The 72089-nt window shown below is 46.4% G+C and overlaps 2 protein-coding genes across 2 annotated transcripts; both read left to right on the forward strand.

Moving 5' to 3' along the window:
* The first annotated feature begins 15282 nt into the window (after positions 1–15282).
* On the forward strand, positions 15283–24158 carry LOC144150112 (sulfotransferase ssu-1-like). The gene is made up of 3 exons (XM_077681931.1): positions 15283–15573; positions 17868–18342; positions 23575–24158. The coding sequence occupies exons 2-3, from the start codon at positions 17887–17889 to the stop codon at positions 24061–24063; spliced, it is 945 nt and encodes a 314-aa protein (XP_077538057.1). The 5' UTR covers positions 15283–15573; positions 17868–17886; the 3' UTR covers positions 24064–24158.
* Positions 24159–30083: 5925 nt separating this feature from the next.
* LOC144150113 (sulfotransferase ssu-1-like) lies at positions 30084–56801 on the forward strand. The gene is made up of 3 exons (XM_077681932.1): positions 30084–30250; positions 51283–51757; positions 56165–56801. Exons 2-3 carry the CDS (start codon positions 51302–51304, stop codon positions 56651–56653), a joined length of 945 nt encoding a protein of 314 aa, XP_077538058.1. The 5' UTR covers positions 30084–30250; positions 51283–51301; the 3' UTR covers positions 56654–56801.
* The last annotated feature ends 15288 nt before the right edge of the window (positions 56802–72089 follow it).

A 72089-nucleotide genomic window follows, 5' to 3' on the forward strand; every position in this document is an offset into this window, starting at 1 on the left:
TTGGCTAACAGTTTTTCACGGCCCAGTACGCCCCCAACGGCCCGCTATGCACAACCGGAGTGTCTGCAGCAGAAAGGCTGTTAGCTAAGTGACAACCATGCCTCCCTCAACGAAGAATCATTCGCGTCAGGGTTCGCGTCCTGTACCGGGGTTAACCACGAAGCAAGAACAAGTGAGGAGGAGAAATCAGGCTTCCTAGGAAGCGTGATAATATTACAAGCACTCGTCATTGGTTATGGCAGCGGCATCTACCAAGGGTGACAAAACTGCGTGGCCGGCGCGATCGGTGTTTGACCGTACTGCCACTGATTAAATTGCAGCTCTGTCATTTCGTCCTTAAGGTGCCTCTACCCGCTCAGCCGTCGCACTCCGCACCTTTTCAGTTAGGGCGGATTTTTATTGTGACGTTAGATAGGTTTGGCTCTCTAAGCTACGCTATTCAACTTACGAATAGCCAAGACAAGGCAGGCTGTCCTTCTCTCGCATTGGTCAAAATTTGTCGCCTCCCTTCTAAACGCATTCAGGTGGGTGATCGTTTTCTGTTGGGAAGCCCTTCCGCAGTTTCATCGCTCTCGTTAACAGGAAGAGATGGAGTTGGCAGTGGCGAGCTTGCCTCACTAGGTGTAGCCATTTTGCAATCCAGCATGGCCGCATTCGTTGCCGGGACAGTACCGGGACAATCACCTCGGCGACCCCGACGAGTGTACCAGGGCCCTGCTCCGGTAACAGCGCTTGCGCCGGAGCGCGCCACTCGCATGCGCAACGGTGATCGCGCTCGGTGTTGGTAGAGTGTAGCATCAGTGCGGAACGGACCGCGTAAACAGGGTGGGTGTAGATCTTTACCATGACAGTGCCCAGCCAGGATACGTGGTTCCCGTTCCTTTGTGGTCGTCTGAGGTGGAAGAACATGTCGTTACGCGGCATTTGGTATAGTCTCTTGCTTCTGTTAACAATAAGTTCCGGGAAGCTGGTATAACGATTTTATCTTTAACGGCCATGGTAAGTTTATTTTAGTTTCGGAGCACCTCAGGACCGCACAATGTCCGTCCACGTCCGTGCGCATAGCATTTTCAGTCGCAAAAAATCGCACAGACACCGACAGGATTAGAGCCTGCGTCTGGTAGACTAGACAGGGTTAGTGTCAGTAGTCTTACCCATTGGGCTGCGACCGTGCGTTAGTGCCCGAGAGCCAAACGGCTTCTTCCGTCGCCAGTAACGCTGTGGAGTACCTTAGGACCTCCAAATGTCCGTCCGCGTTCATCCGTGCGCACACCACCATCAAGCGAAAATCAAGCGAAATTCGCTTTGAGCGGTGAGTTGCAGTTTTATTTAGGGGATAATCAAGGTGCAACTCATGGCTCAAATCGAATGACGGTCTCGGGGGGCAAATCGGGTGTCACTCGGGGCGCAACTTGAATGTCATTTCGAGTACACGTACTCCGCACCCTCGCCATCTTCCAGGGAGTGGAGATGCTGCCATTTGTTTTGTTAAAGTAGCGCCCTATGAGCACCTATTGTTATACAGTGGCACGACAGCCAAGATTGCCCCAGGGGGGGGGAGGAGGGGAGCGGAGGATTGGGGTTGCAAGAAAAAATAGGACGCTACATAAACTTTTGCCCCGGGCGTTCAGCAATCACAGATGCCACTTAGCTGAAGCATTGATGATTACAGTCCTACAAACAACTTATCTCCACAGAGCAATTGTTATCGCACGTACGCTCTTATCTCCTTCTTAGAAGCTCTGGCGCGCGGACCCATCATGTGTCGACTCGGAGTTCGTCCTCTGCGACATCCCACTTGAAGAGCTGATAGTCGATGTTTGTGTCCTGTCCCTGTAGCTTCGGTGCATTTGTCCTCAACTTATGTCGTGTGCAAGGGAATACAACTCCAAATATTCTAAGGAATGCTAGACATTCCTGGGAGCACTCAGGCGACCTGGGTTCTGTTTTAGGTTTGGAGAGGGGGCTTTCAGCCACTTCTCAATGTGAGTGCACGCAATTCCTCATTTGTTTGCATGTTAACACATGGAATGATAGCGACCTTTCACCGCAGCGACCTTCCTTTAGCGCCTAGCTAACATCAGTCGACGGGGGTCGCATCCGAGGAGAGAATGCGCTAAATACAAGCCTGAACACAAGGTAGGAAGGCTCAATGCGGTTCGGTAAGACTTGTTCTACCTAAAAAATTTGTTCTCGCTTTGACAGTACATTGCCGCAGGAATCGAATGTTTCGGACTGACAGTCATTATTCTGACACATGTTGGTATAGAAGCTTCACAATTGTGCTTGAAACTGCACTCTTGTATTAATTCCCGACCCCGTGTTTGTGCTCGCCACCTGGCGGCCGTCGGGAAAATCACGCTACACAGGTCCGTTTGTGTATTTTTCCGTTGCTCAGCACACTTGCTCGCCGGTGTAACTGCGTAATTGTCGGGATGCTGCAGAAACAAGACCCAAAGACTCAAAGTCGTAGGTGTAAGAAGTTTTGTTGCGTCCCCTTCTGTGTTTCGGCGCGATTAAAGGACAGCAGTCAACCTTTCTTACCGCTTCCTGCAAGAAGCAGACGTCGCGCCTCGCAAGGCGTTGTGAACACGGAACCGACGGATTCGAACAAAAAAAAGTGAAGCTCACAATGCAAGTTTGTCCAAAGCGCTTCTCTCAATTCAACTACTGCCGCCCAGGCCAGTGGCCGCGTGCTTTTTTTTTCAGTTCAGTTCAGTTCAGTTTATTGTTTCAGTAGAAATGGTACAGTGCATAACTCCAGGAGGTCCCATAGTCATAGACTAGGGAGGGACCTCACCAGTCTATAGTAACTTATACTATAGTAAACTATACTATAGTACAGTGTATAGTAAACGTTACTATAGTAAAGTCGCCTTGCGTGCGCGTGGGGTATTTTCTGTCGGCGCGCTTCCCCCCTGCGCTCTGCTTGAGCATGTACCTGCCCTTTCCGGGTATCTGGTAGGTTCTGAAGATATCTGCTAGGTGCAAATACATCTGTTAGTGGCTAATTATGTCAAAATACATGTTTGAAATGATGGTTTGATTTGAAATGTTTTGTAGCATAGCTAGTTACTCCGTGCCTGAAGCGAACGTCAGATCCGCATCTGCGCGGTCACACCACGCGCAGCTCGACAGACTTGACGCTCAAGTCGCTGAATGGTGAACTCCCGCAGCTTGGAATGCTCTAAGGAGCGAGCGGACGACGTTATCTTATCGGAGCCCGTTGGGCTGCCTTTCTGCTGACTGTTCTCGCACGTGCGCGCCTTTTCCAGAAGTAGGTTGTGGATGATGCAAACGCCCGCCGTTATCGCAAGCTGTTTAACCCATTAGTACAATGTTGTACTTATTATTCAATCGGTTTATTTCCCAGAAATACATCTGGAGAGGTCCATGGGCTAAAAGCAGACTTAACCGCTTGACTGGGCCCATGAACCCTTACACAAGTGTCAGTATAATGCAGGGAGCTTTTATACAAACTGTAACAAAATGAAACATATGGATACACACATATGGATATGGATATGGATTTAATACATGATTGATTGTAGGTTTTAACGCGCCGACGCATCGCAGGCGATGAGGCACGCCGTTGTGGAGGGCTCCGGGTTAAATTTGACCGCCTGGGGATCTTCAACGTGCGCCGAAATCTCATAGAGACTGGCGTTTTTGCTTTTCGCCTCCACCAGAAAAGCTGCCGCCACGGCCGTGTCTCGAACCCACGACCTCGTGGTCTGCAGCGCAACACCTTGGCCACCGAGCAACCGCGGCGGGTACTTATTATTCATTAGCAAACGTCGCGGGCACCTGTATATCCAAATATTTAAACTTGGCTGTCAAAGCTGAGAATTACCAATTTCCGAGAAAAAAAAAACATGTACAGGAAATGTAACATGCCCCGCGAATGTTGAGCCATTTAAAAAACGGCGCGTTTGAACAGAACCTGGCTTCGCCCGCAGCAGCCAAACGCCCTAGGCATATTCATTCATAACTTATGCAGCCAAATTCACAACTTATGCAGTTCGACAGCACCCAATATGAGGCTCCCAATCTAAAAATGTGCCGAGGTTGAAGAAAACGGGACCCGAGCATTCAGCCAGCTGCAGGTGATCCGCTTCTACGCGCCGAGCGCCTTGAATATGAGCGTAAAAGCAACAAACAGTAAACTGAAAGGATTCGTATTGCCCTGTTCCCTCCTATTTAATTTTTTTTTCTGCAGTTAGCGCAGTTCCCAGATAATTATTCATACGGCTACATTGAAGTCTATCACATCCCCAACAGCGGTAGTTTAAACTGTTCGATTTACCTGTATCAGTGGATGAGAGCCGCAGCAAGAATCTTGAACTTCTTTGACAGCATTGGCGTGCACGAGCACTGCTCTTCCACACTTTCTGGCTCACCAGAGAGGCAGCCCATCTTGAGCGAAGTGCGATGTGGCTCCTTGGTCACCCCCGACGTTTACCCGCACGTAGCGACGATCTCCGCATTTTCATCTGTCCGATTTTTGACTCCGCTCAAGGTAAGGTTCTCGGCTGAAATAATGCGCTCTTCCTCGCCAAGCAACGCGAATCAACACTGCTCTCTAAGAACCTTAGTACGTCATTCATGCGTAACTCAACGGTGGACCTGTTTTGCGACGCCCATTTAATTGTTTTGACTTGAATTGGCAGATTGCGTCGCGGAATTTGTAGCTGCGAATAAACCAATACTACTGCCTCTATAGATACAGTTTGCTGCCGATAGGAAACGACCCGATGGGAACCTTTCCGTGCGCTCTTGCGGCAAACTAAAATTAGGGCACCATTTCTGCGTTCGATTTATTTAATTGTTCCTACATCTATATGCCGCGCCTTCTAGGAGCACTGTTGGGGGGGGTTTACTGATTGATTCAATGATTGATTGTAGGGTTTAACGCGCCGACGCAGCGCACGCGATGTGGCGCGCCGCAGTGGAGGGCTCCGGATTAAGTTCGACCACCTGGAGATCTTTAACGGGCGCCAAAATCTCGTAGAGACGGGGTTTTTTTTTTACTTTCACCTCCATCAGAAAAGCGGCCGCCGTGGCGGGGAATCGAGCCCACGACCTCGTGCTCAGTAGCGAAACGCCTTGGCCACTGAGCCACCGCGAAGCGCTGTTGGGGGTTTACTATACAGGAATACAAAGAGTTCATCATGTAGTACATTACGCACTATAAATGAACATTTCGACAAAACAAGGCCAATGAAATAATATACATATTCAAGACAATTGTTCTCAACCCCGAGAGCACCAAAAACTTTGAACGCATAAAATAATACCTAGGTCAAGACATGGTTTCGGTTTGCGAAATCTTGGAGGAAAACAAAAGCGCTCAAAAAACAAGGACGAAGGAAGACGTAGACAGCACGGCGCTTACTCGTAACTACTCGTTTATTGAAAAACATACAAATATATACCATCCAGAGTACATGTGATCGGATTCCCTCCCCCATTATACACACTATTACAAGACTTAACAGCGGTCGAGGCACATGCGGCAGAAAAAGACAGATACAACGCACGCCAAACTTGTAGTACGCAAAAACCTGAAACAACGTCACAACCTTAGATAGACGAAAGCATTAGTTCCGCAACGTGTGACACAGATAGGAGTATTCCTTGTCGGTTTGTTCTTCACAAAGATGAAGACATACCAACTATCGGTTTGCGAAAACCATGTTTTGCATTTGGTCTTGAATCTAGAAAATATAAATTTTGTTGGACGCCAAGGGCATCACTATTATAAACACTACAAACCTCAACTGATCAATCGTAGAATTGTGATTTTTTTAAATATTACCACCATCTTTCCAATTAGCCTTTCCAACAAATAGGGAAGAACAGTATCTGCAGAAATTCAAAGAACTAAACAATGCGTCCAAATCTCATTCTGCTTTTCCTGATTTTGAGTTCGTTGGAGCAAAATTATTTGGTTTTCTAAATACTGTCGGACCGATTACCTGCAATTACTTCATTATAAGGATCACAGGAGGGACTTCAGCGAAATCTGCATTGTTGTGCATATGCAGGGGGTTACAGGGTTCACCATTTATTTTTATTTTTATTTTTGTTTCTTTAAATTTTCGAATTTCGGTTCGACCAATTATCTCCATTTCCCCAATTAAACCGATTACCGGTAGAACTTGGGCCATATCCGTGTTTATGTGTAAATGCGGTGTGTTTGTTACCCCAGTCGCCATTTTGCGTTTTTTTAACGGTTTTCGTATTTTGAGTTTTTCAAAAGTTCGTTCAGCCAATCATCTTAACTACGCTCTTGTAACCATTACACGTGGATCTTCCGCAAAATATGCATTATTGTAGAAACGCTGTGCGTTACACTTCACCATTTCCTGTAATGTTTTTAATTTTAATTTTAATTTAAGTGTGGGTCAAAGCCACTGATTGTCACGCATGCGGGACAAGCTGAAAATTTCAGGCTGAATTTATCCCTCCTTCGATCTCAATTACACAACATTTCGGCCAATCCGTAGGCGCCTAATTATTTTTACGCCCGGAAACACGCCTTCAAAGGCATCTAGTAGTATTTCCAAATTTCTCTTTTGGCTGATTCATACATCTGCGCTCGTAGGGCATATTTTCTAGGTGCCTTTGTGGCGAGTTTACATACGCTTGCACCGAACTTCACACATAACAATAAAAAGCCTGGCCCCTCGTGTGGACACAAAAACGAATACCCGCACAATGCCCTTCAAGAGCAGACAGCTTGTCTGGGCGTCTTTCTTCAGAGAGGGGAAAGAGCGGTGAAGTTTTTGCCTTCAGACTAACAACCTATTTCCACGAGTTTTTAAATCTTAGTACCTACAGCAGTTATATTACGCGCACTAAACAAACTTGGTCACAAATGGCACTCGTCTAATAACGAAGCCATGAAGTTCCGATATCTGTAACACGTGAACTGTTTTCTTGAAGATTTCGATCTAGAACGATCTGAAGGGAATGAGATAGTCTGCACACATGCTGACACTGCTCTCCGCGGTGAAGTTGTTGCATGAGGTGTAAACAGCCGAGCGCCACCGGAGTGTAGCGGATGCTAAAGGCGGCAATTCCCTTAACTTCCTACGAGGAGGTGACCCAATACAGGAAAGACTTGGCAGCAGTTGCATGGCGCCACAGTGATTAAGATGATGATGCTTAGCGGCTTACCCCTTGCAACAAAGGGGCGTAGCACAGCCACCTTGTTTTTATTCCCAGTGCACAATTCCCTAACCAAAAAAAAAATCCTTTATGGATTTTTTGTGCTATTCTAATTTCTAGGTTTGCTTGTCTTCCCAAGTTGTTCTCTGCTCTTTTCCCACCAACACTTCAACCTTCTTTTCAAAACCTCTACTGCTGTCTAATTCCCTTTTCCGTTAATCCTAAAGCGAAGTGCTGCTGGAAGCTGGATGTCTTTCTCAATGAGGACCGGACGGATACCTTTACACTCCCTCACAAAATTTCTCATGCTTTCTGCCTCACTGCGGCAACCTGCGCAAAGTTCTTGCTGTGCCGGCTCGCGGATTAGTGTTTTCGTCCGCAAGTAACACGCCCAGGCTTCAAATAGATATGCACTCCCTTTGATGTTATCAAACAACTTTTAGCTCGTCATCTCCCGCTTTCAGATTGCCTATATATCTATGCACTTCTTTGCGTTCATCCTCTTTTTCCAGGTCGTTGTCTCTGATTATTTCACTTCATTTTTTAAAGACGATAGTCTTCCTTGGGCTACTTAAACGCAGAAATTCTGGTCTGTCTGTCTGTCTGTCTGTCTGTCTGTCTGTCTGTCTGTCTGTCTGTCTGTCTGGTACCCAATGCAGCCATTTAGCCAAACGTATGCAGAAGCTATGCAATAGTCTTATTATATTGTTTTACCCACTTACCCAGTTATCTACTATCTTGTCCAATTGTCTTACCCACAGCCGAATCTAAACGTCTAAGTCCGGTGTCTATGTTCATCCTTAACACTGTTGAACAAGAACAGAACATTACACAAATATAAGGCAGCAAATTGACACATAAGTGATATCTGCAGTGTTTCTTTAATAAAAATATTATGTATTCTTGGTTTTTGCGATAGCAAAAGAAAAACTACATCAACTGCAGAAAACGGCCGCCTGCTGTTGCCCGCGCTACTATATCTCGTGACGGTATTTTGAAAATCAAACAGTAACAGCAACGAAGGGTTCTACTAGATACGTTTCACGTTCCCCTTATAATGCTCGCGGAGTAGTACTACGTGCTTCTATAAACGCTGTAGTAGGGTGTCTCGTTTAACATCCGTCTCCGCCATACGGAAGCGCTGACATCGAGGCTTCCGACTTGTAGCAGTAAAAGGCGGTAGAAAAAAATTTACTTTAGGAAAGCTCTAGCGTGTTATCTTGGCAGGAGCGAGACGGGAGAGGAACAGCATGAGAGGTGAGCAGAAAGAGAAGAGATGCATTTACATGTAGCGGGTGCCAGTCAACTATCGTCATTAGTCGACATTTGCAGCAAAAGTAGCAAATACGCGGCCATTTTTGCTGCCTTTGTCGTTTACCCTGCGCTTCCAGATTTAATATACTTTGTCCTGAGCCTTCTGGTTTTTTTCCTCCACTGTTTTTACAAGCTTTTCATGTAAAAATACCTTAACACTCTGGCCGCCCATCTCTGGTCATCAATATATCTTTGATAAAAACATAATTCGCTCAGTGCTTCCCTCACTTCAAACGACGCCCATCCCATGTCTCCCTGCTTGCACCACTTGTTGTAATGCTTGGGATTGGGCGAGTTGGTTCATGATCGCTGGAAAACCTTTAGCTGGAACGTATGGAAGCAAAGGACGGTCGAGAGAAACACGGACAAAAGTTGTTGTCTTTCTGTGTGCTCCTAATGCAATCGACCTACCGCCATTTGATTAACTTGTAGTCCTGACTGAATCTCAAATGTGATACCCACTAGTGGGCTTGAAAAGTTGAGTGCCGGTACCATTACACCCTTCCAGATTCCTCAGCTACTCTGTATTTGTTATATACCCATATTGCTCTGTGCTTCATGATAGAGGCATTTCTTTAGCCTTTCATTCTTAAATGCTCCTCGTGAGATTTTCGATACGCCTGACCTTCGTTTATCCGTTGCTTCACCGTACCGTCGGTTCAGCGGACAGTGCCGCCTGTGGCGAAACGCTCGCCAGTGGAATGCCGGTCGCCGTCTTGGCTGCGTGCTCGCGCAGGGCTCTACACGTTGTTCTGCGGTTCGGCTTGCCAACCGCAAACAACCGAGAGGGCTTTTTCAGATTAGAGGGCTCTGAGAGTGCAAGCAACCCTTACAAGGCACGCCTCGTGTACGATTTGCGCGCGTATTCATCACATCCAATTAAAGAAGACTCTGAAGGCCCCTAACTGCACCATAAAAGTGGAACTACATGTTTATTCCTTCGTGTAGTCGTTTTAATATACAAAGCAAACTTTTTATGCCATATTGTTACATGTGTGCACTATGGCGCACACAAGAACATTTTGTATTAAAAAGTCTAGCAAAGCCGGCGTGTAACGCCTACTCGAGCATGGTAGGGCCGGGGCATTCGTTGACAATGAACGAACAGCGTCTTGCACGAGCAAAAATCAAATTTTTGGGCGCCTTCTAAAGTACCCCCAAGGAAAAGTGCCCAAAGAGCGATGGTACGTAGCTTAAATACTTCGGTACGAAGTGATTTATTTCAGGGCCATAGGTTTAAAACAATTACCGAGATGCGCTTCCGAAAGTAATGCCGCATGACAAAAGTGAATTGTTGCTACACGTGCAAAACCAATGCTTCATGCCAGCAATAAGATTTGGTGGCCGGCTTGTTTGTTAATGGTCTCCAAAAGGAATTACTTTGTGGATAAAGGGGGACAGAGACAGGAAAGTGCAAAAGAGCTGTCAACTGAAGGCTGTGACTACATTTTGTCGCATCCATATACTCTGTACGGTTGTATAAACAAAAACTGCGTCGCCTGCGCTGCGGTGAAACCATTGTTACAAGTTGTGGACTGAAGCGAAGCGCTCGGCACAAAAAAAGCTGTACAAACTTTTAGAATTGTCTGTTAATGCGTAAAAAGTCTTACGATGCTTCCCTAACTCCCACGCCTTGCGTTTTCTTGGTTGCAGTCATCGCTTCAACAGAAAAAGCGGTTTTTATTTCTTTCTTGAGTTAATCCAGTGAGGCCACGGGATTGAAATACATTTTTGATGTTTTGTGAGTTCATTTGAATTTGCTTTTGTGTTTTGTTTGTTTCTAGGCAAACGCCGGAAAAGTCACAATTAAGTAGAACTTGACAATTTTTTTTTCATTTGGATTTGTTTATCGAGGTTCATGACACTGACTGAGATGTCTTTACGAGGCGTTACACAGTTCCCGATCAAGTGCTCTGAAAAAAAATTATTATGGCATAAAAACCCAAGTTGACGTTAATTAAAGCACCCTGTCACACTTTTAAACGTGTTTACAGCCTATCGGTGCCGCGTTTTCTATTTCACACAGGTGTGAAGATGTGGGGATATAGCTCGGGATGTTGATTGAATTACTGCGATTCTGAAGAAAATCAATACTACAAACGCGAACGTGCGGTCTAAGCTCACAGGCTCCTGGCCTTCATTTCTAATTAAGAAACAGAAACGCACAAAACTTATGGTCGTGGAAAAAACTTGCCTTAAATTTCCATCGTTCCATGGCCACGGAGTCGCCTAACTCCTACGTAACTGCCTCTTGACACCAAAGTTAGCCCAGCTATCCCACCCTTAAGACTGGTGCGGCACCATTGATTGAAGCGGTAGACCGGTAAGGTAGTCAGGGCGTGTAGAGCCAGTCGTACGGCACCGAAAAACGTAGTACTATCCATCCAACGACGCCTATGCGCCCACCATTACAAGGGTTCGTTGAGTTTCATTCGCTGTTCGTGCAGCCAACAACACATGTCTTGAACCACGTTTCAGCGGCCATATCCACTCATGACAACAGCTCAACACAAAGAGAACACTGCAGCAAACTCGACCAAAGCAACAGAAAGCTGCGTTCTCCAATGGGCTGTCACTTTCCAGTAACGTAGGAAGCGCCGCGGGATGGCGGCACCCATTTAGCTGCCTGGTCACTATAGGGTATTCCGGTTTACGTCTCATCTAGCCCAACCTTTTCTCCGCAACAACGAGTGGTGCTAGCGTCTTCTCCAAACGAGCACGCTTTAGCATGCTACCAGACTTCGTTAACTTGGACGTAAATTGGACGTTAAATTGGACGTAAATTGAATGGCGTACGACTAGCAGTGAACATTCGTAAATGCATCCTGAACTCGTTATCTGGTGGTGTGCGAGTGCCAGCTAAGCCCCACACTTGCTCCGATTTCAGTGCCCCCGATAGAGCAGTGGAAGGGAGAACTGGCAGCTCTAGCGTCTAAAATCCACTTCTGCTCGTAGACAGGGATTAGACGGCTGAATGCTGCAACAGGGATCTGAACAGAGGAGACTGACAACATCACTCTCTCTCTCTCTCATAGGCTCCGATATATTGGGTGATGTGTATAAGTGTGGTCGGTTCGTTGTCTTTCCAAAATTCACTTGCTGCTGCGGCCGTTTATTTTCAGGGAAGCATAACAACGCCATGGACAACGAATCCTACCAAGACTTCGATGTCCTATGGATGCGCAAATTGTTCAGCGACGAAAATATACGTTCAGAAAATAATTACAAGCCGCGAAATGAAGATACCATCATTGTTACGTGTCCGAAGATTGGCATGACCTGCACAATATACATCGCTTACAACATCATTAATTCTGGTAACAAGCCTGTAGATTTCAACGAATTCCGTCGCATATCACCATTCATACTTTACTTGCGCTGAAACAGCCGAGCATTTGTCGAGATTCAGCCCCGTGATGACCGATCTTCCGTTGGACGTTTTCCAAAGAGGATACGAGCCTCATCATGGGCCTCGAGGCAAGGAAGGCGAAGAAAAAGAGCAGCTAGGCACGCAAATGTTCGAGAAAGATCGAAGACAGATCGAAGCCTCTGGGAAGAACGTCTAGAGCACGGTAACCTGGAGGAGCAGCGCAGTCGATCGGATTGCGGGAGCGCTTCCACCAGCAATTCTCGGGCTTCAAGCCTGACCATCTTTTTCAGACGAACCGAAGGTAGTGTCATTATGGCGCCGCGACCTTTCTCTGTTGCCTCGCCAGCGCTACGTTAATGGTACCAAACACCAACGGTAGCCCCATCGACAGGAACGTCTAGTCGTCACCACCTTTGTCGACGCGAAAACTGTGAGGCGTTACTTTTGCGCATTGCCCGCGGACTCAGCCTCTAGGATTTTGAGGTATTAGATGATAGTGTGTTGGCGATTTAAACCAGACTTTCCAACTGCTTTATCTGTTTTTATTTTCAGGTGTTCCCGTTTCCCGTCCTGCACAATGACTACAGTTTCCATGATATGGTCACCCGCATACTTCACTTGAGCAGCTTTAACTCTGACCCTGAACCTGCCACACCATCAAAACATTCCACCTTCGCTAAAATCATATATATATATATATATATATATATATATATATATATATATATATATATATATATATAAATATATATATATATATATATATATATATATATATATATATATATATATATATATATATATATATATATATATATATAGAAATTAGTGTTTGCAGTCAAGAAAACCTTCGAAAAGCAAAGGGGAGGATGTGGTAGGTGATGGGAAGAGATAAAGAATTTTGAAAGAAAGAAGGAAAGTGGAGAAAAAATTCCCGCTAAGTGGGATCCCAACCCACGACATTCTGGGTTGGGATCCCACCTAGCGGGCATTTTTTCTTCCCTTTCTTTCTTTCCAAATTTTTTATCTCTTTCTGTCACCTACCACATCCTCCCCTTTGCTTTCCGAAGGTTTTCTTGACTGCCAACTCTAATTTCTGTCGTATTTCAACGAGCCCCCAATTCCTATTCCGATTCGCTATATATATATATATATATATACGATAGAGAAGTCAAACTGAAAAACATAACAGCAGTTATTCTAACGGTTCGACCGGGGGCCGGTCTTTTATTCTTATATATATATATATATATATATATATATATATATATATATATATATATATATATATATATAAGACAGAAATAACAGTTGGCAGTCAAGAAATCCTTGGAAAGCAAAGGGGAGTATGGGGTCGGTCATTGAAACATATAAAGAGTTTGAAAAGAAAGAAAGAAAGTGGAGAAAAAATGCCCGCCAGGTGGGATCTGGCCAGCATTTTTTCTCCACTTTCTTTCTTTTTTTCTACATTCTTTATCTGTTGCAATGACCTACTACATTCTCCACTTTGCTTTCAGAGGTTTCCTTGACTGCCAACTCTTTATTTCTGTCTTATTTTCAACCCCTCATTTCCTATATATATATATATTGAGATGATCAAACATTTTTGTCGTCGTTATATCTTACTCAAAGCGGTTTGGGTTATGTAATGGCCGAATAACTAGGGTGACGAGTGGGGACTAACCATCTCTTTATCCCTCAATCAGACCCTCACGGTGTGATACCTCAACAATTTCACCAGGACCTCGAAAATCCAAACGTATTTTAAAGCTAAATTAATGTAACAAGAGCTTGTGCAAGAACCTTCGTTTTTAAACGTGCAAATAGGGAGCCTTCGATATGAAATCGTGTCTTTCCATAGCGAATAAATGCTCATCAAAGCAAAGCGTGAAATAAAGGTAGTTTTGGCGCACACAAAGGACGCTATACCAGGCAAGGGCAGTGACGTGTGATTTAAGCAGACCGATATAGATTACTTTGGCTTTCGTCCTTTGATGTAATTTAACACATTTCATTTTTTTTTCAAGCGCCGTAGGGATACGTCCTTAACTTCATTAAGAGGTTAAATCAAATCAAAGCAATTTCTACCTGTAGATACATGGAGATATTTTCTCCCCTTATATTTTCTGCTCCATAATGCCCCCGTGGGGCTTTCGGGAGAATGAAAAGAGTGCAAACTGCTAAGTAGTTAGATGGTTTCTGGAGTTCTACAAAGCATCCTGTTAATGCCTCTAGGGTAGAAGTTCTTTAGGGCACAGATTTTCACGTGTCCTCACCAGGTTATTGCTTAGAAGGATCAAAGGTGTGTTTTTTAGAATCCATTGCTTTACAAACTATAAAAAATTCTAGAATACAACTCGCGCATGCGTAAATATTATATTCCAGTAGCAATAAGCTGGATTTCAGGTATAAACCATGACGTTTAGCCTCTATTGAAGGAGAAATGGAATAGTGCCCTTGTGTCCATATTTAGTCCGGCGTGAAAGGTACCCAGATGGCCAAACATCATCCAGAGCCGTCAACTAAGTCGCGTCACGTAACCCAAGCATAGTTTCAACCCGTTGAACCGCAAAAGGAAAGATACGAGGTAACAGCTACGAGATAGTCTGCAAGGAGATGTGCGCTTTCAAATGGGCCCAGACGCTGAGTGTGAAAGAAATCTGAGTGCGAATCGCTCAGTGCAAATCGGTGCATTTGAGTTTCATGTTCTTTGTACTGCAGTGATTTGGTCTTTGTAAAACCGTGCCTTTCGAATGATATTTGTGGGCGCATCGCGTTCTCTCTTCAGTGAAGATCGTTGCCGTTTTTTTCCCTCAGAAATGTGTAAATGAGTCTTCGTGTGCATTTTTGTATTTTTTTGTGTGGCAATTTGGTTATCGTGCCGCGGTTTTCAAACTCCAAATAATTGCTATCGAACGAATTTTCGACTGCGGCGCGTTAAAGTGTCTTCCCCGTAAATTTCTGTGCAGGTGTGTTCTTTCTCCGTTTTGCTTTCTTTCGTTATCTTTGTTCGTTGGCGAATGTCAATGTGTTTACCGAATTTTTTTGTGTTGCTTTTAAAATGTACCCAGTAACTATTCTGCCTTTCTGAATGCAAACTTCTATTCCCACTCCTGCCTAAGGCCTGGTACTCAGGCTTGCAGTATTCAATAAATAAATAAATAAATAAATAAATAAATAAATAAATAAATCTCACCCCAGATTAAGGCTTGGCAACAGCTTTGATTTTTTAGGCGCCCGTCTTCGCGAGGTACTTGCGTCAAAATTCCCAGGATACTGACCTCAATAGACAGGTAAAACGCTCCCGCTTGCCACCATCTTCTTCACTTAGCCCCTGGTGGTATTGAGCGCATCAACACTGTGTTTTCCCTGGGAACTCGTGACCTATATAATCCACGTGCCGCTTGTCCACCCTTGCAGGCTGTGCCCCACACTGCGGAAACTCTGGGCTGAAGATATGCGGGCTCCGGGACTTGACCCACTTGAGATAGGGGTAGCAGTGACAAATATGCCTCACTGTGTATACACTACACCCTGTTCCAGAAACGACATCGAGGGGACCACTAGCTGTCTTAAGCCTGGAAGGCATTTTATCGCTTTCCGTACTATTTTCCTGCGTGAACTGTAGCAACGTTTTGCGGTTATTTTCTCTATAACTCTGCTTTATTCTGGTGGGAGACCTGAGGAGGGAGCTCACCGAAGCAAAGAGAAAAGAGGTAAGAAGTAATGAATCGCTTTGTTAAGGCACGTATTCGCGATGTTATTGACACCCCGTTCGGCTGTGGTGCGAAATGAATATTCACAGCGGTTTCTTCAACATTGATTTTAAGCTTACATCCGTGGAGGTCACAAAAGGTGTATCAGTGCCAATATCTAGTGGAGAGAATGCTTCATTTATTCAGAAGGTAATCCCACGATATTCCGATAATCACAAAACACTGAGGCCACTGCAGATACGCACTAGGCACATTTATGAGCGTATTAAAGCATATGGGGGATCACTTCCTTATAGCTACGAGTGTGTATTACACATTTGTTTGGATGTTTCGAACGCTAACAAAGTTTTCATGGACTCTAAGCCAGCCCCTCCCACCCTTGTCTGCGTTGAGCGTTCAGGCACGCAAGCCTATTTTTTGCTCACATGGGGTTGCTTACAAAACTTTATCTCCGCTTTCAGCGCAAAACAGCAGAGTGGCTTGCGAATGAAGCATACTTGTACCGGACATGGGTTCCAGAACCGCCACCAGTAAAGCTGATTGATTGATTGATTGTGGGGTTTAACGCGCCGACGCAACGCAGGCGATGAGGCGCGCCGTAGTGGAGGGCTCCGGATTAATTTTGACCACCTGGGGATCTTTATCGTGCGCCGAAATCTCGTACACACGGGCGTTTTTGCTTTTCGCCTCCATCAGAAAAGCGGCCGCCGCAGCCGGGAAACGAACCCGCGACCTCGTTCTCAGCAGCGCAATGCCTTAGCCACTGAGCCACCGCGGCGGGTCGCCACCAGTAAAGCGTTGATTTGTGAAATCGTCAGAAAGGACTGATCAAATCCCTCGCCACAGTTTTGTGGCGCCACATTAAAGAAGTTCTCTTGTAGCGTTTGAATTAGCGTTTAAGAAAATTTGTAAGAATAGAAACAGTACCCGTAACCACAGAAACTCAAAAAGGGTTAGTTTAAGGGATGTACTAGAGCGTAATTTAACAACCCAAAACTAAACGAAACAAGGATCTGCAAAGTAATTACGTTGATAGCGAAGTTGGACATTCCGACCCGACCACCTAATTTTATTTGTTGTGAAAATATTGATTGCTGAGCCTGTGCTAGATCGCCTGAATTTTGCAACGAGAAAAAAAAATATTCCGCCATTTCGTAATTGAGATGCGAGGACTGAGGTAACAGCACAGGTGGTGGTCTTCTCTACGTTTAACTTGGCATTTCTTAGGTTTGCGCAATTATAAGGGAAATAATGGTAACAAGCGAACTGGAAACTGTATGAAAACTGAGCCAAATATAATGTACTCTACTAAAGTCGAAAATTCTAACTACCAAAGTCAGAAACCAATGTCCAATTCAACTGCTCCAACGTCGACATCTAACGCCCGCGGTATGAAGCAAAGGAAATGCTTTACGCTCAGTGCGTGATGATAGCGCAATCGCACAGAAACTGTTGTGATACTGCGAGGGAAGCAGTTTCGATTGCGATTACGTCAGGCTTTTTTGTTTTTTTCTTGAGGCCCCACCCCCAACACCCGCGCGTGAGCTTTTTTGCTTCCTCTTCATGGACGTTCCTTCACACTTCTTCGCCTATAACTTTCGGTCTCTCCACTTTGCCGAACGGAATTTTCTTTTAAGACGGACTGAACAAAGCTTAAACACACTGCTTTCAGAATTTCGTGTTGTTAAGAGAGAGCTGTGGTTTGGCAATACGGGCATAAGGATATTTGAAACCGCTTAACCTTTTACTTCTTAATTGCGGTTGTCAACTGCAAGATGACATTACATTCAAGTTTATTGTGCACGGTATCAAAAAGTCCCGATGTGCGAGGGTGTAAGACCATAGAAAAAAATCAACGATTGTTAGCCGTTGCATCTAAGTTAAATGCTACAAGTGCCGGTGGGAAACCATGCTCAGTTTCGCAGATTGCTCACGTTATGACGACATGTCAAATAAAACGGGCGTTCCAAAGATCATGTTAAAAGCTTTGTTAAATTGACCGTTTGAGTCTGGGTAAGAAACAAATAATTCACACTTTTCACTGTAAATTTGGGGCGTAAGTCGGCCACTGAGCGCGTCACACATGCAGGATTATACCCTCGTTCTGGCGGGGGGTTTCTAAACATTATCAACATAAGAACATCTTGGTGTCTACTTTTTCCCATGTTGTACTCCTGCAATGTTGACCTAACCGTGGGTGCAGTTTTCCTAGTGAGAAGCCATTTCATCAGTATCTAGTGTATCAGCAGATCTGCTTTCTAAAATTTGGTGTCTTTCATGCACTTGGTTTTCAGACCCGTACAGAAAATCGCCATGGACCCAGCGATGTACCAAGACATTGATGGCGTGTGGATGCACAAATTTTTCCCAGTGGAAAACGTCCGATCGGCAATGAAGTACAAGCCAAGGGATGGCGACATCATCGTTGTTACGTACCCAAAATGCGGCACTAACTGGGCACAGTACATTGTGTACAACATCCTCACCCGTGGAAACCCACCTGCTGATGTGGGAGAATACAGCCTCATGTCACCATTCATAGATTTGACTGGGGCTAACGCTTCTGAAAATCCGTCGAGATTCGCCGCCATCATGACGCATTTGCCTCTTCATGCTTTTACGCCAGTAGATCAGGCAAAGTACATCTACGTAGCAAGAAATCCATACGACTGTGCAGTATCCTTCTACCACTTCATCTTGGGAATGACGCCGAAGTCTATTACTGATGTCTCATTCGGAAGGTTCCTGGACTTGTTCCTTTCGGGAAAGGTAATTGCTTCTTGTAGTTTCTTTCCTTTATCTTGCGTGAGAACAAGCGCATCTGAAACAATTAGCACAAGGGCGACGTCACACCTTTTGTTTCAATACCAATGAGCGAAGGATATCCATAGCAGCTGTGAAAGTGATGCACTTTGTTGAGTTAATATAAGACTTAAGAGAAAAAGTGGGGCTATTTCATTTAGTATAGAAAAGTTTGGATGTAGCGAAAATTTGGGGTAAACAACGAATCTGGAAAGCTCCAACAGGACACAAATTACGGTTGAAAACTTTAGCGTACATGCCACATTAGCAAAAGCAGATAACGTAAGAAATGTGCCACTTTGAAAACGACAAGGTGCATTTCTCGTCCTCATTCTGGAATATTCCCGTGTATACGGTGGTATAGCACAACTATACTCTTGGGTAGACTTCACAAAGTGTTTTACAGCGAATCTATACATGGCTACAGCACTACAGGCTTTATAGGCTGCTCTGTTAGCGCAGCAAATGCTGTCAAATCTTTCTGGAGAATGCTTGGTAGCACTCAATGCAATGACGACGCCACTCAAGAGCAAATACAGCAGCATTGCAAAACCTCAGCAGTACAAGCAGCCCAGTTCTGCTGGGTTACAATAAAACGGCAGTGTTTCCAAAAGATTTAATCTAACCATCTCCGAATCTGATAAATCGTATTAAAATAACAATGTTTTGTTTCAGCCATCACTTTTACTCTATCCATTCAGCCTTAGTCTATTCTTTCCCTGTGAAATGGCATCTACAAAGTGAATTGCGAATATTTTCATTTTATTCACGGGTATAGGCATTCGCCTAGTTTTTGAGTTTAGGACGAAATAGCTCAAAACATCACGGCTTGCTTTAGGTATGGGTTCGCAAGTTCCGGCAGCAATGAATGGACTTCTCAGCCGAAGCAGAAAAAATTGCGTCCACATAACCTGAAAGCTGCTGAAAAGCTTGTGCTTCCTTTAATAGCTGCAAAAAAGGCACCTTCTGGTGCATTTAAAATGCATGAGAGGCAGCCATACACAGTAAAAACGCACTAACCAAGCAGTTTTTGCACGCTGATACAGTCGAACCTTCTTAATTCGAAGTCGCATCATTTGAACCTACGAATAATTCTTGCTGGGCCATTGTTCCTGGCGCAGTAACGTGTATATGAAAGAAAGAAGCTTCTAGCAAATTCGAGCCTGAAACACCTACCTCAAACAAATGAAATAGTATTTCCAGTCTGTACAGGCTACTTTTCGACCAATTCGAAACCGACTCCCAAAATTGAATGCGCTACTAGACCCCTCAGCTTCCGAAACTCGTTACCGCGTGTTTAGTCAGCGTACAATGAAGCCGCTGGCATGGACCACTTGGTCTCGCTTTGCGCGCTTGCGGGGGCAAAGTCCTTTTCTTTCTCCCACGAACAGACCAGTCCGTAGGCCACAGTTCGAAAGCATGTAATTAAAAGTGCGCCCCAAAAGTAGTGTAGCACCGCCCACGTAATCGGGCACACGTTTCTAATATTAGTAACGTGCGCTACTCAGGGTAATTCGAACTGAGTTTCTGTCTCCTCGGAGTTTGAATTAGCGAGGTTGGACTGCCTTCGCTCACGCTAAAATATATCGCTAATCTAAAAGCACAAAATTAGTCTTTGCCTCTGTATAAGTTGAAAGAACCACTGAACTGACTAGCGATATGAATAATACATCCTTTGGTGGATTGCTTTGCTCGCTAGAGTGGTAAGCCTAAAAGACAAAACGCAAGAAAACCAGGAATAGGATACAGATTATACTTACGTTAGTGATAACGGTTGGTTTCTGACGTCAGACATTATGAACATCCCCAAAAAAACTCTGCGAGCCTCAGCCCAGGTACTGTCTCCGTTTAGGGGTAAGAGCTTCGGGTAGTCAGCTACCGCAACATGCACCGTTAAAGGGACAAACAACCGATTTTTGTCGGGTATATATTCTCTATCCCAAATGAAAGGGCATCACTTAAAGCACTTTGACGTGAAACGGTTTTGCTGATAACGCCCTAGAACTTTCCAAATCGAAATTTTTATATCTGCGAGCCGTATGTGTCCCTCCCAAAAATGATGCTGGCAACCATGACATAGAGTAGCTAGGCAACATACTTTTGTCTGTATACGAAATGAACAGCGATATTTAAAAACTTAACCCCAGATAAAAAAAGTTGGAATCGCAGGCTTGCCTGTTCCGTTATGTGTTTTTTAATGCAACCGTTTAGTGTGCACGAATGCGCCATCTTTTGCGATAGACGATAGGTAGAATCTGGCTTCACGTTGTGGAGGTGGGAAGTTCAATTCTCCCAGGGCGTGCGTTTGTTTTCTTAAGCTGCCGTTGGTGTCTTTGGAAAATGAAATCAAATATTTTGGCAGAACAAACGCATCTGCCTCAGACAGAATCGTCAAAGCTCCTTCAATGGGTCTGTTTACTGAACGCTGCAGTTGATTCTGGGCATGGTGGCTCCGTTAGCCACACTGAGAGCAACCAAGCGGTGGCGGGCGGCGTGTTTTTAGAATTTTGAAAATATGTTTAGAAATACATATACAATTTAACCTTGTACAAATACTTGTGTTAAAAGATTTTCAATGCCTAGATAAACGTTTCAGCAGTTACAGTAGCTGCTATATTTGCATTTCACGTGACAGGGACACATATTGTAGTGCCAAGTTTCGACACTACGCACTGCCACCATTCCGATCTCAGGAACTTTGCTGCCAAATTAAAATTATTTCCGCCGATTTGTTTAGAAAATGCTTGTGGTTACCGGGCTATAAAAACGCTGGCTTTCATATGAGCTAGACAACATATGGGCGACACGCCCCTTTAAGGTCCATCGCTTTAATTCTACATTGTTTTTCGGAAGTCTAAGGCCGTAAGATATTGTTTAATGCTTTCTCGGAAGCTACGGGTTTGTGCGCACCCTAAAATGTTGGCGAAGCCGTACGGTCCCTTCCCGTCACTGTAGACTTTCATGAAGGCGTAGTAAGTTAGCTACAATTTTCCCAACTTCCGACAAGAGAAGACCACTTTAATAGCGCCTCAGCTATGGAGTTTTAATACTGGTTAGCTTCTACAATACTGTGCCGAGAAAAATTGCGGTGGGCGGTTCGAGATGTGTAACCAGAAGAATGAAACGCCGAAGCGGGACAGCATTGACTCGACCAAAAAGTGAAACAGTAATAAGCGCTACTAGATATAGAAATGACTGCTACACTACAGACTTCCTGAACATAGCACCTAATAGTGTCTAAACAGAGCAGTACATAATTTATTCTTCCAGACTCTACCAACTGGAAGCATATACATTACTTGCACTGTCACCGCAGTGCCATCACCATGTACAAGAAAAAGGCTTCAAGGGACCCAGCAACACTCTTGGAGCAGTTTCAATATTCCTGCAGACGTTTACATTATACTTCGAGGATTATTACACGTATCACAAATATTACACGTGCACGTTAAGGGGTGAGTAGGCAAATCGGTGTGAACGACCGGAAAAAACAAACAGTGCTCCCTTTAATTTACCTCATTATGAACCATTGCACCGCCCAAATAACATCATTTGTGCGGCACCGGTCCTATTGACTGTGGCTGGTCAACTTCAAGGCTTATTTGCGCATTTTTTGAGATGTTCTGCCATATTCGGCGCTGTGCAGCAACCTCTTGCTTGCCTGAATAAGTTGAACAATTGTGTTGTTTTTTTTGTGTTTTGAGTCCACCCAGAGCGTAGTAACGACCTCGATACTCCCCTTTCAACGAGACCCCTCTACATTATACGTTTGTTTCTTCGAAAACGCCCTGCCAGCCTGAGTGCCCACCTGCGAGTTCCAGTAGCCTTGCATCCTTTTCTGTTGCATCAGGGTGGAAATCTTCCCCTTCACGTTGTGGAGAAAAGGAGACAACTCCCTGGACTGTGATATATGGAAGGCCGAAAAGAACGTCATGAGCCACCCCTTCCCTAAGAGAGAGGCCGCAGCTTTTGTCGCGTTTTCTGCAGCCGAGTTTGAGAGAGAAGATTATGTGTCATTTGTCATCGCGCGTAGCTTTGGTGATAGAGAGCAGTATATTCATAATTCTTGCGGGAGGAGACTGCTGGACAATGAACTTTTCCAGAAAATACGTTCAGAGTAGTCGATGTTAAGTGTTGCGGGGTTCTTTTAAGCTGTTCTTATATAAGTTACAGAAATCAGGCTGTTCTCTTCAAAGAGGTTGTGCACTCCTTTTATTTGTAACGTGTAGTAATCGTCTAGAATTTTACAAATTTTCAAAATATAGCAAGCAATAAAAGATACCAAATGATTAAAAATAGTTGTTCAGTCGAACGAGAGACAACAATGACAAAGACGGGTGAAGGTGGTATTCGAAACGGGTACGTCGCTATGCGAGGCTTGCACGCATCCTCGAGGCCACAACTGTCTAATCTTGAAAGGTAGAAGTGGACGAAGTGAATGCTTTGTGGTCTTCTATTTTTAAACATTTGTTGGAGGTGTGCGTGTAATGCTGCACACGCGAGTTGTGTGAGCACCTTAATTATACAAACATCCGTTCGGAGAACAGCAAGGTAGGTTCTCGCTACATATTCTTTGTTCTTAACGATGAAAACGCGGGTTGTAGTGAGCGATTGTTAAATAGAACAAGCAAAACTGAGATCTGAAGGAACAATGGAAAAAATGGGCATAGTAAATGTTGTCTCTAGTTTGATTTTAAAAATTGTGTGGGAACATCTGTTTTTGCAGGCTCATTAAATTACTACTAGTAGATGAGTAGCGATGTACGTCCTGGTAGACGTACTGTTTGCTTGGCAGTCCGTATACAGTTGCCTAACAAGTTATAGTAACCTAGCAAACCATTAAAAAAGGCAAAAGGTGAAAAGGTGAACGATATTATATTGGTTATAACAAGGATCTCACAAATGTACTCATGAAAGTTAGGCGCCTACGTTTTCGTAATAACCGCAGTATAAGGATCGTTAAAGTGCTCCCGTATATTTCTTTGCTACGTTTTGTTCCAATTCCAAAAATTCGGATAGGTGCCACATTGTGTACAAATAAGCACTGCAGCAGGCGAGTGGCGCATTATGTACAATATTACAACGCACTGCGGCAATCAGACACATCTGAATATTTTAAGCTTGTTAATTTTGGTTTTGGGCCTCATCGGCTCAACTCACGACGTTTTGACTCTGCTATCTTCTTTTTTACACGTACAGGTTCTTTACGGCGACTACTTCGACCATTTGCTGCCGTGGTACGGCCGTCGAGTCTCCCCCAATGTACTCTTCATGACTTACGAAGACATGAAGGCCGATTTGAGGGCGGAGGTGCTGAATATTGCCGATTTTCTTGGTGAAGACCACGGCAAGGCTCTCCGCGAAGATGATGAACTGGTCACGCGCATCATGGATGCATGCAGTCTAGAGAATATGAAGCTATTCTTCAAAGACAACCCGAAAGACAGAGTGGAAAAAATGGCTCAAGCAGCTTCTAAATCACCCATCGTAGACCAGGCACCCCTGAAAGAAGTTCTATCTCCGCGCATGAATACGCACGAAGGTTCTGGTTTCGTGCGCAAGGGCATCGTAAGAGATTGGAAGAACCACTTTACTGCTGACCAGATTAAAATGATGAAAGTTTGGATCGCCAGTAAGACTCGAGGAAGTGACGTCATGAAGATTTGGAGCAGCTTGGACCTTCCATGAATCCTCCGACTTGAAAATCGAATTGTTTAAAACCGTAAAACATGGGAAAGCGAAACGCCGATTTGAGGTTTTGTTAAAGATCACGATCAAATGTTTGCGGTAGTCAGTATTTTTCAATTGCTTATGAAAGCTTTTTCACCTGGCTTTGTCACGGTCATATCTTTCCATCTCAGTCTCAATATCACTCTCTCTTGTCCCCTTGCGAATTTTTCTAAGCTCTGTTCCCTTTCCGAATTTTCCCATACAGTCACAATCACATATCCTTCCTTTTCTCTCCCCTCAGCTTCCAAACTTTCCTCTAGCCATGAACCGCAAGAAGAGTATTTGTAAATCTAAAAGTCGTCTGCACATTACGATTCGAAGTTCTTAGAGACGTCTCAGCCAAGAAAATATTTATGCACGCTTTCCTGAAGAGCTCTTGTAGCTGGGCTAACACGACGCTTATAGCCGTCTATTTGGGTACTTGCAAGATGCCTACACAACTACTTGCTAAATGTCTCAGAAACCTCTTTATAACGTCTACATAATGTCTTGACAACAAGTTTCAAGAACGTTTCAAGAGGTTCCAAAAACGTTTTGCAAAAGCGTCTTAACTGTGTTTCTTTAAGGCTTCCTCAGTACTACCTTGTAAATACTTGTGCCGTTCAAGAGGGCAAGCCTCAGGTACTGCTACAAGCTGCCGTAACAATTCAGACATCAGGCAGCTGCTTCTAAAACACGAACCTTGACTGCGCAATGTTCTCCGAATACATATTTTTGCTTACTTGCATACAGTTTCAAAGATACGTAATCATAGAAGAGAGGCTGGTCGCTGTCGAGTGTTCTGGGAGCAATCACTGGAAGTTCAATTGTTGAGAGGTGGTGGCAATATCCAAGGCCGGCCTGGGTTAGCGGTGCAAGCATGTAGCGGGCAGCATAACAGAAGGAGATGTTAGCATAACCTAAATAGGAGCTATTTGCATAAACCCACAAGAATTGAGATGTTTGTTGCAGTTTTGATGTGACCTAAATAAATAAATGTTTTTTGTCCTGTGTACCACAGAACAATTGCAATTTCAACACGCAAAAGCAACCTAGGATATTTGTAAAATGGGGCTTTATTTTTATTACAGACTGCTGAGAACAAGGACGGGGGTTTTATTGCCGGCGGCAGCGGCAGCTTTTCTGACGGAGTCGAAAAGAACAAAATGCCCGTGAGAGCGAGATTTCGGTGCACGTTGAAGATCCCGAAGTGGTCAAAATTAACCCGGAGCCCTCCACTGCGGCGCATCTCATCGCCTGCATTGCGTCGTCGCTCAAAACTCCAGAATCAATGAATCAAACATTTTTTAGTACAAAATTAGCTATACACTTTAAAGCAGTAAGTAGTACAGGAGGAAGCTCCTACGATGAAAAATGCAGCCTTCGACAAGCTGTCCATTATTGCGCAGGGATGGTAATCTCATGTGGAAGGCATCAGAAGTATGGCATGTTCCCATAAATCCCAGCGTTGTTGTTTCTTGCCGCCAGCCCTGTTAACCCATGCCAGTGGTATGCCTGTATTGAACATTCTTACACATTCTTACACATGTTGTGTAAGTAGATAGACGCCTTCACATATGGGCATCGGTACAGGGGTTCAAGAGGGACACTTGCACCCCCCTTTCAAGCCGGACCAGCACTGCCCCCCCCCCCCCCTTTCCCGACAGCCTCTCTCTCTGTCCCGCTGCTCCTTCGTGCGGGCTTGTTCTTAGGGTGGAATACGTTATGAAAAACTTTCCTCGGCGTTCATTGCGGCTCCGATGTGCTAAAAAGGTATTGGGAGGGCACTTATGTTGGGTTTTATTCAGCAGCAACGCCATCAGGCCCCATAAACAAAGCCAGCCACCCCCAGACGCGTTCACTTTGAAAATTCTGCCTTTGACTTTTATCTCGAAAAACAGAAGTTAGTTCGTATGAATTTATAACACGTATACCTTGTCCATCCCTGGAGTAGCTATGCCTCGGTAATTCGATGTCGAGCCCCCTCGCTAACGGAAAGTGCTATAGCCCCACAATGGCTGTGTTAAATGTAATAAAAAGCATGGTTTCTGTGCATTTTCTCCTGCGAAACTTTCTAGAAGGAAGGTGCCCCTTGGAGTAGAACCGTTTGTTTACTTTATCGGTACAGCTTTTCTGAAGCTGCAACGCAATGACTGCAGGGAACGAGGGGCCGATGAATATTGCCACCCATTTCGACCTCGCGGGCACCCAAATTGTTTGTCACAGAAGGCTACAGGGATGGCTCAGCATAAGCACAATGAATGCATCCGTTAATGTCATGGTGGTGAGATTTACGACTCTCGGTTTTCAACTCGGCAATAGCCTTTTAGTGTGTGTTCAAAAGCTTTTGCTGAATGTGAAGGTTGAAACACATTTGGCCCCGCCTGTCACCTCTTGCTACCACTTTTCCTCCCAAAGTGAACTGGCGAGTTCGAGGCGTTGCCGCAAGCCTCGCTTGCGGCTCCCTCTCAAAAGGCAAGGAATACATTCTCCCCTTTTTATTTTGTTAGGGTGCCTTAATGCACTGCAGCGGAAGCGCATCCAGGCACGCTATAATCGGCTGCACCACTATTCAGGCGTTTAGCTGGCGTGGCTTCAAAAAACTCAATCCTTCTCGCCAAAGTCAGTAGTAGAGGCCATGACGTGTACCTCGTAGGACAGACAGAACGAAAACGAGAAAGTTCGGCACGGGCACCTCGAAGAATCCGCGATCCAAAGTGAGCTCGCGTTTGTCACCATACCGTTGTTTAATACAAGCGCGATAGTTGTGGGTGCTGCTTTAGACGGGGAACCAAGCTCGCCTATTTTAGCTTTTTGAGAACATAGATTGGACTTCAGAAGGTTCGTTCAAGAAACTCCCCATGCCTATTTTATAGTACCGCCTTGCTAGGTAAAGAAGAGAAAGCATTCTGAGCATGTTGACGGCCCCGTATCGGAAGATACTGTATTTACTCGATTCAAGGCACGCAGTTTTTTTTTTCCGGCGATCGGGATACCCAAAGTGAGGGGGGTGCTTAGAATAAAAAAACCTAAATTGCCCCTACCCCTTCCCGTGCCACTTTTTTTGTGGCCGTATCCCGACGAGACGGGAGAAAGGAATAATGTTTAATTTTGCGAACATTAAAAAGATAGGTACAAACAGCGAACCCACCGTTTACGTATGATACTAGTCCCCCTCACTACCATTCGAGTGCGTGGCGCCGCTTGGGCCGCCACAATCCGTACACCAAGTCTATTTCATTGAAGGGATTTGCAATTGAAATCTTCAAAAATGACTTGGCCACGACGTCAACTCGGCCCTCCTTCCACGTGCCCGAAATTCACTTTGCATGGCTGCTGAAGAAAGGCGGTGCTTAGATTCGCATACAGATTTTTCTCCAATTTTTTCCCAAAAGTACGAGAGGGTGCTTAGCATCACGGGGTGCTTAGAAAAGAGAAAATACGGTATTTATAACAGCATTACCCCACGTGTGCTGCCTCCACTCTCACAGGGTCCTCTCAACATCGCTTCGCGCTCCAATCAACACTTTCAAGCAAAATCCATTGGACCCTAAAGTTCTGTTTCAAAACATTTTGGGTACACCGACGTTGTTGGCCGAGGAAAAACCCATGCTGATTTATACCGAGTTTTAAAGCAAAGCTTTGTAACTTTCGTCCAGCGATTTCGACGAGGATGCGCAAATGACCTTTTGACCGGAGACATACCCCCGGCGACACCCCTAGAAGCCCCATCGCGTGATTCGCCGGGCCCGCTGTTGGCGCCTGCGGGTGACGACAGCGGTCGCCACCGCCGCTGTGGCGGAGGCGGCCAACCACCCCCTCAGCCTCCCGTGATTGCGGCGCTGGGTCGTCTCGGGCAACGTCACTCGTCTCGCGCCAGGCGAAGAGGAACGGTTCGTTCGCCATGAATGAACGCCTCGTATACCACGGCGAACGCAGCGTTCGCCGGGCCTTCTTCTGTGAGCGTTGCACGGAAACGAACGGTTTTGAGACGTGGTCGGCAATACAGCTAAATGAAACGTTAACCAAGCGAAACCAAGACTCAGTTAGACTAATCCGAGCTTCTGCTTTGCATATCCAAGGTTAGCGGAGCTAAGACCCACCAATTGTTGAATAATGTTACTATTTGATGACAAATATCTTCCTGTTCTGCGCAGCCCTGGCCGATGACGTTCGACCATTACCCTGTAATGCACATGCTTATTACGTATATTATTGGGTTTGTTTGTTCTAACCTAATATTCGGTAAAGCATATTTGGATAGCTTCATCGAAAGCGGCATTTTCAGTTTCAATCTTGCCTAATGGGTTGGTTCCCCCTTTGTTCACACCGGCAGAGAGAGAGAGAGAGAAAGAGAGAGAAAGATAACTAGTTAACGAGTCTGTTGATGCTGACCCAGCTATATCCCGGTGTTCAACGTATGACGAATGCATAAGTAGAAAAATACAGTATACAACATCTTTGTTTAATTTGTTCTGCGCACTTTGTTAAAGATATAAACATTTAATTTTTGAGAGATGCTCAGTTTAGAGGTGCAGGAGCACACGCTGGGCACTGACGGAAATAAAAGCGAACACTCGATCAAAGCGGAATAATTTTTTACGCACCTACATGGAGAGAACAATGAGACAGCAGGACAACTTGGTACATACTTCACGGTGCTACATGAGCATCATTGCACAACTACAGGCCAGCCCAACAATGCAGGATTGCGGAAGAATACTCTAAGCTTCTTCACCCCTCACCCCTCACATGAAGTCTTTGCTTTAAGCCCAAGATCAAGAATTTGGATGCACTGACGCATTTGATTAACTTTTATTGCACCACCTAAAGTCGTCGGGACGAGCAAGAGCTAAAAACAAAATTGAAAGACTTAGTTAAGAAATGATATAATTTCGACCGCTTGGACTGCGAAAATAAACATTGGTGTCGATCGTACAAAAACACCGACTTCAATAAACACGTTGTGGATTTCCCGTCCTTTACCCAGGAGATACATCCCTATATAAGTCGCTCTTCGCAAACGGCCATTATGTCCCCACGACATGTCATATTCGAGTGTTCGCTTAATAACGTGGTTCGCGGTTTCAAAGCATGGCTGCGTTCGACAGTAGCGAACAATTTTCTGGCTGGACTCGACACGCTTCAGCTGCATTGAGGAGAAATTTGAAAGGAGGGGCAAAGCGCGTTCAAAGCGCTAACCACTTTAACATGGGCGCACCAGCAGACGCAAGTGCCAATATACATGAAAGAAGACTACTCAAGGAGAACACCGGCCAATGTCAAATGCTGCTTTCATCAATTTTTTTTACATTATTGCATCATCGGTGCGCGACAATTGTTTAATAACCAGTGAATCTATCAGAAATATTGTCTTTATTGGGAGCAGTTCTTTGTGGTTTAGATGTCTAAACGTAACAAACTTATCTGTACGTGAGTCTTAATATTGATCGTTATTACATAATTTAAAGCTACAACATACGTTTTTACAATGTTTGCATGCTGTATAATTTTGCATATAATTTGCTGTTCCCTTCCCTCCCCTGTTCTGCTCCGATGCAGCGGATTTGCACCCCCAAGACAAAATCCTGGAGAAGCCCATACCTTCAAATGGACCGAGAAGCTGAGAGAAAAAGCGCTCTCACAGATTCTGAAGGCTTGAAAATAGCGTAGATTTTTTTACATGAGTGCTTTCACGAGGTCCTTGCCTTAACTTTAAAGCCACGGCCAACTGACATACCTTGAGAGATAAAATGGTTCCACCTGACACAATCTTCGTCAGTTAGCCTCTAGTGGTATGGCCGCATCAACACTGTTCGCAGTGGGAACTCGTGACCTACGTAATTCAAGTGGTGATTGTCCACCCTTGCAAGCTGTCCCCGTCCCTGCGGAGCCTCACACGTGATCATATCTTGGTTCCTCGGGGGAAAGCACTCGAGATAAGGGTAGAAGTGCAAATATTCCTCACTGTTTATATACTAAGCCTAGTACAAAAACGGCACAGAGGAGACCACTAGCTGTCTTGAAGCGGGAACGCATTTTGTCGCTTTCCGTACTAAATGCCGGCGTGAATGGTAGCGACGTGTTGTGGTTATTTTTTCTATAACACGGCTGTACACTCGTGAGAGACCTAAGGAGAGAGCTGAGATAAGCAAAGGAAAAGCAGGTAAGAAGTCTTGAGTTATTACGTTAAGACGCGGATTGGCCATTTTAATGACATTTCGTTCTGCACTGGTGCTACATTATATATCACAGCGGTTCCTTCAACAACACTTACCTAACCCCTTCCTGTTTTTCATACAGGTTTGTTGCTCACCTTCCTTGCATCGTAAAAAAACGAGCAACCGTAGTCTGCTGCTTGTCCCAAGCCCAGATGTGCTTTTGATGGTTCGCATTGACTGCGTTCAGCCTATGCAATTGCTCATTATGCCTGGGGATAACGAACGAAATCAAGGTACTCGTAAACTGGCGCCTTCGATTACCAATAGCGAAGTACCGGAAGCTGTAAAATTCCTCACAGGAATAATGAAAGCACGCCACGCGGAAGTAACGTCGCCATTATTTCAAGTAAGAGCCAGCCAGAAATTGCTCAAAGATCGTGACACAGATGGGACCGAGCGATTTGCAGCTCTTGAGAACAAGATATCCACCCTGGAACGGCTAACTGAGGACACTGACACTCGCCGCACAGTAGCTGAAATCGTCAACTGCGAAATTTCTGCTGTGCTGCCTCGCCTCGATTACTTACAAGACAGGGCTCGGTTGGGCAATTGTATTTTTACGGCATTGGTGGTCAATCCGACACATGGGCGTCTGCGGGAGAGAAAGTACGGGAGCTGACCCCCACCTTGTCTGAACAAATGCCTGCTGATGGCATTTCTCGTGCTCACAAATTAGGCTGCTTTGTCGAGAAGTTCTGACCTATAATTGTCAAGTTTGCGTCTTTTAAAACAAAAGACAAAATTTAATCTCAAAGGAATGAACTTAAGGGCACCCTATCACAATCTGTGAAGACTTTTGTAAAGCCACTCGCGAAAAAAGCTACATGATTTCGGCAAGGCTACAGAAAAACAGTACAGCATGCGGTATAATCAGCTGTACGTTGTCAAACAGCGTTAGGAATATTTCACTGTAACCGATAGCGTCTGCGAAATTGGGACGTACACTGCCGCTCTTTCCACTAGCGATATAGGAGGCTGTGAGGAGGCGCTGCTTACCGGACAGGGGTCGGCAGGTGGAAGCGAGGAAGACGAGGTGTGTGCGAAGGCCGAGGAAGGGCGCGAGAGGGAAAGCGGAGGAGGAAGAAGAGGTGGCGAGCGCTGGAGGCAGGAAGCAGGTGGTTCCAGAAGCTCTCGGCTGGGCGAGAACGCTTAGGGGGTCTTCGTCACGGAGCCACCCATTCCTCCTGGAAGCTCTCAGCTGGGCGTCAACGCTCAGGAGATCTTCACACCGAGCAACACCTGGTCTCTTCCAGTCGGGAGTGTCCACGGAACACCCGGGACGAATATAACGTGTGGTTCATCGGCCCGGCACCGACACCGGCACCGACACCGGCACCGGCACAGCACCGGCATCGACAAGGGCACCGAGCCCAGCGCACCGAGCCCTGCGCACCGAATCAACTCACCGACGGCGACCTACACGTGAGCGCGAACAATTTGGAGTGGGACTTCTCGCAGGGGACTTTATCATAGGACTGTTGTCATTAGATTAGCTGGATGTTCATTTGTGCACGTTATTTTGTAATTTGTCCCGTCAATATAATTTGGTCCTTGTCCGTAGCCAAATCGTCTCTACTCTTGTCCGCCCAGTAAATTTTAACCTCCTCATTACAAAAACAACTTGCATCGCAAAAATGGCGTCCACGGCAGGACTCTCTGCGTAACTTCCAGAGAGTCGAGGAGGGAATTTTCGCGCGGAGAGGAGAGCACTTGGCGCCGGAATGGACATGGACAAATTGCTCGCAGTGGGAAAAGAGTTAGGCCTGGTGGGCAGTGAGCTGAAGGAATGGGTCGAGAGAGAGATGGAAAAGAAAAGACAGGAAAGACAGGATGCGAGACAAGAAAGAGCGCTCGCGAGACAAGCCGAAATTCGCAGGCTTGAGCTCGAACGCGACGAGCTAGATCGTAAAATACAGCTGCAAGAAAAGAAGTGCGCGACTCTAGCTTTAGATCTCAAAATTGCAGACAGAGAGCGCCGCGTCTCCGAAAAAGGATGGAAAAAGAGTTTGGAACTCCACGTACGTGCGACAGAGGGCATGCGGGCCAGTGGCAGTGATGAGGCCGCGTGCGAAAAGGAAGAAAAAATAACAGATTCCGAACTGCCGCACGTACAGGTGAAAGACTTGTTCCAGGCACGAAACGGTGCACGTGTTGAGTGTGGTATGGAGGTATCCTTGCAGCGTGCAGGGAAGCTCTTGGGGGTAGATAAAGAGCTTCGAAAAAAAGAGAGGGACTCACTGCACGAGCTTGTGGGGCCCGGTAAAAAGCTTTTGCAAACCCAGAAGGACCAAGCTGTAACAAATTTTTTGGAGCATAAGTGTGCACCCTCCAGCAAGCCTGCGGGTAAGAGGGAGGTCAAGTGGTCAAAGCGTCGTGTTTTTGATACAGGCGAGAGTCGACCTGAGTTGCAATGCAGGCCAAATAATCCATTCGTGCCATTAGCGCACAGAAAGAAACAGACATGCAGGCGACGGTCCCAGATAACAGCAAAGAATAATTATCCGCACTGTCGGGGAGGTCAGAAAACGCAAACTGGCGAACTACTACCTGAATTGTCCCGCCGCGTACGAGCTTACAAGTGGGCTCGAAGAATCGCTCGCGCGCGAAAGGTAGTGGACGAGCTAGTAAAGCGCCGTTTTCTAGCGGAACCGTTGAGCCAGGCTTCGTGCCTTAGGTGCTCCAGAAGAGCTCGCTCTCAGAAGAAAAGGGATCGCATCCCTAAGGGTGCGGAGTGGACGCGTCGGAAGAAGGTGAAGATGAAGTGACGTGTGAACAAACGGGACTGAAGACACGATTTCGTCATGGCTAGAAATCTCATGCCTAAAGAAGAGGAACAGGTTTGAAAATTATTTCAGGAAGGAAAACTGGTAGATTGTTGCATGTTAGGTTCATAGGTTGTACTCTGTTAACTGTGTGCGGGCTACTCGAGCAACCTTGAACGACGGCCAACCGTATACAGTGCTGGACGGTTTTGCGCGGTGGTAGTTTAATTATTGTTTGGTATTGTTTAAAACGTCCGTGACTCCTTAGTTTGGTTGGAATTATTCTGGTTCTGTTAGTCACTACTTATTTTGGGTGGTTTGTGTAAGCCGTGACTTAGGAGATGCAGTTTGTTGTATTATAAGTACTCGTATTTGAGTTTGATTGTGTGCTGTTTGGATTCATTGTTATGCAGTGTTTTGGAAGTGTTACTATATGACGTGAAAGTGTTCTGGTGGAAGTGGTGATACGTGGTGCCTTGCGTGTAAGCTAACTGGACATTCCACTGTGACCATCGACGGACTTTTCACTGGAAGTGTTTTTTCCCCCAAAACACTTCTTTCGATGGGGGCAATTGTGAGGAGGCGCTGCTTACCGGACAGGGGTCGGCAGGTGGAAGCGAGGAAGACGAGGTGTGTGCGAAGGCCGAGGAAGGGCGCGAGAGGGAAAGAGGAGGAGGAAGAAGAGGTGGCGAGCGCTGGAGGCAGGAAGCAGGTGGTTCCAGAAGCTCTCGGCTGGGCGAGAACGCTTAGGGGGTCTTCGTCACGGAGCCACCCATTCCTCCTGGAAGCCCTCAGCTGGGCGTCAACGCTCAGGAGATCTTCACACCGAGCAACACCTGGTCTCTTCCAGTCGGGAGTGTCCACGGAACACCCGGGACGAATATAACGTGCGGTTCATCGGCCCGGCACCGACACCGGCACCGACACCGGCACCGGCACAGCACCGGCATCGACAAGGGCACCGAGCCCAGCGCACCGAGCCCTGCGCACCGAATCAACTCACCGACTGCGACCTACACGTGAGCGCGAACAATTTGGAGTGGGACTTCTCGCAGGGGACTTTATCATAGGACTGTTGTCATTAGATTAGCTGGATGTTCATTTGTGCACGTTATTTTGTAATTTGTCCCGTCAATATAATTTGGTCCTTGTCCGTAGCCAAATCGTCTCTACTCTTGTCCGCCCAGTAAATTTTAACCTCCTCATTACAAAAACAACTTGCATCACAGAGGCATAAGTCTAGCCAACTCTTGGTTACCGCACGCAACCGCAACCTAGCACTCTTCAGCTTTGCAGGCGAAACCTAAACGCGACCACTGTTTTTATTCCCCAACATTAAAAGTTTGATGAATAAGCGTGATGAGTTATTGTCCCCGATTGACGCGTGCTTTGCCGATGTCACTCTGCTCACCGAAACTCGGCTGCATGAAAGTGTGGACAAAAGGAACTGCTGAATTGCAAAAAAATATTGCCGCGAACCATACATTGGGTTTGTTTATTTGTGTTTTGCTTTTACCGCCCGGCTGCGCCGGTCTGTGTTATCTGTGCGCCAAGGGAAGCGCGTGTTCCATTCTTTCTTTCTGTGCCGCATGTGTTATCTGTCGTGATAGGGAGAGCATTCCGATCTAACGTGAACAGCCCAGAATAATCTTCTTGGATCTACTATGTTCTAGATGCGAATCGACGTTTCGAGAACCACGCGCGCCGAAAGATAAAAAGCCTGCAGTGCGGACGCCGGAGCATTCGATTCGACGACACTCGCCTGTGCAAGTCAATTTGTTGACCGCTGCTTCGCCGCCTCTGCATTCTTTTGAGTTGTTAGGGGAGCACAAGTTCGCTCCAATAAACGTGCTTCTCATTCAAGACAACTGCATCGTTCTTGTCTTCGCGACAATATTATACCAGATGCAGGCACGACAGTATTTGGCAGCAGAACAGAAATGAGGTGGCATTCTTGATTTATTTAATGTAGGGTTTAACGCGCCGACGGAACGCAGGCGATGAGGCGCGCCGTAGTGGAGGGCTCAGGAATAATTTTGACCACCTGGAGATCTTTAACGACCGCCGAAATGTCGTACAGACAGGGGTGCAATGGACCTCGAGGTCCTCCAGCTGCCAAGCCGTCGAGAGCAGTGTTGCGGAGTTACCAGTCCGGAATTGGAATGAATCCGGAATCATTCCACATTTTCGCGACCCCGGAATGGAATGGGAGTGGAATAGCGACAATACTTCAAGTAATGGAATGGGAATGGAATTAAGCGCATTTTGCCCGGAATGGAATGGGAATGGAATTACATGTATTTTTCCCAAAATAAAGCGCACTTTTCCTTCTACGCGCTGTTTTTTGTCAAAATATGCAAAAATACGCAAAAAATCCCACTAGCCCAAGTTCAAACATTAGTAAGCCGGAGCCTTGAGTTTAACAATAACGCAGTACTGTTAGAATCGATTGGCTGATTACAAGCACGGTATATTTATAAGCAGCGATTCTACTACAATTATGTCCTTATATACAGCGCTGCTACGAAGTTCGTCGGGATTCTCCGCGGAATAACCGCGGCTCTAAGCCGTTGGTATCCGTCGTGGGCAACTTCTGCGGCGGCATACCCACCTTTCTCTCCCACCAACTTCGCCTTGTGATTTTTTACCTTGGCGGCGCCTTCGCCCCGGCTGCGAGCACAAAAGGGTGGGGAGACTTCACTTTTGTTTTTTGCATCCAAAACCGTCGGTGATTGCATCCCACCTCGCCGTCATCGGGACGCTGGCGCGGTGCTTGTGTTCACTGCAAAATTTCGCATATCAGCTTACGCCCTAACCCCCCTCATCCCCCAGGACCTTTTGCAATACTGTCACTCCTGTCTAGACACTCGGACGCCTTTGCCCGAAGCAGCGTCGACGAAGGACTAAAATATTGGTTCGAGAATCCACCCGAAACTGGAGAGCCCATGTAATAGGAACTGCGGTCACACCGGCTCCTGCAAGGTGCACGCTGCAAGCTTTGTTCCGAAACGGTTCCGACCTAACGGAAAGCGAACGCTAGCCACTAACCCTTGCTTTCCCGACTCGCAGGGGTAGTTTCCGTTGTAAATGGGGTGTCAGCTAACGTGGAACGCGTGTTTTCCACGGCATCCCTTTTCATTACAGACAGCGAAGCGAAACCGGCTTTCAAACACATCTTTTAAGCAGCTCGTTTGTCAAGCGCAACGCACAGCCACAAGGCAACTGTTTTATTTTACTTTTTTTTTGTTTTTAGAACTTATCGTCGTAGCAGCCTTCATTTACACTTCGTGTTTTAAGAACTGAACGGCGAAGCGACCATTTGGCTGACTTATCAAACAGCGCTAGAAACAAGACTACAGAAAGGGCACACAGACAGCGCCCTGTCTGTGTGCCCTTTCTGTATTCCTGTTTCTAGCGCTGTTTCATAAGTCAGTTATGTACCAACTGGCCCGCCTTCAATCTGTGTGGCTCACATCATTTTTTTACGTGATTTTGATGAATGAAACCAAAATAAACTTTTTTTTCGACCTTTCACGGCAGCTTGAGACCTTTATTGCAGCATATGAAATTCACGAGGAGAGCTAATTGCGCTGCTGAGCACGAGGTCGTGGTTCGATTCCCGGCCGCGACGGCCGCTTTCCTGATGGAGGCGAAAAGCAAAAACGCCCGTGTGTACGAGATTTCGGCCTAAGGTGGTCCCAGTCAAGCCTCGTTATGGCTTTTTGCCCGTACCTCCCAACATCGTGTGATGTTAAATAAAATTGAATTGAATTGAATTGAAAAAATTAATCCGGACCCTCCACTACGGCGCGCTTCATTGCCTGCGTTGCGTCGGCGCGTTATACCCTACAATATATCAACGAGGACACCTACGCACTTTTTTCTGGCGTAGGGATTTCCACAACACTAGACTGGCCGGCTGCCGAACGTGTCCTTCTATTATTATCGTTATCATTTCTCTTTACATCTTTTCTTTCGGTTGATCGCCCAGACCAGAGGACACTTGGGGGAACCTTCATTGCTACTCCACTGCATGCAACTCCTCAAATTAGTTTTACAGGCCTCAGTTATACAATTAGTTACACAGGCCTTGGACTCAGTTTTGCTGAGTCCAAGGCCGCAACACATTCTCTAAGTCCTTCTTTAGTTAGCTAGAGCCAAAGGTTGCGTGGTGCTAAAGTGTGAACGATCTCCCAATTTGTAAAAGAAAAAAAAATCAAGACGCAGATTAGTATACGAACAAATGCACTATCCCAGTATACACTAACGAGAGAGAAAAGAATTCTCCCTGCGCATTGGTTCTCATCGAGACACCCATACAAAGGTCGCGCATACTCTAAGCACAGCCTGAACTTTCGCTGGTGCGCAGTGGATGGTACCTGACGCTCGTAACTAAGCTTTTCAGCAAGGGCGACATTGCATACCTGCGCACACGCAAGCACAGGAAGTTCTGAGCCTATCCGGGCTTTCAAGGCGCGCTTGACATGCGTGAGTGCTGACGACCTGTGTGGCCCGTGATCCGTATTTGGTGCAAAGGCAGGACAAGGTGCTCAAGCGGTAATTCTTCCAACTGATACCACCAGATCCGGAGGTTCTGTTCGTCGTTAATAAAATTATAGATCTAACCATGCTCACGACCGCTCCATACGCGTGTTAACTGCTTAAGGAATATAATGTCTTCTTCAACCATACTTTTGTCAGCACAAAAGTAGAACATGTCGTCACGTTAGCATTAACATATTCACACTTAAACAATATTAAAGCATCACAACTCGTAAAGACATGCTGACCATGCAAATACTGTAATAACTGCCGGGAGAACTGCCCCTGTGGGAATTAGTAGGGTGATTGCACTGCACGAGATATGCCACAAAGCCACTATCCCTTGACCGTTGTTACCTGTTTTGGGTATTTTAGCCGTTCTTAACACGTGTAATAACATCAGCTTAATGGTGGGTTGATTGGTAACTTGATAATCACCCGATAAAATGTTGAGGAATTAGAGGAATGGAATTGAACTGCCCGGCCATTCCCGGAGTGGGAATGGGCGATGTTCTGGCATTCCGAGGAATTGAAAGGAATGGAATTTTCGCAACTTGCCATTCCCCGGCATGGAATTGGAATGAAATGGAGGCGCCCATTCCGCAACACTGGTGGAGAGATAGCGGAGAGCGCACGTCTGTTGATAATGAGGGCTTTAATCGAACTGGTCGCGGGTGCAGCGAGAGCGCGTGCCACCGCTCGGTCGGTGCTGATGAGATTGATGACGATGAGTGTCATCTTCTAAAGCGCAGAAGAGAAAGGAGTTCCAACACTCTCCCCCGCCGACAGATGACGTAAGTGGTCCAGAGTTGAACGTTCTTGGTAGAGCCGAGGCGTTTCTTTCACTCTGGGCTTTTAACCCAAACGTTCGGAAGGAACGCCTCGTCGAGTCTTCGTGTTAACTAGTTATCGGGTGCGTGTCGTTCCAAACTTGCGGTTAGCGTGGGTCAAAAAGTCTGGTACTCCTTCATGTCGAATCTGTTCGTGGGCGTGTTGGTTCACGATTGTTGCAAAGTGCGCGTTGTTCGGTAGAAGTGTCGGGAACTGTGCTCCATATGTGTCGCAGGTGGACGCCTTTCGCCGAACTCGCAATAAATCGTCGCCGTCAACGAAGAGTCTCATCTTCTCGATTGGAGTATGCGAGAAAACATGCTTTTTGCTTATAGAGTCCGCCTTTACGTCAAAGTGATCCTCTTCGCTCAAACCAGATGATGCTCTGCCCACTGCACTTCACTGGTTCTTTCATCTAAGCATGTTAGGATCGTTTCTTCATCATGCTTTGTGGGCTTGGCATCTTTGCTCCGATTATTTGTTAGGGTCTGGAGCCCGATTTTCGTAACGCCAAGGTGATCCGCCGGCCAAACCGCCGCTTTCCGCGGGAGCGCAATCTGATGTCCTTCGTCCATGTTTGGGAGTGCTTTTCCAAACCGTGCCAATACCGGTTCGGTGTCCGAGCTTTGTTCATCCTGGTACTTTATGCCGATGCTTTCAAAGACTGAGTCACGGTCTAGAACTTTCAACTTATCGTTGTCTTTCACCGTCGCTGTAAGCATGGCACAGTGAGTTCTGTTGCCTCCTATTGGCATTGGTCCTTGGACCGTCCAGCCTAGCAATGTTCCCACTGCTTTTAGCGTCGTGGTCAGGGGTTTTACATGGCCGGTTACTAGACTCCAGTAGTGGCGCGCACCAATAACAATCGATGTTTTCATTTCGCCAAGTGGGTGTGCGCTGAGGGCCCATGCGTCCAATTGCATTTCTCTCATCATCTCGATGACTTGGTCATTGGGTATAGGAATATGCTCGTTGCATATCGCCTCAATTTCAAGTGCTTCAATCTGCACGGGCCTTTCTGTATTTTCCACAACGATGAGCAGGCGTACTTTTCGAAAGGTTCGCATAAGTTTTTGTCCTCCAAAAACCACCACAGTCAAGGTTTCCTCATCTAAAAACTCGCATCCTAGTTTCTTCGACGCCACTGCAGTGATGAAACTGCGTTGGCTTCCGCCATCGAAAAGGATTCGGTGGCATCCCGAGGATGCCGAGCCTGCTACTGTTGCGGTCAAAGTTTGGAGCAGTACCGTAGAGCCAGTTGGTCGGGTAAACAGGCTGATGGGTATAGAGGTCACGGTGTTTCTGCTTGGGACGTGTGAGCCTCACTGAGCCTCACTGATAGCGTCGACGTCCGAGAATAGCACACTTTAGGAAAACCAACGTACAAATAAAGCGGCACAAGAAAAAAAAACTCTTCCCGTGGCCGGAACCAAACACGGGTGTCTTCATTCTGATGCCGATGTCTACCCGACTGCATCGTTCCGATACTGTCGCAGCAATTTGTTTTTTTTACTTGGACTCTGGTCGCATGAATGAAAGCTTCGTCTCATAACCATCTGTATCTTAAGGAAAAGATTTGATTTAATCTCATTGAACCAAGCCTCATCCTCCGGCTCTAGGCCGAACTTGTTCCTGCAAGCTTTCAGTAGCATAACATGGCAATAAACGTAAAAAAAAAGCCTTGACGAAGTTCAAGTAGCTCCGCAGAGCTATGACACCACTTTAACCCTGCGTCGATTCTGGCCGTGTTAATACTTTTATGCTATTACCACGGGACCTTTTAATTGTGGAGACTTACCCGCGATCGAAGCGGAAGTTCTCGGTGCCACACCCAGCAGCCACACACCCAAAGTGCATTCGTTATATTAAAAATTGTTTGTTGCATTTTAAATCACCTTTTTCGGCTAGGGGAGTCTACGGCGAAAGTAGTGTGAATGCTTGAGCGCTGTGCAAGCCCGTTGCTTTCCAACGGAAATATCAACCTCAAAGAGAAATCAAATTGTTTTAACAATATTTACCGCGATTCAACGTAAGTATGTTTTCATCGGCTCTAAGCCCACCTCAGTTTTTTTCCGCTGACCATTCAGCCACATAGGTGTTATTTGTTGCTAACATTGCATTGTTAACAAAGCTGTCTTTCGGCTTGGGGCCCAAATAACCAGTGGGGATTACAGATGAATCATATTAGCACAGCGGATGGGTTACAGCACAGTCACCAATAAAGCGACGTTTTAATCAATTGCTAACAAGGCGTGATACATTCTCGCGCCGCCGATTTGTGGCTTGTTACGAATCAGCCCGTCGCAGTGCTTTGTGCAACACTCCTCGGCTGTGTGGCGAAGCCTTCACTACGTGCTCCTTTCGAGCATCCTGCGTAAGTACAGGCTGTCGGCAGAGGCGTTTTGCCAGAAATTCCGTGAAGCCGAGAAAGCTAAGGGCGAGTCCTACCCGGAGTTCGCCTATAAGCTGAGGGCTAACATGAAAGAGTGGCTCAAAGAGGCAAAGGCTTTCGGAGAGCACGACAAGGTAGTTGAGTGCTTCGGTGTCGCGCAGTTTTACCGCCGTCTACCATAAAACCTGAGACTTTGGGTGCATGGCAGGCCAGGGGTAAATACTGTGAATCATGCAGCTCAGCTAGCCGACGAGTTTGTCGCACGTCGAGGTGCGCAGGGCCCGAAAGACGGCCAAAAAGAGTTCAAGCCGAGGCCTGATAAGTCAGGGCCGAAAGGCAGAGCTCCCCACAAAGAAGGTGAGGCTAGCAAAGTCGTTTTCTTGGACAGTGAAACTGGCCGCGAAAACGAAAAGAGCACAGACGCTGAGGAGCAGCGCCGAAAGAAAGCTTTTATAGCGCGCAAACAGGCTGCGCGTTACAACTGCGGCGAGACGGAGCATTTCCCTCCGAGTTGCAAAAACGACAACCTTACCTTCCACATAATATACCAGAGTGAGGATAGCAGGCAGTTTCTGGAGCCATACGTACATGAACACGTGGTCAACGGTAAACCGCGCCGAGTTCTTCGCGACTCCGCGGCGACGGTAGACATGATCCAATCTTCGTATATTGAACCAGATCAGCAGACGGGACAAAGTGCTTAGCTGACGCACGCCGTCGTAGCACGGAACGTGCGCCTCCCGATTGCTAAAATCAGCATCAGAGGTCCGTTTGGTGAACTTGTCACAAGGCGGCGGTATCCCGACAACTTCTTCCAGAATACAGGTCTGATCAGGTCTTATCAGCTGTTAGGTGAACATGGTCAGATTTTCAAAGCACTTCCGCGCAAACTATCAGCTGAGCTCGCAACGAAGGGCTCAAGTAAGGATAGTGTCGCCACCTGTGAGAGGAACGGCGAGACTTAGACAGATAGCAATAATAGAGCCTTTCCGGATGCTCACAACAGAGGGCAGCGTACGTCCACTGAGAGTAAAGCCCCTACTGAGAGCAGGGATGGGTCAGCGCCGTGTTACGAGTACTCTGGTACACGGGAGGCCTTGAAAACGGCTACGGACTGCATGCGGGCAGTTCACAGGCTAACGACGATCTGCGGAAAAGCATAAACCGTGACGCGAACGAAAGGAGGCAACACGAGTACGTTGAAACAAATGGCGTTTCTCTGGACGCAAGTTCATAACCGAGCAACGCTGTGGCAGAGCTGTCAGTCGAGGCACTGAACGATTTTATCGGTGCAGCTAAACGTAACGACGGCACCAGAGCTAAACGAGCCGTTAGTGTTCCACCTCCAACTTTGATACTCGATGTCTAGCAACAGCCAGCCGACCTAGTAGCGATTCCGGTGTCGCCTGGGGTTGAGCCGATCCTGAGACCGGGCCGCCCGTACCTAGATTGGCCTTGACAGCCGGAAACAAGAACGAAAATACCCTCCTGTGTTCGCTTACTGACAGTGTCGCAAAAAAGTGTGGCAAGAGCTCCAAAGCGCGCCTGACGAGCGGCAGAGCCACACGCATGCTTTGCGCTGCGTCTCAGTGGACCTTGGAGCGGTTGAGAACGAAAGGGCACGCCTTGCTCGAGCGGTCGAATTACAGCAGTTTTCTCCGCACGCTCGAGATACGTGTCGGAAGAAGGCCGATGTCCTCTAGACCGGTCGCAGCAGCTTTCAGAGAACGGGCGTATCTAAGGTGCGATTCAATAAGGGAAAGCTCAGGTCAATCACGAGAGCTCAAATCGCAGCTCTCGGCGCGAGAAGTGGCCTGTCGACGCCTGATTTTCTCAACTGCACTGTTTTTCCTCGAGCAGGTTTCGCCCTGTGCGATTACATTTCTTTTGTGTGGGACTGTTCCAGTCATGCCAAATGTCACTTTTGAAGTTTGTATGCTTGGATAAAGTACCGCTGGTCTAAAATATAACTAGTGCAGTTTGTTATTCGCGTATTTTATTGCAACTGAAAGCCTGGTAGAGCTTCGGTGTGGAATGGTCTTTGCACTTTCCGGTGATGCGATTGTGTCTTCCTGTGTTGTTCTGTTGCTTGCCTAACCAAGCCAGAGACGTTCTTGGCGAGCCACTATTTGTTTTGTGACCTGTCCGGTGAAGCTCCAGCACGGTGTCATACAGCCTATACCTGGAGTCGAGCATCTGGCGAGGGCTTCTTTTTGAAAGCATCTCGCATCTCTCCGGACAACGGTCGAGGACCCTTATCCGTCGGGATCTCGGACTCCCGGCGGTGAAGCTGTTACGAATCAGCCCGCCGATGTGCTTTGTGAAACAATCCTCGTCTGTGTGGCGAAGCCTCTACTACGTGCGCGTTTGGAGCAGGCCTCCCTGTCGGTGACAAACGCTTGCAGCCGACGGATCCAAACAGGCGCTACATGTCTAGATAGCTGGCGCCTCACTTTCGGCATGACGGGGGCGGCCGACGCAACACGCAGAGACGTCCGAGAACGCGGAAGCGGTTGCGGAGACCTCCTCTCAACCCTCTCTCGCACTCAGCGCGTGCCGCTACTACCAACAGCTCGCGAACTCTGGAAAGAGTATTCTGTGTCTGTACCGTTCGTGTCGTGTGCACAATCTAGAGGGAACGCTTGTTTGATCCATAGAGCTTTGGGTATAAATAAGACACCCCCCCCCAAGCGCTGTAGTTCATTCTTGTTGGAGCACAGAATGAATGCTGTCACTCTGCTCTAGTCCTGTACTGCAACCTCGTCCGTGGGGGCATTGTTCTTGTCGAACTTCGGCTCATCACTCGCCATGAAGTAAACGAGTTTAGTTTGCCTTCGGCTTCTAGTCTTCTTCGAGCCAGCAATATTGGCTGGCCACTCGCTTCACCACGCTACCACACGCATGTCGGAGGCGACGGAGCTCGGTTCGGGTACGCCCTCCCGTATGCAACAGGCTCCATATCAAACACAATTAGCTGTAGGTATGGAAGTATCGTTAAATAAAATTTGTACATATCAAAACGGTACCTTTACAGGGACATGAAGTGAATTTTTCAAGCTCTCGGTTTTACTTGCCCTGCGTAGACTCGCTCAAATTACCACACTTTTTATAGTTTATGCGGTTGATAAGGCGGTAAATATTTTATAAAGCGGGAAGTAAGAAAAACTACCATGCGGAGTATGTGGCGGCAGCACCAAATAAAGGCTGTGACGACGGGAGGAGATGCACCTTGATTGGACGATGTCCAAGGTTAGCATTCAAACAAGTTCCGGTTTTGGTTCTGTAAAACAACATGCTTGACATGCGACGGCATCGTTGGATGGCCTTCTCGATATCTCAGTAATCGCCGTACCGCGCTTCTGCCTTCTTGTCGGCTGTAAAATGCCTAAGCTAAGCCTCCCAGGACGGCTTGGAATTGTAGCAATCACAAGCCCAGGCCTACAGAGTGGATGAACGCCCTCCGCATCACCGCAGACGCTCAAATGTCGTGCGCTTTTCCCGAGAATTCTGATTTTGCCCTACTCATGCCTGTATCGCAAAAAACGTGCTCGCAACTGGCTAAGGGCCTGGTGATTCTGGCTTGTGCGCATTACGCGCAAGTAGTCAGTGCTTGTGGGAACCGCTCACCCACGAGAACTCGCTAGCGTGTCAGTCTCAGTCTGCGCGCGTTCTGCGAACTCGCTTGTGGAGCAGTGAACGTTGCGGCCCGAAAATGGTGAAATCAGTAAGATGGGCCAGAAACGAAAACATCGGCCACAAACGAAAAAATCAACTTACAACAAAAAAGAATGTACTCCGGAGATACGAACTTGCGACTTGCAAAACAATAATCCTAGCGTTTCAGACCACTCGGCCACGAGTCCTTTTTTTTCTTTATTGCCTGTCTATGGCATACATGTCACAAAACCAAGAAAAATATATTACACATAATGAAAGGCACCAGCACAACACTTGCTAGTGTGTCATTGTTGAAAAGGCCGAAGCCTTGCCACACTTTCCAATACTTATTTAACCAGTCAGGTGGGCAAGGTTCTCGTTTATACACTTCTAGAATGTCGCGTACACTTTGTCCGAACAACTCTCGGCTCGGCTTTACATCAACGTCGTTGTGGCGGACTGCCATTCGAGTCTTTTATATGCTATACAGGGCCAGCAACATCAACAGATCATAGGGAACTCCACCTTCCTTTTCAACGGCTAAGAACCTTATGCCATGGCTATTCAATGGCAAATACTTTTTTCAGCGTTCTCTCCAAAATGTTCTCTCCAAAATGTTCCATGGGAACACCCCATCCCAACAATCTATAAATGCGTGCTGTACGGTTTCTGGCTTCTTACAGAGTAAACAGTCAGGACCCCAAGGAACGATTAAACACTTTTCTATCAGCCAGATCTTAACGGGTAGTACTCCTGCGTGTAACGTGAAGAAAAAGGACTTACCATATGGTGGTACTGGCATTCTTTTTACACGCTGACATACATCCTGCCCTGGTCCTGCATTGTACATGAACCTATAGAACGGTATTAGTAACGTCGAGTCCAGAAGGTCTCTATACAGCTTCGTGTGGGACACGTTTGCTAAGTACTCCAAAACAAAACGCGAAAACAAAACTTCTGCCGCAAGAACAACCTCACGTAAGTTGCCATCATTACCCACCGTCATAAACACAAGAGGTAACAACAAATTCCGGCAAAAATGTACCCAGGCGCGCTTGACACACGGTGCGCTAGAAAGGGTCGCACACATCGCGCAAAAAAAAAGTAAACGATTCACGACTTGCCGCACAAACAGGTGTGCCTGTTGGTCCGGTTGGTCCGGCTTGTGCGCGCCAATGTTGAATACCATATAAAAACAGCAAAAACCGTGTGCAATCTTTGCACGTTGGCACGCGAGAAATGCAAAACCTGCATAACGTGCCAGAGTTTTGACACGAAAAACATATTGCACACCATCACACGTGCGAACACAGACAACTGCTTCCCTCCCCACTTGTCCGCTTTCTCGCGGATCTCGATGATTTGCTTACGCCAGAATGGATCACTGTCCCGATAATTTTCGAGTGGGACACCTAAGTATTTCAGCGGTGTTTCTACCCAGCGGATACCCGCGAAAATACAAGGCTTGGATACCCAATTGCCATGCCAGAAACCGAGGCACTTGTTCCAATTGACGCTGCTGCCTGTGTATAGGCAGAAGCTTTTGAGAATGTTTACGCTTTTACAGATGCTACTCGTGTCCGGGCAAAACAGTGCAATATAATCTGCGTAGGCAAGGACGCAGACTTCACAAGACTCTAATGAAAAACCACGGATATTACCACTTTTCACGATGCTTACACAAAACGTTTCAATAAAAATACAAAACAGCAACTAGGAAATGGGGCACCCGTGGCACACAGAGCGGCTGACCTTAACTGGTGCCCCTACCGACTTGTTGATCACTAGGCTTCTGCTGCAGTCCCTGCATTCCATGCGAACCCCATCCGTGATCATTTTTCCTACGTTGATGTGGTCAAGTAATATCAGCAACAGTTCATGGGATACTTTGTCGAACGCTTTTCCCAGATCTATTTGTAGCATTGCTACAGCTTGATCTAGACTATCAGAACATTCAAGAACGCTTCGAGCGATGTGTGTATTGGTTACAATATTTCTACCCTTTATTCCGCATGCCTGGTGTGGACCAACTATTTCCTTAACTACCGACTGCAAGCGGGCCACTAAGACCTTCATTAATATTTTATAGTCAACATTTGATAGACTAAGTGGACGGTATGCTCACACACTCCGGAGTATATCCACATCTCAGTTTTGGGTATGAGAACTGTATGAGACAATGTGAATGATGGAGGTAACCTATTGTGTTCATACGCTTCAGCGTAAACCTCACACAACACAGGACTAAGACCGTTTTTAAAGTTCCTATAGAAAGACGCGCCTAAGGCATCCGGGGCAGGCGTATTTCCTGGGGTTAACTCGTCAATGGCGCTCATGATTTCATTAACAGTGATTGGCATCTCAAGGATAGTTTTGATGTTGTCGTCTATTTGGGGCATTAAAGTCAAGAATTCGTCTTTGAACTTATTGCTATCTACTTTGTGAACAGAAAAAAAGTGTTTCATAGAACTCCTTAAAAGCACCCTCTATGTGCACCTGGTCAGTTGTTAGCATGCCTCTGTATTCAATTTCGGTTATCCTATTTCTAGATGCGTATCTTTTTTCAGATGCAAGCGCTCTCATGCTTGGAGCTTCGCCTAAAAACAACTTTTCCGCCCTTGCTCTTACGAGGGCGTCATGGTACTTTTCCCGTTCTATCACTTCCAGCTGTGACTTTACTCTCCTAATTTCATCCTTGTTTTACCCAGGCGACTGACATTCTTCGTTAGCAAGGGATATAAGGTAACTACGCAGAACTTGCTCCTTCTGTCTCTCCAGATACCTCCGTACGCTTTATCTTTCTAGAGCAGTCATCTTTACTTCCTGTTTGAATAATTCTCATCTGGATGCGCAGTCGGTTTGCTCCCCCGGTTCTCGTCTTATTTTTTCAGTTACTTGAGTCTTAAATTCTTCGTCCTGTAGCAATTTGCTATTCATTTTCCATAGCCTTCCGTTAAACTGATTCGCTTTTTCTTTTCGCCCACCAAGAGAAAAGGAAACAAGGCAGTTTCCACTAAACGCCACGGGCGGGACGGCATAATCGCAACACTCAGGTAAGAGATCGAATGAAACGTACGCTCGATCCAAATGGGCATGGCTTGTACCCTCAAAGTGCGCGAACTCCACATTTTTTGCCTCAAGCAGTGTTTCCCCAACATCTTCCAAACAGTAATCTGTTGCTGCTTCTTGCAGCAAGAGAACACTCGTGTGGCAGTATGACATGTCCCTAGAATTGTCACGCGCATAACATACTCTATTAAAATCCCCTAATAGATTGGCAATGCGGTCAGTGTCTAATGTAGCTCGAATATTTTCAAAAAACACTTTCCTTTCCTCCGCTCTTGTCGGCGCAGACACAACCACAACCCGCCAATCGCGCGACAGATATTTAAAATCACAGATTATACACCGTCCGGCAAGACAGGCCGTGACGGATACAATCGTGGCACCCAAACTCTGTTTAATTAAAAGCATACACCCCCCTGAACTGATTAACTAACACAAACATTGTAATGCCCATTGAACGGTTGCACCATACGCTGCGTTTGGACTTCTCCCTCAACTTTTGTCTCCTGTACCGCCACAATATCGAGCTCTTTGTCGGCAGCCAGACGATACACTTGGTTTTGCCTTCGCCTATCAGCTAGACCACGAACATTTAGGTTGGCGATGCGCACGGGGGTGTTGAATTTAGGCATTTCAAGGCAAAGGCATACTCAAAACGGAGTACTCTGTAACGCATTAAGGAAGGCACAGACAGGAGGAAAGAGCAGCGCGTGCAAACATATGCACACGGTCAATGTACTGGGTACCACGAAAAAAAATCATAACTGGTTGTGTGTTTATATTTACACTATTTTCCATGGTCTTGGCAACATTACTACAGGGTTTTCCAAAACAGTTCATTGAGGCCAAAAAAACAACGGCGTTAAGGAGTAATTGGATACGCCCGTATTCTCGGCGGCTTGGCCGTGGCTGGCGTTCGCTCATACGACGTAATGTGCGGGTTCGGTTTGAACGACGACCGACGGGTCGCTAGCCCCTTAGAGGCCGGCTTCTCGTCGACTGTCCTCCGTCGCCTCGTGGGCGCCTCGCTCGTGCCGGGGGCGTTTCGTCACCACATTATCCCCCTCGCGCTCCTCACCGGGGTCACTTTCACCGACACTGCTCTTGGCGTTTTCGCCACCTCGTGTCGCACTTGGGTGGGACTGGGTGACCTGCGGTGTAGCGTTGCCGTCTGGAGCCTTTGCCGCGTCTTCTGACGTAGTCCCAACCTCGGGAACGGAGTTTCACGTCCTCTGGAAGCGTCGACACCTCCGTTCCTACAGCGCCCGACACGTGCTTCAATTGTTGCGGCGGCTCGCCTCCCGCGGCCAGCTCCTCAGTTTCCTCAGCATCCATGACGAGATCTGACGAGCGCTCGCCTGGCGCTGGTCCGGTGACAGCGGCGAACGTCCTCATGCACTGTGTCGCTTTGTGGCCAAAGCAGCGGCAGACAGAGCAGCGTGGAACCTCGTAGTCCCGTCGCATGTGACCCGAGCCTTGGCAGCGCAGGCACTGCGGGGCCCTGCCGGGCACGACCACGAGCGCTAACTCGCCTGCCACTAGGAGCTGGTGCGGCAAGTCCTCAGCCATCACGCCTACGTTGAGCTTGAGGGTCACGGACCGCGTCATCGAGCCCTTGTCGTGGACGCCTTGTACACGCCAGCCCTCCCGTCAAATGTCGCTGACCCTCCCGTAGGGTGCCAGCGCAACTCGTACGTCGTCCTCGGTAACGTTGTGAAGCAGCCAGTGGAGCTTCAGCTGCAGGTCCTCGTTGGCAGGGTCGATGACGAGGCAGTGTCGATATTTGACGAGAAGCTCCTTTGCTTCCAAGGTCTTCTTGACGCCTTGCTCCGACTTGAAGGTCACCGCCCATACGTGACTGATTTGGAACGCCTCCAAGTCAAGCACCTCAAGGAGCAATTCCAGCCGAGCCAAAGTATCGCGGGAATCTTCAACGCGATACGGGCGCGCGCGCAAGTCACCGTGCAAAAAAAAAACGGTATTAAAAACACTACGCCCTGTAGGCAATGTCTGCAACGAAACTTGATACCTATCGTCCTCCGCAAGAAACCTGTTACGGCGGCCGGGCACAGCCACATTAACCGCTTCTGAGGATCCCTACATCCTGCGTCCGTTCACTGTGGTGGCCGGAAGCAGAATCCACTCGTCCACGAGCCCGCGCTGGTGAGATTCGATATGTAAGGTATAACTAGCTTACACTTTATTTTGTTTTAGCATTTCAAGTACCTTAGGTTACTGTTTGTTGTATAGCGCTCGTGCAGTAAGGGTCCCCCAAACTTTCACAATATCTCACGTCTAGCAACTGCGATACTTAGGTGGAAAACCGTTCGCAGGCGTGTGGCCGTGCTGCTGACCAATGTCCTTGTTCACCCAGCGGAAAAAAGTGCTTCCTGCTCCCTAGTTCAGCGCTGTACAATAAAAGTTTCAGTTGATTTTATTTCGTTATACCTATATTGACTTCGCTTACTCTTCTCCCGCCTTCAAGTGGCCATAGGTTTTCCTACTAGCGTACCAGTCAGTGAAGCGCCGCATGTGCACTTCTGCAGCGCTTGTGTGGAGCGACCCGGATTCGGAGCTTGATGTAGTGTACAAACTAACAAAGTGAAGAAGGGTACATTCTTCCATTCACAAACGTGTTGTGGCTTAGTTTGAATTGAGCGAGCGAATTTCGACGACCCGTCGGCGGCGGGCGGACTAAAGGCTGCGCCGACTGAATCTGTCGGAAGGTCGACGAGCCATGCAGTGGCGCAGCCAATCGCCAGCTCATCTCCTCCTGACGTCACACGAAAACGCCACAGAAAATGGTCGAGGGTGCAGAGAGGAGGACAGAATTTTCGAAATGATTTTTTTTACCAAATAAATTTGCGTAAACGCGCTCAGAGTGGTCGAAACATGGCCTATGGACTCCGGACTACAATTTGCGCTAGTAACCCCGCAGTGTTTACAAATCACTTCAGTGTCCTTTTAAGCACCGAAACACTACAAGCGTTTGTTTTGGGGACGTACAGGCGCGTAATTGGACAACCCCCAGTCTTGAGGCAACCAGAGTCTGCCAAAAAATCAGGTTACTTGGGAGGTGGCGCTTTCGACCGCGAACCCTTTTTTTTGATTTATGAAAACACCGATGGCTGGGCCTGCGATATACCGACTGAATTTTACAATGAAACAAACAAAAATCATTTGGTGTTACACAAAGGCATGGCTTGGCAACAAATACTTGGAAATATTCAATTGCTGAGTGCAAGGTTGTGTACTTTTTTACTGTGTGTATCTACTGTAAGGTAACACTACATTCAAGTTTATTCTGCGTTGTATGAAATTATCCTGAGGCACGGGGTTCGAAGACGGAATTTAGAGAATACCGATGGTTGCGTTTTCCGTCTATGTAATGTTAGGATAGCCTGTTGCAAATCATGCCCAATTTTGCAGAATGCTTATGCAAGGACTACATATTAAATGTCACGGATGTTCCTTATGATCACATTAAAAATTTGTTAAAGTCAACGTTTTCGTGGGTGGCTAAGGAACCGAACATTCACAATGTCCTTTGGTAAATTAGGACGTATGACCGCCGCGAAGCAGGCAAGTTGTACAGGATTACTTTTGTTAGCCTCTTTCTTCACGATCGATTGTAAATATTCTTAAAATTGGAGTAATTGGAGTAATATTACTTGATTCGCACATATTCTTTCTAAAATGCATTGTCTTTCATTCTCTTGATTTTCAGCACAGTGCAGAAAACCGCCATGGAGCCAGAGATGTGCCGATATATTGATGGCGTCTGGATGCACAAGTTTTTCCCAGAGGAAAACGTCCGATCGGCCATGAAGTACAAGCCACGGGATGGAGACATCATAGTTGTTACGTACCCGAAATGCGGCACTAACTGGACCCAGTACATCGTGTACAACATCCTCACTCGTGGCAACCCACCTGCTGATGTGGGCGAATACAGCCTCATGTCACCCTTCATAGACATGACGGGGGCGAACGCTGCAGAAAATCCGTCAAGATTCGCCGCCATCATGACGCATTTGCCACTTCATGCTTTTACGCCAGTAGATCAGGCAAAGTACATTTACGTGGCCAGAAACCCATATGACTGTGCCGTATCCTTCTACCACTTCAGCTTAGGCCTGACGCCAAAGTCTGTCACTGATGTCTCATTCGCAAGGTTCCTGGACTTGTTCCTTTCTGGAAAGGTAATTGCTTCTTCCAGATTCTGTTTTTTCTTGTAGGACGATGGGTGCGTCTCAAACAATCGAGCGCAAGGGCGAAGCCACAAGTATTCTTTACATAAGAGTGAACGAAGAATAGGTGCACCAGTTCGGAAAATGATACACTTTCATCGGCAATTAAAAAGTGGACGCGGGAAAGTGGGGCCGGTTTATTTGGCACATTTATATTTTCACTGGGGAGAAGCTTATTCGAAACCACGAAACATAAAAGTTCTATTGTGAGAAATATTGTATTGGTAAACCGCGAAACCGATTGGAAAAGCATTTACGGTGCAGACCATTGATGTGCATGCTACGTTCGCAATACCGAGATAGCGTAAGAAATTCAACACTAAAAAGAATAGAGCGTTCACTTACCCTTTTCATCGTGGAATATTTGCCTAGAAATGGGCGTAAATATAACTATAATAGGGGTGGGACTTCATAAAGTATTTTACAGCGAAGCTATATATCGCTACCAGAAAACAGGCTTAAGAGCCTCAGCTGTTCTCTCACCAAATGCTTTCTGTCAAATTTAAGTCCGTCGGGAATGCCTAGCAGATCTGAATGTACTGAAGCCGCCGCTTCTATGTAATTACCACATCATTGCAAAAACTCCGCAATATGGCACTACATTTGAGGTGGGCTACAATAAAGCAGCAGTGTTTTTTAGTTATTTATTTGCCTGGGATTCGGTTAACATATTTTACAAAAACTGACGTTTCCTTTACGGCAATTGCTTTTACTCTGCTCCACTCAGTCTGATTTTTGTGTCAGGCGGTCCATTATCTTCCCGGGCCAAACGGCTTGTACAGAGAGAATCCGAGCTATATTCATTTATTCACGGCCAGAGCAATTCGCTCAGTCTACGACTTTGAGACGAAATATTCAGCTTAAAACATGACAGCGTGCTTTTGGTATGAATTGGCAAGTAATGGCCGCAATGAAAGGAATTCTCACCCGTAGCAGGTCAAATTGCGGGCAAATGCTTGTGGTTCCCTCCAAAGCTGTAAAGAAGGTGCCCTCTGGTGCATCTAGAAAGCATGAGAGACGACAATTCACGGAGCGACAAGAAGCTAACAACTCACTTTTTTGCACGCTGATGTTTTCCCATAATTACGTGTGCCCCTGGGATAAAAGCACAAATCTAATCTTTGCATCGGAATGAGTTGAAAGGACCACTGAATAGACTTTCCATGTGAAGAATACATTAGTTGGTTGATTGGGTTTATCGATGGACTTTAGGCCTAAAATTTCAACACGCGAGAAAATCAGGAACAGGCGATTAGTTACGATGTTTATGGATTACCCTGACAAGGGTTTGGTTTTTACGTAACTGAGTATGCACATCACAAAAAAACCTGTTCTTCGCTAGGGTCAGTTAGTGTTCCTCATTATGAGTAAGCGATTCGGCTAGTAAGCAATATACCGTTGTACCGTTAATAATACGGTCGTACAACATGCACCGTCAACGTCCATCGCCATAACTTCTACATCCATTTTACGGATATTTTGTTGGTTACAAATAGTTTAATGATTTCTTGTTTTACACCCCCGGCATGTACACGTTAGTGCACACTATCCAGCGTAGTCAAAACCAGGAAACATTTTGCCGACACCGGAGACACCTCCAAAGTCATAGCACTTGAAGGATGCTTTCATCACCATCTTCGACGAAAAGACAAATTTCAGCGGCACCTAAGGTATGGGACGCAGCATAGCTGAGGTGCTGCTGAAATTTGTTTCCAATGTCGGTGAGCTACTGAAAAACTATGCAGCGAAAAATTGCGGTAGAGAATTCCGGAAGTGTAACCAGAAGAACCATGGGCCAAACGGGGAAGCATTGATTCGCTCAAGAAATGAAACAACTGTCAGAGCTACTGGGTAAAAAGTGTCAGTGTGCCTTTAGTACCTCAAATACTAGTAGTTCAAATACTTCAACTAGTTCAACTTCAACTTCAAGTAGTTCAACTAGTAGTTCAAATACTAGTACTAAATGTTTCATTCCGTCCATCGCCTTTAGACATGTTTATTCTGTCTTCATAAGAATGTTTCTCCGTCAACGTGTACTGGGAAGCAGCTTGAATAATTCTTTCATACATACAACGAAAACAAGCTGTTTTCTTAGATTAGGTGGTGGTATGCTTTCGTTGTTCACGTATAGTAATCGTCTCCTTGCGTACAATCCTATAAAAATGCAAACAATAAAAAAGGCAAAAGGTTCAAAAACGGCAAATAAACTGACCTAAAAACAAATTTGGTGAAGTTGGGTCAAGGTTGTATTCGAAATGGCCACCTGCAGTATGCCAAGCCAACACGCATTCCCGAGGTCATAACTTTCTAATGTAGGCGTGTAGAAGTGGACGAAATGAATGCATTGCGGATTTCGAGTTGTAAAGTTTTGTTGGAAGTGCGCATGCAGTCCTTCAACGGCGAGTGGTGTGGGCAGGCTTGATATTTCAGCAGCATTTCGGTCAGCAGCGGAGTAGGGTGTCGCAAGACATCCTGTTGCCATGGCGATGAAAACCCCGGTTTGGTCGAGCCCTCGTTAAAGACGGAAGGTACAGTAGAGATGCAAAGGTAAAACGGAAAGGATAGGCGTAATTGATGTGTTCTCGCATTTGACTTAAACGGTCCTGTAAGGACATGTAGTGGGGCGCAAATACTTGATCTGAGCATAACAAAAACATTATTACAGACAGGCGAGTAGAAGTATGCTACCCCTACGTGTACTCTTTGTTTGGAAGTTCGATTAACAAAGGATGTGACATGCACGCGTATGGTAATAGGGCGCTCATGCTTTCGTAATTACTACATTATAAGAAGCGTTTTAGTTCCCTAGTAGTTTAAAGGCAGACGTGTTTAATCCGGCACAAACACGTCCGGCGTAGACAAAAACCCTCGAAGCATCAATAAAAGATGTGGCCAAACACTTCCTGGCAATCGAACTCGGGAGAGACAGAGATGGAACACTTATAGAGCTGGAAAGGTTAGAGTGGATGTTGAGTTCGCGAAACCTTGAGTTGACCGCGCCGTTGTCGCCCGGGTAACAAGGAGTCGTTGGTATTACAGGCGACCGCTAGACAACAGTGTCTCACTGCTTAGAGGAAAGGGTGCTTGGAAGGGGTGCTAGACCGTGGTCTTCTTGCAGACCACAATGATGTGGCGGAGCGTACCTAATTGATTACAGAATGTTCGTTCAGCTGCGTACTGTGTCGAGAACAATAGAGGCGTTCTAACGGGGTGTACGATGTTCACACCGTGAAACCGGAAGCCTAACCCCGGATACACCCCAACGACCCGATGGGTACAGTTTGGTAGGGGGAGAGTGGCGGGACCATTACATGTGTATCCAATAGGGCAGAAAAAAAACACACGTATCTCGCGGTCGCAATCGAACCTGTGTCCCTCGCGTAATAAAATCGGTGTCCATCCGATTGAGCTATTCCCCAATGCACGGCGAACAGCAGTCCCTTTGACCTCGTCGCGCGATGGTTGTGTTCCGAGTAGGGCGCGGGTTCTTGGGCTTGCTAGTGCGGCCCAATTTGAGAGATGTGTGAAAGCGACAGCCTGCGGACAGAACGATCTGGGCCCACCAGTCATGGATAACTTTCAGCTGCAAGTGTACAACATAATGCAAGATGATGACAAGTGAAGCAGAAACTAGCCGCCTTACTAAGCATATTGAAAGCAAACTTTGGTCGGCTCGATCGGCCACGGGACAAATAATGATATCAGTAAAAATTAAAATCCAGTAACGACCTTCTCGGATCAAAGACGAGACAATACTACAAAATAGTCTTATCGTTCAAATAAAGGCAAATAAATGCAATTGCGCTGGTCGCGTAATTAGGCGAAAAGACAAGAGGTGGACTACTAGGCTGACAGAGTGGACAGCCAGAGACGGGTCTAGAGAAAGAGTAAGGACTATTACTGGAGGGAGGGACGAAATAAAAACATTTGAAGGCAAAGTATGATATCGGGCGGTGCGGGACAGGAGCGGTAATAGGTCGATAATACAGGCCTTCGTCCTGCAGTGGACCTAGTGAGCGGCTGCTTGTGGTGCTGATAGTGATGATGCAACGCCTGCGTCTCTGACGATCCCACCATTCACCAGCTCTGCTGTTTCTGGAGCCTTGCAAAACGAATGGAAGCTCCGCCACTTCTTTCTTCGCTACGTATTATTTATATTCCAAATATTCGAATAGGTGCTACAGTGTCTATAAACTACTTCATCAGGTGACTGACGCGACAATACAGTCAATACAATGCACCGATAGGATCACACACGTGTAACATTTCGTATGCTTGTTCATTAGTTCTTTTTTTTGAAGACTTCTCGGCACAACTTAGAAAGTTTTGAGACAGCTTCCTTCTATTTTACTCTTGCAGGTTCTTTACGGCGACTACTTCGACCACCTGCTGCCGTGGTACGGCCGTAGAAGCGATCCCAATGTACTGTTCATCACTTACGAAGATATGAAGGCAGATTTGAGGGCGGAGGTTCTTAAGATTGCTGAATTTCTCGGTGAAGAGCACGGCAAAGCTCTCCACGAAGATGATTTATTGGTCGCGCGCATCTTGGACGCATGCAGTCTTGAGAATATGAAGGTCTTCTTCAAAGATAACCCCCAAGACAGAGCAAAAAAAATGACTCAAGCTGCCTCGAAATCACCCGTAGTCGACCAGGCACCCCTACAGAAACTTGCCTCTCCGCCCAAGGAAATGCACGAAGGCTCTGGTTTCGTGCGTAAGGGCGTCGTTGGAGATTGGAAGAACTATTTCACAGCTGAGCAGATTAAAGCGACGAAAGCTTGGATCGCCGAGAAGACTCGCGGAAGTGACGTCATGAAGCTTTGGAGTGGCTTGGACCTTCCATGAGTCCGCTGATTTAAAAACTGCTATGTTTTAAAATATAAAACTTCGGAAAGCGGAACACCTATAGAAGTATTTTCGAGGGGTCACTATCAAATACTTTGATGTTGTCGTCATTGTTCAATTTATAATAAAGAGGGTTTTTTCAACGCTGTCTCGCTGCCGTCTTCCCATATTTCTCTTGATCCCTCTTTTGTCTCTCTTTAATTCCAAATTTTGCTTAACTTTGCTTTCAATCTCTTTCCTCCTATCCCATCACCATTGCCAATTCTTCATTTTCTCCCTCCCTCAACATCCAAATTTTATCCCCCCTCAACACGCTCTACTATTTCCATTTCACACATCCGTTCTCCTCGCTCACAGATACACTGTTTCCATTTTCAGTTCTTTTTGTATCTTTATTCTTCTTTGCTGGGCCTTTTTTTCTTTACACTTGTCTCACATTTGCACTCCTGTTTCTCTCAGCTATGGCGTATCAGTGAACTGCCGGGGGTTGAGTAAGCCCGAACTTAGAGTCCACCAGGTATACCCCGGATCCCAAAATACCGTATTTACTCGATTCAACGCACCCAGTTTTTTTCCCGCGATCGCGATACCCAGAGCGAGGGGGGTGCTTAGAACATAAAAACCTAAATGTCCCTCCCCCGCCCATGCCACGTTTTCTCGTGGCCGTATCTCGACGAGACGGGAGTAGGGAATATTGTTTAATTTGGCGAACAATAAAAAATATAGGTACAGACAGCGAACTCATGGCTTACGTATGATACTTTGTCCCCCTACCTACCATTCGAGTGCGTTAAGCCGCTCGGGCCTCCGATATCCGAATCCCCCGTCTATTCCATTGAAGGGGCTTCCAAAGTAAAACTTCAAAAATGGCTTGGTCACGACGATTACTAGGGACTGCTTCCACTTGCCCAAAATTGATTTTGCACAGTTTCTTAGGAAAGGAGATCCTTCGATTCACATGCAGATTTTTCATCAATTTTTATCCCGAAATTAGGGGAGGGTGCTTAGAATGACTGGATGCTTAGAATTGAGAAAATGCGGTATTTCTAACACATTTACCGCACTTGTGCAGCCCCACTATCACAGGGTCCTCTCCACATCTCTTCGCGATCTAATCAGCACTTGCATGCAAAATCCATCGGACCCCAAAGACTTGTTTCAAAAGCGTTTGGGTACACTTACTTTGTGAGACGAGGACTAACACATGCTGATTCATACCGAAATATTTTAATAGTATCATTCGGTGACACATATCCCCTGGTTCCGCGCAGCTCTTGCCCTTGACGTTCGCCCGTTAGCTTGTAACGCAAATGTGTAGTGGGTATATTATTGGGTTTGTTTGCTCCAACCTAATATTGGGTAAAGCATTTTTGGGATATCTTCATCTGAAGCGACCTTTTCAATTTGAATCTTGCCTAATGGGTGGATTTCTGCCGTGTTAACACCGGCAAAGAGAGAGACGGAGAGAAAGAAAGAGAACTAGTTAACTAGTCTGTCGTTGTTGACGGAGCTAAAGCTAGGTGCTCTACGTATGACGAATGCATCAGTAGAAAATCGCAGTATACAATGTCTTTGTCTACTTTGTTTTGAATATAAACATTTTATTTTCGAGATTTTCAGTTTAGGGGTGCAGCTGCACACGCTGGACACTGACGGAAACAAAAGCTAACACCCGTTCACAGCGTAAGAAGGCTTTACGCACATACATGCAGAGAACAAGAAGACAGCAGGACAACTTGGCACATCATTGACGGTGCTGCATGATCATCATTGCATGCCAAATACAGGCCCGCCAAACACTCTAGAATTGCGAAACAATAACCTAACCTTCTACACAACTCATCGCTCACTTGAATTATCTGGTGTAAACCCGAGGTGAACGATTTGGAGGCACTGATGCATGTTTTACTTTGTGGCATCATCAGAAGTCGTCGCGACGAGCAAGAGTTAAAAACAAAGTTCAGAGAGTTAGCTAAGAAATGCTACCATTTCGACAGCCTCGACTGTGAAAATAACCTTTTGGGGTCGATCGTACAAAAACACCGACTTCAATAAACACCTTGTGGATTCCCCGTCCTTCACCTAGGAGATACTACCCTATATATCTTTCGCTCTTCGCAAACAGCCATCATACTGCCCACGACATGTTGTCCTATTCGAGTGTTTGTTTAATAACGGGATTCGGCGTGGGAAAGCATGGCGTCATTGGACAGTGTCAAAACATTCTCTGGCTGGAGTCGGCATGCTTCAGCTGCATGGTGAAAATAAGTTAAAAAGATTAGGAACTACTCTATGAGCACAGCTATGCATGCAAAGCGTGGTGCAGGTCAGTACTTATTTTACATCATTGTCTCATCGGTGCGAGACAATTGCTTCAATAATCTGTGACCTCGATCAACAATGTCGTCAAGTTACGGAGTTCTTTTTTTTATGTGTGTGAAGGTAAGAAACGTATAAGTATATAATTTCTAATGTTGCTCTTCTTTATATAATCTGAATCAACAAAAAGCTTTTTCTTAATCATTGGATGCCGTGTAATTTTACCAATATTTTTGCAGTCGCCCCTCCCTTATTCTAAGGTGGGGCAGCGGATTTGCACCCCCTCAAGAGAAAATCCTGGAGAAGCCCATTCCTTCAAATAGACCCAACCGCTGAGAGAAAAAACGCGCTCACACATTTGGAGGGCTTGGCAATACAGTTGGTTTCGTTTACGTGAGTGCCTTCAAGAAGTCTTTGCCCTAACTTTAAAGCAAAATCGAACTGACCTCAATGGAGAGATTAAACGATTACGCTTGCCAAAGGCTTCTTCAGTTAGCCTTTAGTGGTACTGGCCGCATCAACACTCTGTTCGCAGTAGGAACTCGTGACCTAACTAATTGAAGTGGTGCTTGTCCACCCTTGCAAGCTTTCCGCGTCACTGCGTAGCCTCTGACATCCTCATATCTGGGTTCCAGTGGTGAAAGCACTTGAGATAAGGGTAGAAGGGCAAATATTCCTCGCTGTGTATGCACTAACCACAATACAGCAACGACACAGAGGAGACCACAAGCTGTCTTGAAGCGGGAACGCATTTTGTCTCTTTCTGTAGTACATGGCTGCGTGAATTGTAGCGTCGTGTTGTGGTCATTTTTTCTATAACCCGGCTTTACGCTGGTGGGAGACCTAAGAAGGGAGCTGAGATAAGCAAAGGGAAAGGAGGTAAGAAGTCTTGAATCGCTACGTTAAGACACGTATTTGCCATTTTATTGACACATCGTTCTGGAGTGGTGCTGAATCATATATCACAGCGGTACCTGCAATAAGGATTTAAAGCTTACAACCGTTACTGCCACCCGTAGGCGTGTGAGTACCAGTAGGTTGTGAAGAGATTGCTTCATTTATTTAGAAGGAAATACCACGATATTGCGCTAAAGCTGAGGTCACCGCAGGCAAGCACGAAGAGGTAGTAGTAGGTAGCCTTTATTGTGGCAGAAAGACTTTATCTCAAGTGGGGGAAGGGGGAGTAGAAGGAGGGGGGGGGGTGTTGTAACTTGGGATATCTTAAATGCGTACAGTTCCATCCAAACCAGGTGGGCTCCTTGAGAAGGCTGGAGAGGCCGCGTCAGGTGAGGTGGGCAAGCTCACGACTTGAAACTGATCGCGCTAGACCGCTTTTTAGAGAAAAATGTGCAATTAAAGCCAGCATGGAGGGTTCCAGTGTTCGAGGGTCGCTGTAAAGAGAGATTGTATTTGGAGGAGGCTTGAAGGTTCTGTAGTGCGCGAACTTCGGGCAGTGCCAAATTAGGTGCTGGAGATTGGCGGGTGGGGAGGAGGCGCAGAAGGGACATCGAGGCGGTAGAGACGGGGTGTACCATTTACGGAAAATCTCAGGGGTAAGGCTACCATTAGCAAAATATTTGTTTATAAACATTCTGGCTCATCTTGCGAGTGAGGGCAGTGAGGACAAAGAGCCGGTTGGAGTCAGATCCTTAGGGCGGCCTTTGCTCCCTTTTTGTAACGTATAAGCTGTATCGCTGGTGGTAATGTCTCAGTAGGTGGATGATCCAAGTTATACACTCCTGCGCAGCAGAGTAGGATGCCTGGTTCTCCAGTGATGACTCCTCGTGACCAGGTGAACAGTCAATGCGAACATAAATGCCGCTAGATTTCAGGATGGAGATCTGATGAATGATTTTGTTGGCCATTGGTATTGGTCGACGTGAGACATTTTAGAATCTGTAGGACTTCGAAAGAGTCCGTCAGGATGCCTATCTGGGAAGGCGCGGAGGAGTGAAAGTCAAACATGAGGCAGTCTATGGCTTGAATATTAGCACGGAGTTCCGCTTCGGGGAAGTGTAGCACACGGAATATTAACGCAGCGTTTGCCTTCGATGGAAGAGAGGTTAGGCGAAGCCTATGCGGTGCCAACTAGCGGAGGTGAAACTCTCGCGTCGGTGTAAATGTCGACTTTGTGGGGGAGTTTATTGTTTCGGAGAGCGTTGATGCGGGCGGCGCGGACGGGGCCGGCGTTACGCGGGAAGGGATGGGTGGCCGTACAGTCCGTGACAGAAGTGCGGCTCTGAGGAGCGAGAGGCGATTGGATGTCGAGGGGTTCTGGCGGTTTTAGATTGTCCCAGGCGATGATAGAGACACCTTGATGAGTTATTTTGCGCTTATGAAGGGATTGATTCACTTGCTCTTTAATTATGTTTTTCAATGAGGGAAGAGCATCTGTAACTTGCAAGTTGTCCAGACGAGTATGTTTTGGTAGTCCGTTGATGGTGCGAAGGGTGGTTCGGTGTAGGTGTTGAAGAGTTCTCATGGCTGAGGTCGCAGGTTTGGGCTGCTTAAGTTATGGTACCAATGGTATGGGTTGCCTTCTGGCTTGCTCCACCAAATTTGTTCGAGAGGCGATGTATGGCATGATGAGTTGTTTTCCATTTAGTTCTTTGGGTCCCATTAGGATTCCGAGTAGTCATATGGGTTGAAAACTAGCGATCATAGGAGTACCGGCAAGAAGAATAGTTGGAAGGGTATAGTGCAAAGGGGGTTTGTGGCCAAATACGGGTACTTATTCGGTTTTTTAGGGGCTAATTCCAGACCAAGCGCGGTCAAGCAGCATTCAAGGCTACTTGCGGCGGCTTCGAGTTCGGTTTGCATGTCTTCGGAGCATGAACAGCCGGCTGCTTCACTGCATATGGTTACATTGTCTGCATAAATTGTGAATCGTGCACCAGAGTAACGTTCGAGATTTCAAGCGACCGTCACGAGATTAAATAGCATCGGGGAAAGTACTGACCCCTGATGTACCCCTCGGTCAAGAAAGTAAGTGCGTGGAGTACAGTCTGCGTGAGATCTTGGAAGTCGTAATGGCCAAGCGTTCAGAAAATTGCGGATCCAGATTTGTGCCCGGGTGCTTGGATAGGCGTGCGCCAGTTCCTCTAGTATGGCGAATTTGTTGAAGCGATCAAAAGCCTTGCGTAGATCAACTGCTAAGATCAATTCAGAAGGAGAGTGGTTGTAATAGGAGCGATTGATCACTCGACGTAATAGCCAGAGACTATCGTGAGTGCTGAGGTTAGGGCGGAAGCCAGTCTGCGCAGGGTGAAAGTACGGTTGGTAATATTTGAGGTAATTTGTAATACGGGTATTGATTAGTCTTTCTATGAGTTTGCAGAAAACAGGATTAAGAGAGATGGATCGGAGGTTGGTGAGGTGAGTTGGGCCGGCACCAGGCTTCTTGGGTTTTGAATAAGGAAGATGAAAGTGAGCTTAAATGAACAGTAACTCAACGGTTTCCCAGCAGCGGTTACCATGGCCAAGCAAGGCAACAAGGGCAGGTTTTGGCAAGTTGCGAAGATGTTTCCAGGTCACACCGTAATGACCAGGGCAGATTTGAGTTTACCTTGGTGAATGGCCGTGTAAAGGTTATTTAAAGTGAAGAGAAGGACGAGATCGTCCAGTGGCGATGAAATGGGTATGTGCAAAAGTGGAGGAGGTGGATGGAGTTAAGCGTTGGAGAAGAAAGCCACAATTATATCATGTTCAACGGAGACTGGGTCTTTTGTGAGCGTGAGGGTAGCAAATAGTGGAAGTCATTGTTTTTTCTTAGGTCCAACTCTTTGGTTAATTTTCTAGAGAGCCCGAAGGCCTTTTCCATGAGCGAGTGTGGCACAGAGATCATTCCAGTGGGTATTGGAAAACCAACGTTGATATGACATGATGAGTTTATACTGGCGGCGGATGCGGACGAGGATTTTATGAAATTTGCCGGTAGAGCGGTACAGTTGTGTGAGATAGTGCACTTTTTTCCAGAGGTTTGTGAGGTGGGCATCGAGAGCTGGTGTGTCGGAAGAGCACTCGATTTCTTCGGTGGCTGCTTGGGTGCAAGTTCGAATAAGATTCGCAAAATCATCGAAGGAGGCAGGGGGGTCTTTTTGGTCGATATATTCGCGGAAGGTGTCCCAGTCCAGTCGTGATAGTGTTTGCTTGGTGCTCTTCTTCTTGCCACGAAGTGTTTTAGGAGGGGGAAGTGGTCACAACCCCAGGTTGTAGAGTAGGGGGACCAACTTTTGATGAGAAAGGGTGCTGCGCAAGTGAGGTCCGGTGTGGTGTCTTCCTGAGCCTTATGAAGGCCAATTCTTGTGTTTTGGAAAGGTTCATTGAGGAGAATGAAATTGTGAAGATCCATGGTTTCGGCGAGAGAGCTTCCTCGAGAAGATGTGCGACTGTAACCCCATTGTGGGTGAGGGGCATTGAAGTCACCACACATGAGTAGTGAAATTGTTTCGTGACGGGTGACGAGAGCCGAAATCCAGGCAAACTCAAAGGAATTTGAGGAAATGTCGGTAGGTTTGTAGTAGGCTGAGACGAGAATAACTTTGCGGCCAGAAGGGAGGCGTGTAAGAACTGCAACGACTTCGTGGTTACAGGACGAGAACTCAGGGAGGATGACGGGAGAGGTAGCGATGTGGGGTTGTACAACAACGGCGGCACATCCTGGAGTGAGAGTTGATTTTACTTTGGACCTACCACGCGTTACTTGCGTGATAGATCGGTTCGTATGTGCAACATAACCGGGGATACTCGGAGTTCCGTGTATTTTTTAGAGGAGAATAAAGGAAGCTTGGGACAGTTTAACCCTCATATGTAAAGGAGTGCGTTGTTGCTGAAAGCTGCGGCAGTTCCACTGTAGTGCAGTAACTGTGGTAGTAATGAAACAATCTGAGGACGCGAAGGTGGGATATTTCTCGGGGGCTTTTTGGTTAGGTGAATGGGTGGAGGGCGAGTAATGATTTGTTGTAGAAGTTTTGGTAGTTGATTCACTGCGTGTCGGTATAGGCATGCGTGTTTTCGCAATCTTCCTCTAGAGCGAGTCGTTCTTGATGTATGTCAGTACGTATAGTTTGCAGTACTTGAGTAAGTTTGGGGTCCAGTTTGGATTTGGAGGTAGGAGTGCGCTTAGTACTTGTGCTTCGAGTGTGCCTTGTGGATGAAGGGGTCGTCGATGAGGACGGCAGGGAGGAGGGCGGTTGAGAGGGGGGCGGTTGAGAAGAAGGTGGGTGTCTCGGTTGTTGGACTCGTTTAGGTTCCGTGATTTCAGCCTTGAGTTGCTGATTTTTCGAACGAAGGGCATTCAGTTGAGCAAGAATATGTTGTTGTTAGAGTTTTTAGATTTAGAATTACTTTTGGGCTCGTTTAAAATAGTTTGGACAGCAGAAAGACGAGGAAATGAAATATCTTTTTGCTGCACAAGATCTGCCGAAGAGATGCCATTGGTGCGGTCCTTGGCAGGGGGCTTGTTGGGTGGCGTGGGAACTCTTCCAGGGCAGGTAGGGTTCAGTGCAATGTGGCCCAACTCATCGCAAACGACGCAGTAGATGGTTGGTCCACAGTCTGTTGTGACATGATGCATTTTCCCACAGTGGCGACAACCGGTTGGAGAAGGACAATGTCCAGATATATGCCCGATGTTATGGCAGTTGTAACGTACCATTCGACGCGATTGGTATGGCGACACTTTGATTATGGCCCTGTAGTATTTTACCAATTTTGGGAGATTAGACGAGTCGAACGTTAAGACTGCTCTATTGGAGTGGCAAAGGCGGTGGCATGTTACGATTTTGGCTTGTTCGCAGCGGATTCATTTCAGTATTTCTTCATTTGTTTTATTGGGCTCAACTTCAATAACACCTCTGGACATATTGGGCCGATACGGGGGCAGCTTGATTTCGATTGGAATGGTGACTGAGGATCCGGTCTGAAGGAAATGTAACTGAGTGGCTGCTAATAGACGTTGCGTGTGGAAATCGTCGTACACTGTGATGTAAAGGCAGTTGCCGAGTGTGTCGTACCTGTGGGAAGCTAGTTCGGCAAGGTAAGGATTTGGTGCAGTTGTGCCAATTAGATGGGCCAGGCAATGGTTGCGAATCTCATTGACGCTGAATTTAGCCAGTGGTCTCAGCACGATCAGAGAGCGTGGCCAAATCACCCGATCAGTGTGGTTCACGGTTCTGCTGGTGGAAGAGGTTGGCTGAGTACACGAAGGACGGTCATTGAGGGGAACGTGTTGAGAGTTTGTTTCTTGGTCGTTCGGGGGTGCATCAACTGAGCTTGGTACACTCGTCGGGTGTTGCACGTCGTCTTGCATGTAGACGTTTTCACATGCAGCAGTTGGGTCACTATGTGGCGTTGTTTCATTGGTGGTAGATTAACTGTTTGGTGGTGTACAAGTGCGGGGCACTGTTGGAGGGGCAATCACATCGAGCACCGGGGGCGGCGTAGCCGCGGTCATCGGGGGCAGTGTAGTAATTGCTGGCATTTCATACGCAGGAGCTAGAAGCGACGCCGTGTGCAAGTCCAGCACAGGGGGCCGCAGCAGCGCCGGAGGCGCCGTCAGGATTGCGCTGAGGCCTAATGTTGCATTGGCGGTGGTGGGGCGGAAAAAAGCCGCGTTGTTCGAAGAAACTGGGGACACTGGGTATCAAAATGAGCAGGGCGCTTCGTTATCAACGGAGAATCGCTGAGAAGAAGGTGGATGGTAGTGAACAGGGTTTAGAAGCCGTTGAAGCAGGAGCCGATACGCAACCCTACCGGCAGGCTCTTTGTCGTCGTCTTCCAAAGCACGAGGAATGTACTAAACAAGATGGGGTCAACTTGCTTAGAGTTACGAGGGTGTATTTCAAATTGCTTTAAACGTTGGCGACCACATTTTAGATGCGGAGCATCTGATTCACTCGCCTTGTCCCTCCGGCGTCGTCGTCGTCGGCGGCGGCGGCGTTGTCCACCTCTACCAATTCTCCTCGCCGCGCCAGCTGCGCTCTCCGCCGCTCTCCCCCTCTCCCCTCCGATAGCGAACACTCTCTCGCGAGGGGCATTGGATTGGATTGGATTGGCTTGGATTGGATTGGCTTGGCTTGGCTTGGCTTGAATTGGATTGGATTTGGATTGCATTGGAATAAAGTGGATTGTGTTGGATTGGGTTGCGTCATAGCCACGGCACGTTGCGTCATAGCCACGGCAGACGCGCTGGGGCCGGCGCATGTGTAGTACGCTCTCTTCCGCGGTTTCCTCTCTTTCGGTCGCGCTGCGCATATAACCGGTGTGCCGTTCCCCGGTGAAGCAACATCCACGCTTGGCTCAAGCACCTACAGTTCACGCCGCTTTACAAGTACGCCAACGTCGTCATCGACTGGGACCGGCTTACGCAGTACCCTCCACGTTATGCGCGCTATAAAACGCGGTCCCTTCGCCGCTCCGCCTATGCCTCGCATCTACAGAGTGGTTCCCGCGGGGGGAGGTGGGAGTTTTTTCCTCTTAAAGCACTAAAAAGAACTAAATATTTTCGGTTTAGCTGTAGGAGCCAGTAACTGAGTGTCCTAAACAAAGGCACTGAAGCACCGTGTGCACCGTTTTTATCGGCTCTATTGTGACTGGGGCAAGTGTAATGCTTCTCACAAACTTCAAGCATGCACCTTAGCTCCATAAGACCAGGAATAGAATATCATCAATGACAAAAAGTGGTTTCAAGGTCCTTCGGCATCTTGTAATCCTAAATTTCGGAATGGGGATATTAGTGTCGTTTTGTTTTTGTTTTTTATTCCTCGTTTACTAACACTGGTTTATCGTAGGTGCAGTGGTATGTGGGGCCGCGGAACCCTCGGAATCAGGTTCATAAGAAAAATATTTATTGCAGGCTGTCGCTAATGAGGATTGTGACTGCGGATATCTTTATTTAAAAAGAAACTGGCCCTAGCACTACGTAAAACCTCATGTAGACAACGCCCTGTTACCAAGAATGTTTCAAGCTGCAGTGAAGCTTGAACATTGCTTAGATGTACTACAACAACCTATTGTTGCCTTTCCCAATCCTCTTTTCCATTCCCTACCCCCAGGGCTTTATAGCCTCCTCTCTGCCATAAAGTCATTTATTCATTCATTCATTCATTAGTTCATTCATTCAGGGACCGACCTGGGCACAAGGGGTGGTTATTTTAACCAGTGTTCCCTATGATACCACAATGATGCTACGTTTTTAATTACCACTGAGCACGCAAAACAGCTTCAAAGTTTTATTAGTTTGCATAGCAAGCTGAAAGGATAAGATAGTGCAAGGGTGACACAAAAAATAACTCGAACAGGCTATAACACTATTTTATATGCATGGTTATTCTGGTAATAAGCGCAATGAAGATGATAAATAGAAGAGAACACACAGGATGGCGCGGTACGTGTGGTCTTTTTCTCGTGCTTATCCCAGAACGTATTAGCAACTCGCCCAACTTTCGATTGCGTATGCTTATTTCTAGCAAAGTTGAATATTTCACTCTGGATTGCCAATATAAAATTTCGTAAACCTGAGCTTTTTTTGAGTGTTGGATCTAGTTATATATGTATGTTGTAGTGCACAAGCCAAGTTCTTTTGATTCCGACATTGCACTATTTGTACCTTTTGTTGTGTGTGTGCAGACATTCCTTCATGTTGTCTGTACGTCTTATCCCATCGTATGTAAATTGGGGGGATTGTTAGAACTCTCTTAAGAATGCGCAGAGAACAAATAGTTGTACGTTGTGTTGGGCGTTGTGGCAGCACACACCGCCACTTGTGTAGCTCTATTGAGAACTACCTCTGATGCTTTTTTCCGTCGGCGCCCTTCCCAGAAACATCATTAACGCCCCATCGGCGACTTCACCTCTTCAAGCCGGCTCGTATTGGGATGCTATAGTGGCCTTTGTCCTTACCCGCATTCCATCGCCTTTTCTAAGTACTCTCCTCTGCAACTGTTTTTCCCCTTAATGTACATTCTCTTGCGAAAAAGCCAATGATAGATAACCCAGAACACCAAGCCACCGCCACGCACGACAGTGCGCTTTGTGTTCCTTTCTGTGTTCTTTCGTGTTGCTTTCTGTCATTGTCTTCTTTTTTTACCCAAGTGACCGCCCCTTGCGCAATACCAACTCGCCGAAACCTACACCTGATTAAGCTATTCTTATTATCAGTGGTTGCTCTGACTTTTTGTGCGTTCTGTGTTCCTCACAAGATTTTTCCGTGCTACTTGGCTACCAAGCAAAGCAGAGATCCAGGGCTTTGTCCTTCATAGAAAACAAAATTTCCATCATACACATTCTGTTTACGTTTACAGTGATTAACGGGTATACGATATATACCGGATCTGTGCATTCGTTTTTATAAATCGATGCGCCCTGAGTCTCACTGATCTGTATACGTCGGAAAAAAAACGCACTTTAGGAAAATGAACATAAACATCAAGCGACTCAAGAAAATAAACGCTTCCCGTGTTCGGTACAGAACCTCGGTCCCTCGCACTCTGAAGCTGATGTCTATCGAATTGTAAGATTCCGACATGGCCGAAGCAGTAATTTTTTTTAACTTAGGCTTTGACTCAGATGTCATGAAATGCAGCTTCCTCTCATAACCTATTATCTCTAAAGGAAGAGTTTTGATTTCTTCTCATTGCACCAAGCCTCAGCCTCTGCCTGTGGGCCGAAGAAGTTTCTGTAAGCTTTCAGCAGCATAACACAGCAATAAACGTTTTAAAAAAAGCCTTGAGGAAGTTCAAGTAGCTTCCCAGAGCTGTGACACCTCTTTAACCATGCTTAACGTATGGCCAAGTTAATACGCGGACGTTACTACCAAGGGGCATTTTAATGCGCAGACTAACCCGCAATCGAAGCGGGAATTCCCTGTGCTTTACCCAGCAGCCAGACACCTCCGAAGCGTTCATTTTGTCAAACATCGCTTGCTGCGTTTTGAATGGCTTTTTCCGGAGAGGGGAGTCTACGGTGAAAACAGTGTGAATGTCTTGAGCGCGGTGCAAGCCCGTTGCCTTCCGACGGAAGGATCAATCTAAAAAAAAAATCCAACTACTTTACCTATATTTACCGCGAAGCAACGTAAGTACGCTTTCATCGCCTCTCACCCCCCTCAGTTTGTTCCCCCTGAGTGTTCAGCCACATAGGCGTTAGTTGTGGTTCTCACGGCATTGTTAATACAGCTGTCTTTATACTTTGGGCACACATAAGCAGAGAGGCTTGCAAATACAGCGTATTGGCACAGCAGATAGGTTACAGCACACCCATAAATAAAGCGGCGTTTTAATCAATTGTCAACAAAAGGTAATCTCTTCTTCCACCGCCAATTTCAGGCTCCACATTAAATAGAGTTACCTGCAGTTATTGAAGTAACGTTAAAAAAATTGTAGAAACCAATACCGTACATTTAAAAAAAGAAACACTAAAAATCTTTGTTTTGGGGAAGTACCGGCGCGTAATTGCACAACCCTGAAACTTGGCGGGACGAAATCTTCCAAGTAATTGGGTTGATTGGGAGGTGGCGCATTTACCCCGAATAATTTTTGTAAGTAGAGGAAACAAAGACGGCTGAGCCTGTAACATCTCCAATAAATTTAACAACAAAAGCAAAAAAATAAAACCTTCGGTGTGAAACTAGCCGCCTTACTAAACATATTGAAAGCAAACTTTGGTTGGCTCCATCGCCCACAGGACAAATAATGATATCAGTAACAATTAAAAGCCGGAACGACCTTCTTGGATCAAAGAACAGATAATACTAGAAGATAGTCGTATAGTTCAGATGAAGACAAAGAAATCACTTGCGCTGGCCGCGTAAATTAGGCGAAAAGACAATAGGTGGACTACTAGGGTGACAGTGTGGAAAGCCAGAGACGGATCTAGAAAAAAGAGTAAGGACAATTACTCGACGGAGGGACGAAATAAGCAAATTTGGAGGCGAAGTATGATCTCGGGCGTTGCGGGACAGGTGCGGTAATAGGTCGATAAAAACAGACCTTCGTTTTGCAGTGCACCCAGTGAGCTGTTGCTTCTGGTGCTGATGGTGATGATGCAGCGGCCGCGTCTCCGACGAAAGGAGAGGATTCACCACCTCTGCTATTTCTGCAGCCTTGCAAAACGAATGCAAGCTCCGCCAATTTTTTCTTCGCTACGTATTATTCAAATTTCCAGTATTCGGTTAGGTGCTACAGTGTCTATAAATTACTTCATCAGGTGAGTGACGCGACAATAAAGTCAATACAATGCACTGATTCGATCACACACGTCTAACATTTCGTATGCTTGTTCATTATTTCTTTTTTCAAGATCTATCCGCATGACTCAGATTATTATAAGACACCTTTCTTCTCTTTTACGTGTGCAGGCTCCTTACGGCGACTACTTCGACCACCTGCTACCGTGGTACGGCCGCCGAAGCGATCCCAATGTACTGCTCATCACTTACGAAGATTTGAAGGCTGATTTGAGGGCGCAGGTGCTTAAGATTGCCGAATTCCTCGGTAAAAAGCACGGAAAAGCTCTTCACGAAGATGATTTATTGGTCGCGTGCATGTTAGACGGATGCAGTCTTGAGAATATGAAGGTCTTCTTCAAGGATAACCCACAATACAGAGAAAAAAAAATGACTGTAGCAGGCTCTCCGCTCATGGAAATGCACGAAGGGTCTGGTGTCGTGCGTAAGGGCATCATTGGAGATTGGAAGAACTATTTCATTGCTGAGCGGATCAGAGCGATGAAAGCTTCGATGACCGAGAAGACTCGAGGAAGTGACGTCATGAAGCTTTGGAGTGGCTTGGATCTACCATGAATGCGCTGATCTGGAAATCGCTATGTTTGAAAATATAAAACATCAGAAAGCGGAACGCTGCAGGGGTAATTTGGGGATCACTATCAAATACTTGGTAGTGGCTTTATTGTTCAATTAAAATAAAGAGGGTTTTTTTTGCCTCTGTCCCGCCGCCGTCTTCCCATATAACTTACAATCCTCTCTCTCTCTCTCTCTCTCTCTATATATATATATATATATATATATATATATATATATATATATATATATATATATATATATATATATATCTATCTATCTTTAATTACCAATTTTGCTTGACTTTGTTTCCATTCTCTTTCCTCCTATCCCATCACCATTGCCAATTTTTCATTTTCTCCCAACCTGAACTTCCAATTATCCCAAACCCTCAACACGGTCTACTACTTCTATTTCACACGTCCGTTATCGTCGCTTACAGATATATTGTTTCCATTTTATTTCCTTTTGTATCGTTATTCTTTATTGATGGGCCTTTTTTCTTTTTCCTTTTCTGACATTTGCGCTCCTGTTTCACTTACCTATGGCGAATCAGCCAATTGCCGTCGGCTCAGTAAGCCAGAAGTGAGAGAGTTAGGTAGTAATATTTTGCGTAATTGGAGTTGCAGAGACAACGTTCCGCTCCAATGTCGGTTCAAGTTAGGCAGTTCATGTTAAAACTTTGTTCCATGTACTCGTTAGCTTTGATCAGTCCTTTTAAATGCAGAGCATTTCAGTAACTCACGATGTCACCCGCGTTGACATCCGTAGTCCGCACCCCTCCCTACTATATATATAAAAAAAACTATCCGCCGCCAGGTTTCGATCCCTCGACCCTGCGGGCGGAACGCAATGTACATGGTGCTCTACCCACTGCGCCACAAAGCCGACACAGAATGGGACGCTACGGACGCGCCTTATATCGTTGACTCATTCAAATTACGGCTGGCGAGCGCTCTTTCGTCAGCAGTTGCCACAAGTGCAACAGCATTAACGTAACGCAAACTACTTAACGTCGTGCGCCCCCGGAAATGCTCTGCATTTGATCGTGCCCCTCGCGAGGGGGATGTTTCTGTGTGTTTGGAGAGGCGCGAACGAGTTGGAAGCATTTTTGCCTCTAGGCGGCCGCGTGGCGCCATCTGCACGCTTCTCCGCGAGACTCGTAAAAGCGGCCTCAGGGCGGGAGATTCAAATTTTTACCTCTCTTGCAATGGCTAAAAGAATGCCGTCGTGAGGACGTTTTTGTTTTTACGTCAAAGCATTTTGTCTAAACATCAAAGCAACAATATGCAAGGTTTTCTTTATACAACTGCGAAGTAA

Source organism: Haemaphysalis longicornis, unplaced genomic scaffold, assembly GCF_048455015.1.
Source record: "Haemaphysalis longicornis isolate Haplotype H1 unplaced genomic scaffold, Haemaphysalis longicornis Haplotype H1 scaffold_8, whole genome shotgun sequence".
Classification (NCBI taxonomy): domain Eukaryota; kingdom Metazoa; phylum Arthropoda; class Arachnida; order Ixodida; family Ixodidae; genus Haemaphysalis; species Haemaphysalis longicornis.

Coding starts and splice junctions, on each gene's coding strand:
- LOC144150112 (XM_077681931.1), top strand. CDS start 17,887: ATGGACCCAGCGATGTACCAAGACATTGATGGCGTGTGGATGCACAAA. Junction 18,343..23,574: donor ACTTGTTCCTTTCGGGAAAG/GTAATTGCTTCT, acceptor TTACACGTACAG/GTTCTTTACGGCGACTACTT.
- LOC144150113 (XM_077681932.1), top strand. CDS start 51,302: ATGGAGCCAGAGATGTGCCGATATATTGATGGCGTCTGGATGCACAAG. Junction 51,758..56,164: donor ACTTGTTCCTTTCTGGAAAG/GTAATTGCTTCT, acceptor TTACTCTTGCAG/GTTCTTTACGGCGACTACTT.